Below are 67,386 nucleotides of genomic sequence, written 5' to 3' on the forward strand. Positions count from 1 at the left end.
CTTGAAGTCCAATTTTTATAATTTAGAAAATGAAAAAATAAGGCTCAAGAAATTTAGGAACATTGATAAAAAGTAAGAAATAAAGTATACTTCAATTAGATACATTTGACTATATGCAATGTACATATGAATGTGATTTAATAACATTAATTGTTTGAAATCACTTAGCTAATATATAGAGAATTTGAGTCAAGTATTAGGAAATAAAATATAATATAATTCAGTACGAAATAGTGTTGGATATATACTCAATTTCATTAAAGTGTTTAAATATATTTTACAAATTCAATATTTAGTTAGATTGTATGTATGTAAATTTATAAGAATTAATCTACTCATATAGTAAATAAGTTATATCTAGTTAGTTTTCCTTTTTCTTAACAAACAAAATGTGATTAATGAAATGTATAAATAATTTTGTTTTCTTAAACTTTTTAAATTGAATAAATGAAACATGTGTAAATTTCATCCATTTAGATCATTTGTCTTAAACTCCAATTTATAAAACTTAGAAAATGAAAAAATAACATTCAAGAAATAAGAGCATTGATCTAAAGAGTAAGAAATTAAGTTTACTTGGAATCTACATTTGACTATGCAATGTACAATGAACATGATTTAATAACATTAATAACATGATTTAATAACAATAATTGAAAAAATAATTTAAGATAACATAATTGAAAATAAATGATTGAAGCGCAATTAACGAATAATAAAATAAAGTTTTAAATTTAATCTAAAAAATATTTAATTTCCAAAAAAATATCTAATATTGTAAATTAAGCATGATTGAAAAATAATTTAAAATAACATACTTGGAAAGGGTAGACGCCTTCCGGAAAAAAAAATTAAAATCTTCGCCCCTTTATAATCTTCCTACTCGCTCCAAAATGCCACTTTATTTGAGAAAAAAAAAATGGGAAAAAAAACTTTCTTTTATATGTTGTTCAAGCGACCGGTCCCGTCGGCCGGAACAGCCTATGTGGAATGCCAAGTGGCAGCCACATCAACAAAAATGATGATTTTCTCAAACTTGTCACTTCTGCAACAAAATTCAATAGGTAAATTAAACTTATTAAAAAAATTTAAAATACCCTTTTGTAGAGATCGAAGTCACAATTCTACTCATGTAATTTTTATAATGTTTTGATTACATTTAATATAGGAAAAAAATAAAAATACTACAACTAGGTATTCTTTTGTTCGATAACAGGCTACTTTGAAAAGAAAAAATATATATCGAATCACTTCAAAAAAAATTGAAAAAAATATGGTTCACTAGAAGAGAGAGTCTTCTCCAAAAGGGTATTTTTAGTTTTTTGATTATCATAAATTGAATAGACAGATTGTGGTGGGAGACAAAAACTGTCAAATTCTAGTGTATTCGACTTCCAAATGCTATAACAAAGAAAATATATATCAAAAAAAAAAAATTTAAAATCATGCACTGTATAAATATGTGATCTATAACGGATATCAAAATCGGAAAAAAAAAAAGTTGATTTACATTTTCTTTTGAGGTGGGAACTAAACCCCCTATTTTTCAGCGTTTTTCAGCAATAAAAAAATGCACTTTACAACTTAAAAAAACATATAAATTATTGACAAAAAAAAATCGAAAAATAGTAGACTTAAACTTCAACAAATTTTACACATTTAATCTGTTTACATCATCTTCAAATTCAAAGTGCAAATGAAACTTTTATGGCAACGAAATTGAACAATTATTGTTGTGTTAGCCTTTTTCCTTTGTAAAAGTGTGACACGGGTTTGTACTTTTACCCAGAATACTCTTCTAAGAGTAAAGCTTATAGATGTTTTAAAAAAAGATTATACAAGATTGTTGAAGGCGCTAATGTGAAGGTTCATGATGATGCTAGCATTCATAACAAGATGCAAGATGATGATGGTAGTTGTCAAGTAGATGAAGAAGAACGTATTGTTCAACAAACACCTTCAAATGTACAACATAGGACAGCAAATGTAAATTCTAAAAATACATCTTCAAGTGTTCAACATGGGACAGCAGATGTAACTACAAAAAATACGACGACCAAGGTAAAAACACATTTAGGACCTTTTTGAAGACTTCATCAAAGTTTGTTCAAAGAAATCATCCTATTGATCAAATTTTGTAAGAGGATAGACCAAGAGCCACAATAAGTGTTAACTATTCTAAAAATGAAGATATCTCCTTGTTGTTCGTGATTGAGCCTAAAAGTTTTGAGTAGGTAGCTGAAGACAAACATTGGGTGGCAGCCATGGAAGAAGAGCTTGATCAAATTCAAAAAAGTGAAACTTGGGAACTTGTCCCAAGGCCCAAAGACAAGAACGTGATTGGTAGAAAGTGGGTGTACAGTAATAAGTTAAATGAAGATGGTGAAGTGGTGAGGATCAAGGCAAGACTTGTGTGCAAAGGTTATGCACAAGTTGAAGGTATTGACTTTGAAGAAACTTTTGCTCCTGTTGCACGTTTATAAGCTACTAGAATGTTCTTAATCTTTGCTTCTTTCAAAGGTTTTAAAGTTTTTCAAATGGATGATAAATCTGATTTTCTGAATGGTAATCTGAATGAAAAAGTTTATATAAAGCAGCCAAATGGGTTTATTATATCAAAAAATCAAAACTATGTATGCAAGTTAAAAAAGGCACTCTATGGTCTTAAACAAGCCCCGTGTGCTTGGTATGCTAGACTAGACAGTTATTTGCAGTAACAGGGATTCAGAAGAGGGATAGCAAACAACAATATGTATGGTAAAGAAGAAGGTAACCATATGCTGATTGTTGTAGTTTATGTTGATCTGATTTTTAGTAGTGGTTGTGAAGAGATGTGTCAAGTTTTTGCTACTTATATGAAGGAGTTTGAAATGTCCATGCTGGGTGAGTTGTCATTTTTTATTTTTTTGCAAATTCATCAATCAAATAGAGCCATTTTCATTTCTCAAAGTATATTATAGAGATGTTGAAAAAGTTTAGAATGGATGATTGCAATCATGTGAACACTTAAATGGTGACAGGATGTAAGTTAAGTAAAAATGATGAGTCTCAAGATGCTAATCAAACTTTGTATAGGCCTATGATGTAAATGTATTGTAATTTCCAATTTAATAACAAGTTATATGCAGGGTGATTTAATTTTGATATTATGACTATGATACTAATATGACTATCTTTCTTTTGTTGCAAATAAGGAGGATGAACATGTATCGATTTCAATGTCATCTCCTTTGATTTGCATGGTGTATAAGTAGTAGGAAGGCCACGATCAAGTGGCACCTTGATCGGACATGTCCTTTAGACATGTCCGACCAAGATGTCACTTGGTCGTGACCCTTACTAACATAAACCGATTCATAACCATTTGGTGCTACAAACATACACGCTAGTGAATCGGTATCATTGCTTTGTCATAACCGATAGTTAATCGGTATCATTGCTTATATAACATAACCGATAGTCAATCGGTATAACCGATAGTTAATCGGTATCATTGCTTATCGAACATAACCGATAGTTTAATCAGTATCATTGTTAATTGTTGCAGATATAAATCATGCCCGATAATGAATCGATATCAACGCATATATGTAAAGTAAACAATAACAATAGTAGTTAGCATTATATGCTATCAGGTTAATAGCCCGATAGCATTTAGATTGACGCTTAACATAGTTAAGTAGATCGTCAATCTAATTCATTATTATCCAATATCAATATCATAATTATGATCAATGTTATAATCTGATAAACATAAAGCATGAATGAGTAAACTAATAACAGAGTAAAGGTTTAGGAGAATCGTATCTTGCAGAAGCTACTAATGCATTAACATATGATAGGAATTTATTATAGGTTACAGCTACTAGACCTGACATTATACAAGCAGCTGGTTATGTTGCTACATTTCAGGCTCCTCCCAAGGATACTCATGTTCATGCAGTTTAGAGGATCTTCAAATATCTTAAGGGTACTATGGATTATGGTTTATGATATCCTAAAGGTAATGATTTTATAGTCACAGCTTATATAGATGTAGATCAAGGTGGTTAAGTTGATGATAGAAAGAGCACAAGCGGAGGTGCATTCCTTCTTGGTGATTGTCTTGTATCTTGGTTGAGCAAAAAGCAAGCTTCTACTTGATTGTCTACAGTTGAAGCAGAGTACATTGCAGCAATGTCTTGTTGTACACAAGTTCTATGGATGAAACAAACGCTAAAGAACATTGAGGTAGAGTATGACCATCCTATATCTATCTTTTGTGACAACACGAATGCTATTAATATGTCTAAGAATCCGATAATGCACTCTAGGACTAAACATATTCCTATTAAAATATCATTTTCTGAGAGAACAAGTTAGTAATCAGCAAGTTAAGTTGGAATATGTTTCTACTAAAGAGCAAATTGTAAATTTGTTCACTAAGCCTCTACCAAAGGAAACTTTTGAATTTTTGATGGGAGTGGCTTCACTCCATCCTTGAATTATTGTTTGGACTCCGGGGGGTTTTCATTTTCATATTCTTCCAGCCCCATTTCAGTTATGTAGGTTGGTATCAATCATTGGTGTCAAAGGGGGGAGTATTAAGTGAAGGGGAGCAAAAAATTTCAAAGCATTTCCAATTTCAATTCAGTTGCAAATGGAGTTGCCATCAATAACAAAGGGGGAGTTTGTTGAATATTATGACATTGATGTCAAAGGTTGATAATCAAGGTCGTATAAATCTTGGAGATTACTCGAAGTAATAGGAAACTATAGTACATTGTTTTTCTATGCTTGGCTCTCTAAAACGAGAATTGGAATGAAATACTAGTCAAATTGGTGATTATCCATCAGATTTTCATCAACGGCTTGGTTACTTACTTGAGCTGGTTGCTTACTTGCTTGAACTACTTGATTACCTGGTTGAGCTACTTGGTTGTGTGCTTGAGCTACTTGGTCATTTGCTTGAGCTAGTTGTTTGTCCACTTCACTTGCTTGCCTGTCTACTTTGTGCTAAGTCAGATTACTGGCATGTCATATTTTGAAGGTTTACTCTTCAAAACAAGTAGATGAAAAGAGGCACGTTTACCTTATTTATGGGCTGTGATAGTCTTTGGCAAATAGCAGCTAAATTTAGTATGCCTTCATCCCATATTTCCTCAACACTATCTGGACGGGGTCAGAAATTAATGTTTAATATGCTTGATTGAAACGATTTCATTATTTATTTTATCCTTTTTAAGTGTGATGGCTCCTGTCGTATGAGAGTGGGGTGGCTTTAGGTGCTTGTAACGTCTTTCAGCTTTTATGAACTGATCAGAGTTTTTCGTGCCGAGTTATTTTTTAGAACTGGAGAATACGTTTTTTTTGCGTATGCAAAATTGGGTTCCTGTTGTCGCGGTGATGAGACAAATTCTTTTTTCAACTATAGCATTTTTTGTTATCGTGGATATAATACAATTTATTTTGGACTATCGTGTTTCTTATATATATTGGAGATTATGCTGGGAGAATATGTGTTGACTGGTACATGCGATTATACCATTCTGTGTATGTTGGTCAATATCTAACTGCAATAAAACTGGTCGAGTGTGTGTGGAATATAATGAAGTCTATTTGATAACACTAAGGTTTCATAGGCTACAATCACAATGCATGGTTCTCATGTCACAGTGTGAAGGAATAAGTTTTCAGAGCCTTTAGTTGCTTCACGTTACAGAGTAGTTGTTGTATCTAAAAGTGTTAGTTGCTTCACGTTTCAGAGAAGTTGCTTTTGTATCAGGAGTCTTTTTCAAAAATCTGAACTGATGATATTTCTATAGAATATTGTTATAAAATTGATTCTTTTTCAACGTGCTAGAGATAAGAAGTCAAGAACTATTTCAGGGAGTGTTACGTAATTTCTGTATGATGCTTGAAGTGCTGAGTGGGTTCTGAAAAATGTTTTTAAGTTTTGCATTTGAGTTAGTGCTTCAGCTGAACAGAGTTGGTGCTTCTAAGAGGGTTGATGCTCTCAGTGAGTTCTAGGTTGGTGCCCTTTTCATAATGAAAGCTATTGATCTTTCATGGTTTTTTACCAGAAAGGGTTTTCCACATGAAATTTGGTGTTCTTGTTTGCTCTCTTTATTCCGTTTCTCTTTTCATGTGTTCCATGTGTTTAAAAGTTTAAATACTGCTTCACCGCCCTTCATCTCTCCCCCCCTCTCAATATTTTCTGTGTGCTTTTAAGAAATTAGGTGAAATTCAAGATGTGATTTGGGTCCTCCATGCTTGATATCGACCCCAATATAACAGACTCAAATGTGCTGCATCTTGCATTTAGTAAACTCTTGCCCTGATCATGTATCTTCATCAGATATCTGCTCTGCAAATGCTTGTATCACAAGATTTACTACTTGTTCATTTTTTGCCCACTGGTTTATGTTCACAACCCTTGTCCTCATTGTTAATGAGTTCAGCATTTTTCTTAGTTTCTTTAGTGCTGCCCAGGATATCTATCATTCTAGTAAAAGCATTAATTTCAATGCTTTCAATCATTTGAGTCTAGAATGTTTGACAATCCTACATGTAATTTGTACGATTCTTTGATAGCTTGCTGATTTCTTTTGTTGTTCCCTGTTATAAGATTTTTAAGGCAAAGCTCATTCTACATAAAAGCAGTTCATATGTTTCCAATCTAAGGAAATGGGAAATTTGAGCATGGGCAGAATTTAACTAAATAAACAGACAATGGCCCTTAGAAAACTATAGCTGTCAATTATATTCAATTTTTTATTGACAGTAGTCCCCAAGTCATGTCATATAGATTTTTGTAGTACCTGCCCTAGACAATTCAACGAGGCATCTACGCCATGTAATTGTTTAATCCACTCTCAAATGTTCATACCATCTACAAATTGTAAATAATATATTAATAATTACATACAAACTTAAGACGTAGTTGTCCCCATATTAGGTTGAGTGAATCATCAAAAAATCATTCCAATGATTCTAACATTTTTAAGTCCATGTTTTGGAATCATTGTTGTCACTGAAAAGTGGCTGTGGTCTAACTGAAACCAAACTCTAGCTACACATTACATTCAGTTTTGTACTGGTGTTTTACGAGATTAACTTGTCACCAAGTCATCGTATACTAACTGAAACCAATTTGTAGGGGGTTCTCCTACAAACTGCAAATTTATATCAGTGAAACGAATTTTAACTAAATAATTAGTGTTCTACAAATCTCACCACGTTTAAGGATACAATAAATGTAAGCCCTAGATTAAAACACACTCCTATGCTTGGATGATGCAGGCTTTTGTTTGATTGTTCACCTCTTATAATCTATTGTATCTTTCGTTTAAATGAAGTTATATTTTAAATTTGTAGAATATCAGTGGCATATTCATAAATCTATATTATCAGTGTGTGAGGCATACCTTCCCAAAATTTTATTTGAAAAATACTTTACTCAACCACTTGATTGGTGTGCCTCCCTGCCACCAACATTTTAACTATAGTCTATAATTATGAACGAAACAACCTACAGTGATAACAGATGCAAATTCTCTTCCACTGTATTTGAATGTGAAGTGACAATTTAATTGGTAAGTAATTAAATCTTGAAAAAAATTGTTTTACAAATATTTTTATTTACATTGAATTGCGAACAAAATACAGAATATCAAGATGGGCTTCATATCCCTTTCAAACTAGGAATGAAGACTTATCTAAGCTTCTCAGTAATCGAATAAGCCGCATATCTGTGAGTATGACTCTAAAGAAATATTCTGAACCAGTTCCAGACATTAAGTGCAGATTTTGAAATATAATGCGATCAAATATATCACAATGTTTTACCAAAAGATTTGATCTCAACCAGAATGTAATCTTCAAGCATGCCTCATTTTCATACATCATATAACAAGGAATGCACAATCAATGATTTCTAAAATTATTAATAAATTTCAGAAATTAGCCATGCTCCATACTGATAAAATATTTGTAATGAGAATCTAAGTCATGGAGAAAAAATCTACTTCTGGATGCACTTAGAGAAATTGAAAGATAAATGATCTCTTGGATCTTACAAGAAAAGCGACATGTCGCTTGAAGCAAAGAACATTAGCATGCCTTCCCCAAACAAATCAACAAGAGAGGCTAATAGTTGCCCTGCATCAGCATCTTCTTTCCACGCCTGAGCAAGAACACTCCCAGCCCTTTCACTCTTGTTCAGCAATCCCTTTTCCCTTCTACTGTTACCTGTTACATTTTCATCAGAATTTTGTCCAGTGACCTTAACCAGAGTCGACTCTCCTAGTTTGACAACGGCCTGACCTTCAGATGTTGCTCCAATAGAATCAGGCAAAGATTCAGTTGAAAAGCTAGCAACAGATCCATCAGTAGCTGTTTTCTTTGACGAATGTTGTGAAGAAAAAACTTCACTAGCTTTACGCTTTCTTAATGTGCTTGACAGATTTCCTGGAGAAACAATGCCTTTAGCTGTATCTGGGGGGAATCACAGTCCATTAACAAGAATGAATAAGAGAGATACACAGCATCCAGCAAGAAAATGAGGAATCAAGACCAATCTTATATTTACCAGGATCAAATGTTGTCGCCACTTTTATAGAACTCTCTAGTGTAGAATGGACAGGTAAAGATAGAAGACCTGGAAACAATTTTACCCTCTCAAATATGCATCGACCTGCAGCTTGCTGAAAGAATGCAAGCACATTGTAAAAACATGAAACCTAAAATTAGAAGGGGCATCTAGTTAAAAGATAAAATCTAAAATTAAAAGAGAATAAATTCACCTTCCCATGTACATTACTGATTCATTTCTTAAAATTTAACACTGGGAAAATACACATTGCACACCAACTTAAAACAATGTCAATTCCTTTCCCAAAAAATCAAAATATTTCAAGATCTAGGTCTCTCTTGTTTTTGTCATTTTTTGGTATTGTAATGCAGTAGAAAATATTACCAATAAAGCACCATACACACGCCAAGCTTCGTGACGCTTGATTTCATTTTTCTGACTCTCAAGTACCATCTCTGGTTCTAGTAGTTTTAAGTAAGGTTCCAAATTTGGCAATATCAGTAAGCGCACCTGACATTTTAAAATGGGATTAATACTTCTCAAAAATATGAACAATTATATGCAATATAGATGTTACCGATCAATTGGCATTTCAACTTAAAAAGTTTTGGAGAGACCTATTATCTCAACACAAGAAAAACATATCATTTTAGACCACAAATGTCAAACCGGTGCTTCAACACCTGATACAAATTAAGAAGAAAAGATAAACAAGAAATAGTGCATGACAGGGAAGTGATCAAATACCACGCTAGGTCCCATAGCTGCAAGGCCTTGAATAGCACCATAGTGTTGCGTCAATGCCTTCTTAGGATCAAGGAATGCATGAAGAAGAGTCCTTGTCACCCGTGGTTGAAGATTGTGGTACACATGACCAAATCTGTCACCAAACTCACAAGTTATTGTAGCTTATAGAAAAAGCAACTTAACAAGCTTTGAATGGATTTTGCAATAATATTGCTATTGAAGTGTTTGGTCATTAAATTTCTTACCCAGAACCAACTTTCTTATCAACTATAACATTCCAAGAGTTTCTTGAAATATACCAACAAATTAAGTAATTAATTTTCTTATAAACAGCAAAAGACATAGTGTGGAGGATTACAGCTGTACAAATGCATTAATTTGAATCTAATCTGGCTTATGGACAAAAAAGTAATGCCAAAAACCAAAATTGTGTGTTGTTAGAAAAGATTTATAATGCCAAAAGGATTAGAATTCAAAAATTTGATAAATAAACTGTAGATGAATACCAAACTCTGAAAGTGAACAGATACTATCTTAACCCATAACTGGTAAACTATAAAGACATCCAAAATGACTCTGGAGAGAGGCCAAATCTAGAAGAGAGCATGTTAAATCTCAAACCATTGCAGTTCAACCATGAGACATATGTGTTTAGACAAATTCCTAGCAGTCAGTACCCAGTAAACAGCAGTTGAACTTATTAGATTAGCATACCAGCATAACGATTTAACTTTCAGACAAAATGATATTCCAGGTTCAAAAGATAATTCAGTGGATTGCATGTCCAAATTCTCACAAGACTAGGGACCCACTTAAGCATGGCACACTGGGTACAGAGGCAGGATTGGTGTACAATTATTGTGGTTTGAGGATGAAAGGAGGCATCAATTGCCTCAAATATCACCTCGCATGAATCACTGGCTGAGATGTGCAATAGTATAATTCAGTGGAACCAGAGATTGCACAAGAGATGAAGGCTGTCCTTGCTTTGTACAAGGAGAATAATTAGAAAAGACAAGGGCAGCAGAGACAATTGCAGTCACGATAAATTCTCCTCCTGATGGACTCTTTTCTTAGTCCATGGATACGGGATTCATCCACTGAAGACTATTCTAGTCAGTTGCACACTCACTAGTGTTCTTTGATCCTGGTAATACTCCTGGTGTGCAACCTTCACTTGAAGGTGCTGCCTGGAACCAGGAGAAGCATCATGATGCAAGGAAGGAATGGGCTATTTTTCGGTATCATAAGTCAAATCCTTTGTATAGTGCCCTTTCAAGTCTAAGGAATTTCGGAAAGCATGTGCATGCCAACAAAGAATCAAAGATGTAGTATAACTTTAATTATTTTCCATCGTAACCAAATTTACATTTTACTGTTGTACTTTAACCACTCAGACAGTTGTCTACTTTCTTTCTTTCCTTTGGTACAAACATGTAGATTTTGGAATCTTAGTGTAACTATTTGGGATTGTTGTCTCTAATGGAACAGAATGATGTCCAAAAACACAAATTGAAAAGTTACAAACTGAATTAACTCAAATGCAACAAAGCAAGATGCAACAGAAAACAGAAATGTCAGAATATTTTGCCAAACTTTCCTGACAAGTTATCATAATTAATAAATAAAGATGCACATTTCTTTCAGCAGGTTATATTCCTGTAAGTTAATATATAAACTTTTCAGGTTAAAATAATAAGTTACGTAAATACCGTCTGCATATAAATGCAACCAGATATGCTGTGGAATCTCTAAGCTCCCAATGGTTTTGAGTGAATCGTGTTCCTAATCTTTTGGCAACGAGGCACGTAATGACAGAGGGCATAAGCTGATGCAACTGCATATAAATCCCTCTGTCAGGAATGCCCTTAAAAATAAAGGAAACTTAAAACACTTAGGCAAAATAGTATTAACCTACACAATCCAAATGTGAAAATATATATCCACCTATTTCTAAGGCTTTTCCCTTCATGTAGATTGAAACAACATTGAGACACACATTTCTTAAGAAAATAGAAAACTTAGCTCTCTCATTAGATGTAACCATGTAAAGATACTACAAGAAATAAAATTCAACTGTTCAAGAAACGAGGTTCAGTATGAGACAAGTATGCAATCGGAAAAAGACATGGACTGGGTGAAAGCTGTTGAATTGTTCTGCATATTGTGTTTCTGTTTTGTTTATAAAAGCATGTGAGATCAAAGCTACAAAGGAGCATGCAGAAAGAAAAAATGGGTGCAAAGTGAAGTAAACATTTATTGACTAATGACTTCATTTGTTCTTGTTATATTGTGCCAATATTAAAAATAAAACTGATGAAAAAATGCAGAGTATCATGCATCCACATTTGCCTCATATCAGTCTGGCTATAAAAAGTCCTTGGTGCATTTGTTTTGTACTGCTGCTGACATGGGTAGATCCATAAAACAAAACTTTGCTTAAGAGAATTTTACATGTTAAGAAATAAGAAAGTTAAAAGCTTACATGAGGCTCAATGTGTATGTGTGAATTGTGTAAAAGGCTCCGCACCACACGCATCAATGCAAAAAGAAGAGTACAATCGCCCAAACTCCTGGTTACCTGACATGATACATTAAGTATTGGTGCCATGCCTCATCAATTATGACTGTCTACTAGAAATTTATTACTATAAAGAAAATCACCTCATCTGCAATGAACTGAGTGAAATATGGGACCAATGGATGAAGTCCAGAATCTGTAGACAAACTAACCAATGCTTCCTTGAATAAGGTAGAGCCAGCTTGTGTAACAATGAGTTCGGTAATTTTCTCAAAGTATAGCTGCATCAGGCAATGATTTCCTTTAACACTTTCTTAGTGCATTAAAAGGACTTTTGGATCTATCAACTACTATATAAGCTTCTCATGCTCTCCACTGACTTTAGAAATCATGTTTCAAACTAAATAGCATACAGAGAAAACTTCAACTATACCTGGAGTTCTCTTGATAAGACATGTTTAACAGGAAGTTTCACATCAATAGGAAGGCCATGATCCTTGTCGTGTTCAGTCTTCTTATTTTCTGAAGGAACTACAAGCGCTGAAAAGAGAGACAGAAGTATTAAATTGGGCCAATGCAATTTCAGAAAGCAGCTTAGCAAATATTTTAAAGCTTATGTGAGTGATTGTCAAATATGAAGAACCAAGGGTAAACAGAATGAAGTTTGGTCAGTCTGCACCCAGTCAAAATCTCATTAAGGCTATCTAAAAATCTACAAGGTTCCAAAATCCACCTCAGGAAAACAAGTTTTAACTCGAATAACATATTTGATCCAGAAAGAGATATTAAGAAAGGGATGAACATAGAAACCTCCAGATGTAGGATTTTCAGGAATGGCTGGCTGCACTCCTTCAATGGCCAGCCAGTGGACTACCACTGCAGTTTCCAGTGGTGTTTTTGGTAGAGGTGCTTCAACAACCTGTGAATTCATTTTGATATGTTACCTAGAGCATAGCATTTGACAGGCAATGAGCAATACAGTTGATAAAGATTCCACAGGAAAAGAGAGAAACTTACATCCTTAAATTCCAAGTCTTTATCCTCAATATAAAATAGATCTGCATGCCCAAGTGCCTTTTTAAATTTCAAAGGATCTTCCGAAGCAAAGCCATAAATGGGCTAGACTACAACAAAGAATAATTAGCATGCACAAATAACCATAGAATGTGTAAAATGCTGAAATTCATGCAGACATAAATGAAAGAAAACTGATCTAACCAAGCAGCTATTCATGACATGAGCATAAGTGACACGGGTCTCTTAAATAGATACTAAATAAGTGACCATGGCAATAAGATGTTTCCTGCAACATTGATAATCCAAAGCTTTTCCATTTAAATCTCTATTTCATAAGACAAGGCTATTTTCCAGAATGAAGCAAAGATATGGCAGTGGCTTCAGATTTAAAGTTTCCTCCCGGAAAGATCAATCTTTTGAATGAACAATAACAAGTTAAATGTTGCACAAAGGGCAGAGGGGATGAGGGAAGGCCTTAAGTTAGAGAATTTGTGTGATCTTTGGATAACCTAGAGCAGGCAGAGCCAATATGAGAGCGGAGAGGCATAAATTGATGAGCATATTCATGAGCAACCACGAAATACTCCAGATTAAGGCTGCAAATTCACTACTATGTATTACTTACTTCCACACAACATCACATCATGATTAAAGCCTTAATGATCAGTAAAAGCTGCATTCCTTCATTCACAAATAATTTCTATGAACTACTTCATTCTATGGCATAACAAACTAATTGTCAGCCCGAGTCAATCAAATAAAAATAAAATGAACAAGGGTCATACATAAAATGTATGATAGAGATCAGCTTGTGTCGTTAGAAGTACATCTACAATTAGTTAACATGGCTTATTGGACTCAGGCACCAATACTTGTAAACCAAGCAGACACAGTCACCACTCACTGCCTCTCTTTCTGAGGCATCCATTAACTTTCTACATAGTAAAGCAATTATCACAGGATAATTTCCTTAAAAGGTAAAACAATCAAACAAGATTTATTGGCTAGACAGTTGCTGTAGCCTGTACACTCTCTCCTGCTATCAGGCACTAATTTTTAAGCATCATCATCAAGCAAGGTTATCAAATAATTTCAGGATTGTCATGGCTAATCCTAGAAATAATATCTGTGAATACATATATTGTCATGTCCCCTTTTTTGGGTTAAATAAAATTAATAATATTAAATAATCTTTGATTTTAAGGGCAACTTAATAATATTATTGTAATTAAAATAAAAGGTGCTTTTAAACACTAATATTTAAAATAAAAATATTTTTAAATACTTTAAATAAAATATAAAAATACAATAAGAATTGTAAGTATTTTTAAATACTTGGAGAGAAATTCAAAATTCAAGGGCCCAATTCGAAAAGGTATATCAAGGAGGCAACTATCTACATTTAATAATCATTCAAGTTATCTTTTTCCATCCAATATTCAGATTTGAGCAATTTGTTCAAACTAGGGTATCCAAGAATGAAAACCCTTGGGTTGTTCGGGGTTTGAGAGGATGAAAACCCTTGTTTCTCATTCCAAGCTAAGTCACCAAGTTCAAGTTCGAGTTCAAATTCGCCAACAATAAAATTTGGCTGAAATTCGAAAAAAAATTTGTCATTAAATTCTCTTTATATAAATTTGAGTTTTAAGAAATATAAATAATATATCCAAAAAATATCTGAATACACAATATTAAATTTGTTTAATTTAATTTATATATTTTAATTTTAATTTGTCAAATTTTATATATAAAAAATTAAAAAATTGAATTAAATATTTTAAAATATTTAATTTTTAATATATTAAATGTTAAATCTGAAAACTTTTATAGTTAATGTTAATATATTAACATTATTATTAGTTAACATTTATATCAGATTTCAATATTAGTTAACAACTTAACATTATATCTGGCAACAACTTATATTAGATGTTTAATATTATTAAATGTTTGATAAAGGTTCACATTTATTGGGCAACTTTATGAAGTCTCTTTAATTTTAACATTTAAATCCTGTCTCCCAATGTGGCCATTTGCAAACCCTACTGGCGGCAAGCATAGCGTCAACCCACAGCCCTCGTACCTCCTGATGGCAACAGTGAAAAAATCATCCACCGACAGCAAAAATCTCTGCCTGTTTCCTGTGAATTTTAAATTATTTTTTGCGAATTTCATACATTTTTTAAATGGTCGCCGAATTTCGAACCTGAAGCCGAAAATTCGGCGAACACGGTGACTAAGATTCCAAGTGATTTTATTTAGGAATCATAAATGTGTTAATGCATTGAGGCTTTGAAGCCATTTGTTTTAAGTTTATATGGTTGCTGCTACAATGACGCTACAGTGACTTATTGAAGACTCCAGCATTTTGAAGGTTTCATGTTGCTGCTATAGATTTGTTAGTGTTGCTACAGTACCTATCTTCAAATCAGCTATTTTGAGAGCATCTTTGACCATCTTTTGCCGGCAATCTCAACTGAGGGGCAGATCAGAAAATTTATACAGAGTTTTGGAACAGATTTGTGGCTGTTGCCAGCCTTGCACTAGACATACGGCCCTCCATAGCCCAACTGAACATTCCTTGGTTACTGCTGCACTCCTCCAAGGGCAGTCATACCATTGGAGCATCACACTTGGTGATTTCTATGATGATTTCAGGTCTAATCTGGGCATCATCATTAATGCATCCCTCAATTTTGTCAATTGTTATCAATTTTAGTGATTCCAATTTCCAGTGATTATTCTTCTGGTAGTATCAGTATTAACTATTATAGGACACCATAATTGTTTATGATTTAGATCTCAATAGAATCAACTTCCTAGAGCTTATCTTAATCATGCCAATCAGATCTGTAACTGCCATTATCAGTGATACAATCTTGCTCAAATTTGGTTTATGTTGCATTTTAAAGATATTTAACTGAATCTAGGCATCATCATTAATGCATCCCTGAATTTTGTCAGTTGTTATCAATTTTAGTGATTTTCAGAGATCTTATTAGAATAATATCTTTCTCTGTGTTATTAATGGTCATTTAAGTTGTTTCTAATTTCGCCTCTAGTTAATGATTGTTTCTTTTAGAAACATCATCTTTGTAACTCTATTTAAAGGAGCTTTGTCTCCTTGATTAATTGAACAACATCGATTCTTTGAAATCCATATGCTTTTGCATCTGTATTATAGTATCAGAGCAGAAAGGAAAATTTTGTTTTTTCTACAAATTTTTGAATGAAATTTTTCATCACTGAAAAAACAAATCTAGGGCCTGTGATTTTTTCAGAATTCGAAATTCAAATTTTTTTTTCTGAAGGGTTTTCTTTCAAGCGGTTTTTTCTACTGTTCTTCGTGTTTTCTGTGGCAGATTTCTTTTTAACCAGACCTTCGTCCCGCGACACCATTAATCCTCTGCGCGTGACGCGATTTTTTCCACCTGCAAATTTTTTTTCTGCCATTTTTGGACGGAAATCTGCATTTTCGATTCGGGTTTTTACCCTTCAAATCAAGTCAAAATGTTTTTCTGATTGCAGATTCTTGGTGGGTTTTTCGAGAGCTCAACTGAGGTGTTTTCAGAATTTTGTGGGTGCATCGTTTTTCGTGCCAGCGGATTTCAATTCTGATTTCAAATTCTTTCTGGGTTGTCTTCGGATTTTTTCGGCTCAGCCGTAAAATTTTCTCGAAATCTATGCCAGCCGTACTTCATATGTTTTTCGAAGTCTGTACCTGTATCTGCCTCTATTTTTTGTATTGGAATTTGTGCCTAGACTTGTCTCAGTGCATTGAACCTCGTACCTCAAGTTTTGTGCACTTAGCATCTTCTCAGTACTTCGTTTTCCGTGCCTCGAAAAGCGTGAAGATGGCTTATGGGCATCGATGTTTGTTTCGGTTTTTAATATTTTTTGTACCTGAAAAAAATTATGATGGGTTTTAATATTTTTTTCCCTTGCAAAAGTCTCTGGGTTTTTAAATATTTTGTCGCTGTAAAAAAAAAAATCATGGGAGGGTTTATAATTTTTTCCTCAAAAATTGTACTTTGCTGCAGTCTATTTTTGGTCGCACCTGGAGTTGTTGTGCGAACATCTGCACTAGTCTCTTGTTTGCAATCTATTTTTGGGCATCTTGCTCATCTGCAATAGTTTGGAGGGTTTGCCGATTTTTTCCTCAAAATCGTGACAACTGTTCTTGGTGTGTCTCTAGTTACAGGGAGGAACAGTTCTCCAACATCAGATTGGACGGTTGGTGTTGTTTTGGGTATCTCCAGAAGTTCTGCAGTTTCTGGGAGGGTTGGTGGTAGACTCATCTCAAGTGGCAGAGTTAGTGACAGGCTCTTGTCTTCTGTTGCAGCATGTTCTGGGAAGAAGGGGGCAACCTTCTCTGTTATTTCTCTTAGTAGTTAGAACGCTAACAATTAAGGGAGGGTATTAGAATAATATCTTTCTCTGTGTTATTAATGGTCATTTAAGTTGTTTCTAATTTCGCCTCTAGTTAATGATTGTTTCTTTTAGAAACATCATCTTTGTAACTCTATTTAAAGGAGCTTTGTCTCCTTGATTAATTGAACAACATCGATTCTTTGAAATCCATATGCTTTTGCATATGTATTAATTCTTCTGGTGGGATCAGTATTATAGGACTCTATAATAGTTTATGATTTTGATCTGACTGAAATCAACTTTCTGAGGCTTATCCTAATCATGAAATCAGATCTGTAACTACAATTATCAATGATGCAATCTTGCTCATTTTTGTTTTATGTTGCATTTTAAAGATATTTAACTGAGTTTCATGCAGGTTTACTCCCTTAGCGTTTCATTCTTGAATATTGTTGACATTGAAAATCAATTCATCTATTTTTCAGTGATATCTGCATGTACACTTGAAAATGTGAGTACTAACTACTCAGACCTGAGTATATTTATATGTAAGGGTGAGAAGATGGCTGTCCCTTTCACATTGGACTACAACCAGCACTTTTCATATGGGCTAGAGCCATTCTGGGTGAAGTTGAAGTTGTGTTCAGCAAATCAGGGATTTTGGCAACAAGTTCTAGTGATTAATTTCAATTTTGATTAACTGTTTCAGTTGGTGCTTTACATCAAAAATCAGAAAATTCATAGTTAAAAAAATTAGAATAATTGCATAATCTTAAAAGTGGGACATTACATATATCAAATGGAAAGTATGAAGAAAATAGTGAGATAACCATAATAATATTGATCAAAACATCAGAAAGGACACAAAGACAGACTTGCATGCATGCTACTGTAGTATACCCTGTTGTATGAGTATCTACCAATTAAATCACAGTTTTGAGCCAATATAACACGAACACACAATTTGGGGTTTATTCAACATACATAAAAATAAAAATATAAAGACAGACTTGCATGCTGATCCTTCTACATCTATTCAATACACACCGATGAAGAGTGAAAAGCGGTCAGTTTTAGTGGTTACAGTCACATTCTCCTTAATTTCTCTTTTTGAGTCACATTTTTTACTTTAAGATAGCTTTGAACTTTGCATGCTACTATCAACGAACCCTATCCCTCTCAGTTTCATCATTTTAGGTATCATGATTCTATTTTGTTCTCTCTTTAGCACTAGAGACTCATTGGCCTTGGCTACCCAGAGTGATTCAAGGAAGAGTATCATGTTTCCTCCAAGTATTTGTGTCCTCTTAATCCTGGGCATTCTCCCTACAACATCATCATGATTCATAGCCTACATGCCTCGTGATGATCGACGATGATATTGTTTATTCTAACCCGAGCCTTGATACAGATCCATGCAGAGATAGTACCGAGTCTGGTCTCCAGTATTTTATCTTCGCAGGATCCTTGCTACGTTATAGGGTGCTCCCCTTGCAAGGATTTTAGAGCATGCACTTAGTATTATAAGGTTTGAGGTTTAGCTGTTTGAATTTACCCTCTGAACTTATGCTTTTTGTTTTAGTCTGTAGATTATTTTGAAAAAATAGGATTTGTTTTAACCTACTTAATTTTGTAATGTAACTACATATAATTTTGAATCCCATTGACTAACTTTCTTCAGTTATGGACATTACAACAATCTAATTATTTCCTTCCCTCGCAGGGAAATATTTATGGCCCAAGGACAAGGCATCAATCAAAACCTATGATGCCATGCATTTCTTTTATAGACACTCAACAAACTCATAATTATAGAAAGAAAATCAAACAAAATCATCAACAGATAGACACCTAAATAATCCAACAAGCATAAATAAAATCATCAAATACTGACGATATAAAGTCTTACCTCCACATTTCTGAGGCTGAGTGCACTATCCACATCCTCAGTAGTCAAAATAGTTCGCTTTGAATGCCTCTGACATTTGACAGCTTCCTGCCATGTTAGAGCAGTTAAAATAGCATTAAAAGTAAACTTCAATTCCCTGGAAATACAAAAGAAAGCTTCATTTTTCCCAGCATCCTATTATTAGTGAAATAGATGCATGTAACTCAGTAGTGGATGGTGTAAATCTGAAGGATAACATCGTTGGAATTAAGCAAGACGAAAATACAAGAAACTCTAACTTTGAATTCAAGAAATTTTCTTTAAAAATATCAAATGTAGTGGAAAAGCTATGTACTAGCATCATCAAATGAGATGAACTCAAAGGGTATATCATTGGGGCTTTCATTGTAGAGTTTTGTGTTCAAATTCCCAAGAGACAGGTTACATGTTTAAATGTGCCAAAAGTTGAATGTTGAATTGGATAACATTAAAAATACCACAACCAATTCTCAGTCGGTGTACCCCAACATTTGCAACCAGGTGAAAGTCTTGGGTAAATTCAATACAAGAGATACCTATCTATTATGGTATCAGGAGGAATTTACCAACCCATAAAAAATAGAGAAATTGTTATCCAAATAGTCCTTATGACAAGATGGCTTTCAAAAGGAGGTGACTTACGATCATTTTGAAACAAATCCTCCATACACTGTCTTAATTTATTGGAATTCATTTCCTAAGCTTATATATATAAACACATCATTCCAACAGCACACTGGTTCGTCACTGCCTTAGAAGGAACAAGCACAGATGAAGGATACATATTTCACAAAAGATTTTTTTTGCATATAAAATTCATTATAATATTATCATGTAATATTATGCATTCCCACCAAGTCATGATTGACAAACACATTCTACGATAGTGATAGAAACAAGCTAAAAATCTCAGCAGAGATTAACATGAAGAAATCTTTGGTCAAGGATTTCAACTTCAAGTAGATTATCTGAAATTGATGTGAACTACCAGATAACAGTTTGTTGTAGCAAAGGGGGCAAGAAAACAAACTGTTTTTAAGACGAATTGTTTTATATTATAGTTGTCGCCAGATCACCTGTAATATAAAACAAGTGGAAGTGATAGACTATAACAGATAAAACAAATTAGAAATATTACTGAAAGGATTACAATGCCAAGCTAGTAACTAATTAAAGAAAAAGTTAAAATATCATAATAGCTATTGCAATGATATATGCTGCAAATATGAACAAAAATTAATAGTAAATAAATATAGATTTGCAGGTTGTTTGCTGTTACTGATCCATGCCTTGCCTTGGCATTTTTATCCCAGTCAGTTCATGTCTGATCACCAACCATGCCCGTGCCTGTCACTGGGACCCTGGTTTACCAGGGAAGAAGTGACTTCACATATTGGATTACATTCTGCTTTGAAGGTACTAGCAGGTGCTTTTGTAGTATATCAGCATGTCATTGAAACTTGACTAAAGGCCAAGTTAAAGTTGTCTGTTGCAGAAGAAGCAGCTCAAATTGTCAACTCTTCAGTTGATGAGGTGTGAAAGGCAGCAAGGTCGCAGTGCACAGCTAAGAGTGTGTTTGTAGTCATTAGAGCATGCATGCTGTTGTTAGTAATATTGTGTGATGATGCATTTCTATAGGGCGGATGCATTGGACTGTATCAGGGTAGAGATTTCAAAAGGCAGAAAAAAGAAACCAATTTGGTATTGATATGGCAGATAATGCAGTTGATTAGCAAACAGGCCAGTGACAGTAACTAGCATATGTATCATTAATAAATCTATATAAAGTAGGCCAAGAGATATACTTGTGGAGGCACCTACTACACATATAAAATTATTAAAAATATAAAATTTGTATTATATTATAATATAATTATAATACAATAGTTATATTATGTTATTATATTATATTATATTATATTTTTATATTTAAGAATATTAAATATCAAATAACAATTAGACATTACCCAAATGGTGAAATTACTGAATTTCCATGGCTCCAAGGCTTCAAGAAACTCTGAATCATGCTTCAGATCTCTTTAGGGTTATTGATGGCACAAGCCACGGCCAATCTCTTCCCATTGAAAGCAGCTTCTCACGCTTTCCTATTTGTGGGGCAAACGACCTGATCTCTACATGGTGGGAGTCTGCCAATTTTTTGCCCCTATCTACCTCTGGTGGGATTTAAGCTAAGCATTCAGACGTTTTGGCTTTTGAAGAGCATGTTAAGGACTCTCATAGGCCAACCACGATGGCTAAGGATCTCTCTATTGGGATGGGTATCACCATAGTTGGTGTTTTGTTTTCATATGCTGCCAAATCTAGGGCCCATTCCTATCCTGACAAGGTACTAAATCCAAAGGGCCATCGAGGCAACCATAATGGATGGACAATCCATTGCACAGGTAAACCCATTGAATTAAGTTTTGATGATATTAAAAAAGCGTTGCTCAAAAATAAAGAGTCCTTTGCTGAAAATGGGTTAGTTGGAAGGTTCAATCATTTATGGCAGAGTCTTCCGAATTCACAGAAATGGATATCTAAATCCTAGATGCCTCTAATGGAAGAGAAATTAGAAATTTATCCCGATGCTAGAGGCTTTTTTATCCTGGTTTTTGACAGCAAGAAGGATAGAAACACCATTTTAAGCTATTTATGGATATGGGGGCAAAACATATTAAGCTCGTTCAGCAGACGGACGCGTTCTCTCGTTCAGTTTCCACTCTTTCTTTCTTTTTGTACAAAATCATGGCACCCACAAATTGAGCCTTCTACTGAATCATTTTCTATTAAGCTGGTTTGGATCCGCCTCCTAAGCCTTCCCCTCCACTACTATTTGAATCGTGCTTTGAAGCAATTGGTAATTCTATCAGTAATTTTGTGACTACAAATAAAAACTCAACAGATTTTATTCACACATCGTTTGCTTGAATTTTGGTGGAATTATATACATCAATAAATATTCCGGGCAAAATAATTCTGAATGCAAATGTTCAAGGATGGACACAATCATTGTGCAGTGAAATCCCTCTCTTTAACAAGATTCTTTGATTTATTGTAATGCAACCCCATTTGGTCTACCTCTTTATTTGCCAAGATTTTGCTAATCACCTTGTATTTTGTGGGCTCTAGTATCAGTTATGAGCCTTGACTATCTGAATATGTAACATTCTTTTGGTTAATTTTATGGGAGCAACCCCATGGTTGCAATTTACCAAGCAAAAATAAATAAATAAATATATATATATATGGGCTTCGGCCCATAGCTCAAACGGTTGGTAAGGTTGTGCCAAGGCTTTGGATTCTTCCCATGTAGATCCAAGGTTCAACCCTCACCGGCTGGGTTTACCCAGCGGCTGAGTTGTTTGAGCCCACACAGTCGTCCATTGAGGTATTCTTGCCTCAACTCACCCCCGCCATACCCCAAAACTCGGCAAAAAAAGTAAGACCGAGGGGCAAGGTGTGGTTGGGTCGCTGGGTTGGATCACCGGGTTATCTCATGATATCAATAAAAAAAAATTATATAATAATATGTTTCAATGGCATGCCTATATCACTACAAAAGCACTTGCTAGTCATGCCAAGAGGTCTTCTACAGTTGTATGTGGATGTGAAAAATCTATGTACATAAAAATTATTTCAATTGAATTCTTCATTTTCTATTGTTAATTGTTTTTTAGAGGATAGTAGACCTTTGTGGCTAAAGTTTTTATGCACGTTTCACAATAGGTATAAAACGTCTTAAAGGGTTAAATTGGCATCAATTTAAATCATGTATATAGTTTTTTATGTGCAAGGGTTTTTCACACCCATAAACATTTGTAAAATGCCTCTCAGCATAACAAGCACTAAAAGCAGAGAAATGTCAGACACAGTTAAGGACATGAAGAAATGATAGGTGCAGATCTGGCATGACATGGTCATACTTTTCTTAAGACATGATCGCAGAGCATTAAGAAATTAATAAAAAATGTAATGTCAAACCACCAAAGTACTTTTGACAAGAAGATAAAGAGTGAGATGTTGCAAACTACAGTGCCACTGGGGCAGATCAGACACTTGCAGACTAGGCATTGTTAATACAGTTTGCAAACAGCTTGATAAGGAGAGGAATGGGTTTCAAATAACAAAATTTGATAGTAATTTGTTTGGATCACAGCAGCAAAAATCTTTTGGGGAAAAAATCAGCAAACTAGAAGTGTAAGATTTTTAGAAAAAATTGGGATTCAAACAGGAAAAATCAGATTGGAAACAAAAAAGGTAAAAAATGTAGAAAAAGAGACAACAATTACTTGTTTTAGAAATTTAAAGGCATCTACATAGCAAAGAGATATAGAGAGAAAATAAGATAAAGTTTAGCCCATGAATTGTCCAAATGAAAAGTTTGTCTAAAGTAGCAGAATACAGTGTAGCATATAAGTTTTGCTAGTAAATGATTCTTTGGTAAGTTCCCTATTAAGTTGATAAAGTTATTGCTAATTTAACAATAAAAGATTTCACTGAATGATATGTGAGTAAACCTCTAGTTTTATTGTTTGATGTGAGTGGATGGTAAAATGCTACTAACAACGTTGCATCCCAAATTATTATTAATATCAAAAAAAAGTTTAATTATAAAAATTGCAGTATCATAACAAACTCTGAAACCTTCGAAAACTTAGTAAGACCCCAAAACAACTACAATAAACATGTTTGCATCCCAAAAGGATAAAAGATAAAACATTTTATCACTAAGAAATTTTCAAGTAGGAAACTTAAAAGAATATATTATCCAAATAAAAATCTAATCAAGTGATAAGAAACAAAGCATTTCTCATAATCGGTAGAGTCAAATGGACATGAATTATGCATTTTCAAATATTCAAGATACAAATTCATGTCACATTCAAAAGCTTTTCTATTAAACCAAACCTTCAAATTTGGTCTAAGTATGACTCATTTAAGGTAGAAGTATAAGATAGACACGAAACACATTTTAGAATAGATATGCATAATATCAAAATAAGCATACAAAATCACAATGACCAAGATTTTGATGTCACAAAGACTGAACATCTTGGTGCAACATTGGGTTACATATATGCATCAGGTCGATGTTCTCATACAGCCAAGAGAATTTTTACTATTACTTGAGAGAAGGATAAAATATTATAAAGGCAAAGATGACCTACACATAACATTACCTCTTTACTTCTAGTAATGAGACTAGGTAAAAAAAATGAAACTATAGCATTGTCATGTTCATTAAACAAAGCAATGATATCACAGAGAACCTACATTAGCATTAATTCAAAGCCTTTAGCCAAGAATAGGGATTATTTATTTCCAAAGAACTGATTTACAAAGCTACCACTATAGAAAAAGATAGAGCATTAAATGTTGTTTGGAACAAATAACCAACCAATCTTCACAATAACAATTCAGTTGTGCAAAAATGAAGAATGATGAGGACATTCGATGTAGATAAGTAGACACAATATTAAACCATGTGTGACAGGGTATTGATGCTATTGACAAAAATCATAGCATCTGAATATAGATAAAATTAAACCATGATAAAGTAGACACAAAATATTGAGTATGAACGACAAGCTAAAATATAAAAGTAAAATACCATCTCTTTGGACGGAAGCCCCACCAAATCCTTGTGATGTGCACATCAAACATTTTATTTAATAGATTATTAATCCAGTTGTATGCGTTGTAAATAAAATACTATTTATATGGCATGAAGCTATAGAAAGTATTTGCAGCAGTGTTATAGCAAAAAATCGCCTACCTCTGGCTCAAATGCACTACCCCCTAACTCCCTACAAGTTTGCAATTAGCTGTGCCTTCTATGCATGTACCAGCAAGCTCTTGTTTATAGTCATGCCCTAAAAATGTCGCCTGACTACATTATTCATGAAACATTTCACCATTTTGTGGGTTTCAAGGGTTGGTGGAAGATTGATTAAGGTTTTGTTGTGACCTTTTTCACACATCGCCCCATTGAGAACAGGGACCCTCCTTGTCTTTGCTTTTTAGGGTTTTGTTAGAGCCTCGCAACCCTTCCCGGCACCATTTTGTTAGTTTTGAAAGGTCCGAGTTTTGGAAGTCATAAGTCAGTTTGTGCAAACCATGGTCAGAACAAATTCTAGACACCGTCAATGTGCCTAGAAAGTCCAAAGGATGGAGATTGCAATTAATTTGGGTCAATTTGGGCAACTTTCTATTTTTGGAAAGTTATGCTTTTTTGCTTTTTTTAGGAAGTTTCGTTTTGGCACTTTAAGCGCAATCCCCGAAATGGCTATTTTTAGAAAGTTTTCCTATTTTTTAGGGAACCTTGCTTTTTCTATTTTCAGAAAGGGGATCTAGGGTTTGCATTTGTGACTCCAAGTTATATTGAAAATGATCAAGAATTTCACCCAAAATTCAAATTTTGTCTGAAAAAGCTAAGTTCCTAAATTTGAGGAATTCAAGGGTATAATGATGTATGATTTCAAAATTTCAAGATGATTGGAGTAAAATCGGATGAGATATGAAGGGTTTCAAATCTGGTTATCATGGGGAAGATGTTCTTCCAAGTCCGCGCTCCATGGAGAATGAAGTCAACGAAATCCACCTTGAAGAAGATTGAACATGGTGCATAACTCCCTTCAAGTCCACTTGCCTATGGTGCATAACCTTGAGGAAGTTTGCTTTCCGATGGTGCACAAGTTTCATAAAGTCCGCTTTCCGCTGGTGCACAAGTTCTATGAAGTCCGCCCTCCTACAAGTCAAAGTGCACAAAGCTAAGGAAATCCACCTGGGACTAGTTTGCAAAGTGGAAGACATTTCATAAAGTTCACTTGCCCATGGTGCACAAGTTCTATGAAGTCCGTTGGACATGAGGTGCATAACTTTAATGAAGTCCGCCTAGAAGTGTAAGGTGGAAGACATGCTATGAAGTCCAAACAAGTCAAGTCCGCCTAGAAGTGTAAGGTGGAACACATGCCATGAAGTCCGCCCAAGCTGGAAAAGAACAAGGAAAATCTATGACAAAGTCCCCCCTGAAAGAAAAGTATTCTCTCAACTCCGCTATGCCAAGGAAAGAAACTCATTAATCTCGCCAACATAAGGAAAGGATTCTCATGAAGTCCGCCCTGCCTTGAAAATCTGATCAGCAAGCAAGGAAAATATTTTACCAACTCCACCATGGTGAAGGAAAGAAAGTTTCAAAATTTGAGCTAAGGGAAAGAAGAAAGTTTTAGAAAGTTTCAAAATTTGGAAGAAGAAAGAAAGATGGAGTTCGATTCATGAACTCAAACTGAAAATAGAAACTTTCTCAAGGAACTAAACTCAAACTAGAAACAAAATCAGAACTTTCCCAAGCAACTGAGTTCAACTGAAATCAAAGTAGAAACTTTCTTAAGAGACTAAACTCAACAAAGAAACAAGACATGTCTAGGTTCGATGAATGGAAGAAAAATAGAAACAAATATAGTTCAAATTTGGAAGGACTGACTGGGTTTCTAATGGCAAAATTCGAACTCTTTAAGAATGAATCATTCGTTCATTTCTCTCATTCAAGCAGTTTGAATTTGGAGAGCGAGACACTTGAAGAGAGATTATTTCAGGTTTTCTAAAGCATTTTCAGAGCCTCAAGAACAGTTCAAAAATTTTCTAAGGCATTGAGGAGAAGACAAACAAGGATTTTCATCTATTTCTCAAGGTGACAGGTATTCTAGTTTGTTTCCTTACCTTTTGATGAAGATTCAAGGCATCTTCAGTGATTTTCAAACTACTTTTCAAAGTTTTGGAGGAGATTTTCAGGGACTTAGTCTGATTTTCACATATTTTCCAGAATTCGAATCTGATTTCAACATTTATTTCACAGATTTTGGAACTAAGTTATTCATTTTCAGATTAATCAGAGACAAATTTCACTCCCAAACCTTCAAATCAGATTAAGTTTTCAAAGGTTTCTAAAATTTCTAAGTGTTTGCAGCTTGTTAAAGGCTAAAAGAGTTGAGGAATTGGAGTAAAAGGGACTAAAATTAGAGCACTCTACCATCAAACCTTCAAAATTTACACTCAAAGTTAGAATCTTAACTTAATTTCTTTTTGGTTTTGCAGATCATAGATGACAGTTGAGGCAGGATCATCACAGAAAACACAAATCGAATTTCAAGCCAAATTCAGAATTGAAGACAAGTCCACAAGCAAAGTTCATCCGAGCATAGAGATGGCCAAAATTTGGCCAAGTATGAGAAATACTTCACAGAAAAAAAAAATCCAATTTCCTCCATTGTGGCGAAAGCATAGAGGAATTCTTCTCCAAATTCAAGGCACTTGAAAGAATTTCAAGGCATCAAGAAAGAAAGGTTCTCAAACTTGGTGAAAATATAGAAAAGAATTTTGAACTTCTTGGGGGATTTCATCTACAAAACCAGACCTATGGAAGCAATCAAAACAACTTCTTGAAGGATTTCATCTCTTGAAGAATTAAAGACAAGCTCCCAATCAGAATCAGATGGTGACAAGAAGAATCAAATTTCCATACTTAGACAATTTCTTCACACAAATTGGAGAATTCAAGGAAGACATCCAACACGCTGAGGTGGCGCCTCGTCATCTTCCAACCAATCAGATTGTTCCAAGTCAACATGTCTAGGTTCAATGAAAACCTGACTTATCCACAGAAGCTTCTAGAGGGCACACTTCACAATGCAAAAACCTTCTATTTTTATTGTTGGTTCATATTTAGCAAGAAGGACAAGTGTCCCCAAATGTAATTTTCTCATTGGTCGAGGGGTAGTTAGTTGTAACAAACCCTAATTAGGGTTTTGATCTTTCAATCTGGGCCCTTGATCACTGTTTGATCTTGACCATTCAAAACTTTTGTGTGCCTATATAAGGTTTCCTCCTCTCATTTGGAGAGTGTGAGGTTTTTGAAATATTGTTGCGAAAGGCCATTTTTGGATAATATATTACTTGTGCGCTTCTAGGCTTTGTAATCTCTATTATCTGAATGATTAGCAAGGTTTTCAATTTCCTCAACACAACAGTTTAGATTTTATTTCATGTATGTTAGACGAATGCAAGATCTGATAAGTATTGATTTGTGGTGAATCTCCGCTCATACTTTTGATGAACAAATGATTTTTGTTCATTGTGTAAAGTTAGTCTGAGCTTACTTTTTGGATGCTTAACTTTTGTCTGGATAAATATTGTTCAATTTGAGGGTAGTTATTCATGACGTGAAAATCATAAGCACATCCCTTGAAGATTGCACCCACTTTGTGTAGTTGTCCTAAGCGTGGCGAAGCAGAGTGTGGTTACTGAGTTCACCTAGTCAATAGCGTCTCTTGAATTCCTAGGAATAGATTAGAACTTCTAAACCCTTGTCTCCTTTTCAGTTTTTCCATGATCCAAGCCCCAAATGATAGAGCTCCATTGTCTAAACCTTCATTGTGAATTGAACGAGCCAAGCGTAAGTCCCTTTGTGGATTACCAGTATATCATAACGCCCATTGACCTTATGACCTGACAAAAGAAACCTTGGAATCGCCATATGATCTTCTCGCAATCTTAGCATAAGTGGTGATTTTTCAAGAGAGGATAGAGTGTCTTTGGACATTTTATTTTGTGTTCAGTGAATGATAAAACGCACACCAACAAGTTTCAGACACAATTTAAACGTGATTTTTATGCAATTAAAATGCAAAAAAAACAAAATCATTAAAATCACAATCAAAGTTTCTTTTAAAAGATAAGATTTTTTTCGGGCGGGGCAATCACCTGGGCGTCCGATTTGCAAAAGGTCAGGTATAATTGTAATTTTTTCGATTTTTTTGCTTCTATGCTTTGGATGGATGTTAAACAAAGCACAAATAGAATGACACCATTATTTTAAGACAGTAAAATGTTGTAATTTTCTTCAAGTCTCCATGAACAACCGATACATGATTCCTTAGAGCTTCAAGCGATGCACAATAACCTTGAAAACATTTCTTGGCCTTGAACTGGAATAAATGAGAAATTCCATAATTCATGTGTTGTGTTTTAGTTATTGCTGAAGCAACTATTAGTTACCACTTACCACATTATTTCAAACTTGACCAAAAGAATTCTATAGGTAAAAAACCAAGTAGATGACAAAAGAGCACAAGAAAAATACAGCATTCCACGGAAACGCGTTGCCCCACCTTTCGGGCTGCATTTCGAAGATGGCGACGTTTCCGGGACGGGGAAACGGGGACGTGACGTCTCCCACCGTCCCGCCACCGCCACCGCCACCGGTGCTCCACCGGAGACGGGGAAACGTCTCCCAAGGAGATGTGGAGACATGGACACATCCCCAAGTCTCCTTGGGAGACGTCTCCACACCTCCTTGGGAGATGCCTAGGCATTTCTCGAGGGGCGGGGAGACGTCTAGACATTTCCCATCGCCCCACGTCAAATGCAATATAAAAAATTTAAATTTTAAAAAAAAGTTTGATTTTTGGGGGTTGGGGGTAACCCTAATTTGACGTGGGCCCCACCCCTTCCCCCAAAACAACACAAAACCATCATATTTAATGATTTCACTCACATTTTGAAAGACTGATTTTTTTTTCCCGCAAGCTGAAGAGGAGGAAAAACTTGTAGAAGTCTGATTGAAGGAGTGAAAAAAGTGATTGCAAGTGAGATAGGATTGAGGAGCAAGAAGAAGAGGATTCTGCTGCATTTTGGAGAGATTTTTCAAGCACAAGGTAGGGTTTTTCTTTTTTTTTTTGTTTTATTTTCTGATTTTCATTAACCTGTTTTGTTAACTTCCTCCCTAATGGCATACATGAGACATGGGTGATTGAACACTAAATAAACCTACATATTTGTAACACAAATTTATTTTTGACATGGCATTCATAGAGCATAAATGACTTTGACGACTTTCATATGTCATTCAAAAGACCTTTTAATTATACCAAAACCTTTACAATCACATGATTAAATTAATATTTTCTATGTCAGTCAAGCGTCCTTCTAATGTATGACAAAAAATTCACAATTACATGTGATTGAGTTAATATGCTGTGGGTCATGAATTGCATATGACTTATACAAAGAACCCATATCTAGCTTGAGTAGTACAAAACTATAAAATGGTATAGGACCATGAAATCCTAAAATATTTAGATGAATTTTCCCTGGGCTTGCCACTTTGGGAAAAGTAAAACTGTGAAGTAAAAGTCACCATCTTGAAATTCATCCATGCATCACTAATTTGTTGACGATAAACATCGATGGCTGATGATCTACAAAAAACGCAAATTGTTTGCAAGCAAATAATGCAGGAATTTTTAAACCAAATAGACCATTCCAAAGACCTCCTTTTAAACTCTAGTATATTTGTCCTTGCACTTCAGTGAACAACCTGCTTGCAAAGCAAATTAGGTGATCCATCTTCTAATCTCCTCCTTAGGCCAAAAGAACTTGATGCATCTACATGCACATGGAATTATCAATACATTCTTAGATCAGATAGATTGGTGCGTAAACCACCAAGAATTTCAACTTATCAGAAGCTTATTGTTTAAAATTTATTCAGAACATACCAATCTCTATTTTCAAATATTCTGATCTGGATAGAGTTTCTAAATGTCTTATAATATCTCCAGTGTCCTAAAAAGACTTGTTACTTTTTCCAGTTGTGATGCTTTCATCCAAAAATTCTGATCTTCTCTGGATCTGGTCCAAAAACATTTTTTGCTACCAAATTTCCCAATATTTTTTTATATAAATGAATATCTATAGGATTTAATGATGATTTTACTGAGCAAAATATCTTCATGCATTTTTCTAATAATCTTAAATGGTTATCTAACATGCTACATACAATAATCTAGAACTATTTTCAACTCATCACAAGACATTTCAACACAGTAGCCAGACCATTACATTGTCCAGAGTCCAGACTCCAAATAATAACATGATTATAACCAAAGATGATGTTCTCCAAAACAGAAGTAGTTTTAATCTAAAATTCTTCTGCAATACTGATTCAACTGTACCCTGACAATCCATGCTAACTCGATTATAGAATGAGTACAAATATCATAAAAACTGTAACACAAATTATGGTTATCTTGTGAATCTTGAACAAGAAATAGGGAAGTAAGGATAAACAAACCATGCATGAACATAAGATTTTGGATAATTTTATAGCCTGCAGTTTGAAAAATAAATATCCAGACTAGACAAAAGAACTAACACTGGTATAAGACAAAATTTAGAACCTGCATAATTTCACGCAATCTATATTCAACATCTGGAGCAAGAGCTTGGGCAACATCTGGAGACAAATTGTTTATACCAATGCTTTGAGCTATCACTTCTATTGTATCATTTGGAAGAAAACCCATCCTCCCCTAGGCTGAAGCCTAAAGCCACCAAAAAAAAAAATCAAACATTAATAAAGGGCAAGAATTACTCTTAAGCATTTCACTTATGATCTTTCATAGCATCGTTTACTGTTTCATTTTAGGTGGCCGGTACTTAATTCAAGTTAGTTCTTAATGATCTTCCGAGTACATTCACTAGGGTAAAAAAATAAACTTTTATTCAGAATAACTTCAGTTGGGTAAAGATGTAGACTTTCATCCAAAATAACTGCAGTTGAGTTAGGATATACACTTATATCAAAAATAGTTTCCATTGAGTGAAGAAATACACCTTATAAAATATGTGACAAACATTTCTAAATTCTCATACAGCACTTATCTCTTAATAACATTGTACTCTTCCATAATGAATACCATTCTTGTGTCCATCAATATTTTGAGCAAATATGAATTAGTACAACTTTTTGACTGAATTTCAAAAAATGAATGGGAGTTATTGTAATGATCGTAAGACCAAACAAAGTAGTGCAAGTCAACTATCAAATCAATGCAGTGAATCTTAAGAAAAGAAACCAGATGATTAAATAATAGCATTTATCATGTTGTCAGATTCCTGTGGTTTCCATTTTATTTGGTAATAAACTAAAAGTTTGAGCCTACAACAATGCTGAGAATTATTTTCATATCACCCAGTTATTCTATTTCTAGCTGTGAAACGCAGCATGAAACAAAAGCATACATAAGTGATTTATATCCAGGACAATTAGGGTGAGTATTATTTTGTAGTCAATCTAATCAGTCCTTATGAGTTTACTAGGGAAACTTAAGCTTTGTATTTTGCCCCCCATAAATAAGTTGTGCAATTTTGATGAGAGAACTCATAGGCAGAATATCTTGTAAATATCTTTACAAACAAAGCTAAAGTATGTTTCACAACCTTTGGCAGAATATCTTGTGAATATCTTTACAAACAAAGCTAAAGTATGTTTCACAACCTTCTAACTGCGTATTAGACTTGCCTTATATCTCACCAAGCCAACCTTTAGATTTGGAAAAAATTCACATTCTACTTTTCTAGTTTTTTTAAGTGACATCACACCGATATTGATTTTTGTGTTTCATGCTACATTGATAATTGTATTGCATGTCATACTGATGCTAATCAAGAGAATACATCATGCACCTCATGTGTTGCGTACATTCATTTCAGTTATCTCATGCTTATGTGTTCAAGAAATAGTTCGTAGACTCAGACTCAGAGAGTACTCGGCAAGCCCAAAATTTTTGACTTGTCAAAAACTCAGCAAAACCTCGGCAACTTAGAAAAGTACTAAAAATTAAAATTTCTTAAAGATATATTTGTTTTGCAAAATTCAATTACAAAATGTATTAAACTAAAAAATGATATCTTGAAAGAGAAAATGCATGGTTTTATGGCAAAACAATGTGTGAAAAACACATTTTAACTAGCGTTTTACATGCGTCGGCATTTTTACCTGTGTTTTTCCTATGTCTATAAAAACACGAGTTAAACTTGTAAAAACTCGCCTAGCAGTAAAAATAGAGAGTACTCGCAGAGTTTGCAAACTATGGTTCAAGATGCTCTAATATGTTAAGCATGTTTCAAATTCTACACATGAGCTCGCCCCTACTTGTACTTTCTTTGTTCAATTGTCATATATGACAATCGTACAAAGTGTCTGTGTTGCCTCTAAAGCTCTTTATAGCAGAGATATTTAATTGACATTAAAAAAAAAAGTATTTTTGTGGACATACAAAAAACTTGAAGTGATCACCTTATGAATTATAAGTCCACAAGTTAGATCCAACAGCTAGGGTAGTACCAGTTGAAAGGCCTTTTAAAATGAATACTAGAAATGTTGCTTGTGTCTATGATGAAATACAAAAACTGCTAATTATACTCAGTGTCGAGCAGTGGTTAGATACAACCTGTAATTATCATACCAATGAACTACACCAAGCAACTAAGGGTTGGTTATGATTGCTATGGTAATGGATCCTTTTATAGTCCACAATACTGGGCAGTCTGTTTATGGGTCTAGAGATGGATTATAGTAATATGGGACTATCTCGTACTCCTTGTGAGAGGTACCTAATTGTGCCACAAACGAGGCGTACATACCTTACCCCCTGCAGGATTTGAACTTGTGACCTCTTTTTCAAGAAGTTCTCCACCAATCTCAAAGTTGATACAAGGAACCTTTCCAAACTCATTCATGAAAAAAAAAGAAAGAAGTTTCAAACAATGAACTGTATCCATTTCTAGCTAGCTTTTGGGAATATGAATATCTATGTAGTTGAAGCTTAAGACATCTATGTTGGAATTCAAAAACATTGCTTATGCTTGAATGTCATCCAGACTTTATAATGTTCCCCCAAAATTTTGGAGATAATCCTATTTATAGTTCCATAAATGCCTACATTCAATTTAAAATAAAAAATCGATGCATTAATGAATTGAGAAATAGTTCCTCCTATGTTACTGAGTACTGCTGGTAAAGCCTGGGCCCTAGTACGGGTATGTTGTGGGTACAGGTATGGCCCTGGGTACAACTTGGGTACTTCTTGGGTGCCTCAGTTTGTTGTGGGTCCTTCACACAGCGAACCTGGGCACCCAAGAAGTAACAAGGGCTGTACCCAAGCGTAGTTTCATACATTAAAACCTCAGTTTCACTCTTCATCATTTTGGGTATGCCATTTCCTTTATCCATCCAGTCCCAGCTGTAGCATAAGTTATAACCTTGTGACAGCATTTTGTACCAGCAAGTAAGCAATTAAATATCATTTCAGTTGCATTTGTGAGTTGTATTTGTGAACGCAGGGTTAGTAAACTTTATATAAGCATTAATGCGATTGATTTCAGTTGATTTACATTATGCATATGTAGCAGTTGTTTGTTTATGTTTTGTGCAATCACTTTCCTTGTATTGTTAACGATTTGGCATTTTGTCAAACATTTGAAAAATGAAATTGAACCTTTCACACAGCTAGTGGGAGTGGTAATCCAATTGATTGTGGTTCAAATGAAATTGAATCAAATGTTGATGTTGACCTTAATGCTCCTGATGAAGAAGAATATGAATATTAAATATCAAATTGTAATTTGAACTTTCATTGTGTAATGACATTTTGAGACTTGATTATTTTCATTTTTGCAAATTATGAATATGAGGTATTTAAATATTCTATTTTTTGGCAATTATGGGTATCACTGTTCTTATAATTTATATTTTTTAACCTAATATATATATTCCCGGACCCATACCCAAGCAAAAACAATTTGCCATTAAGCTGTACCACATTCTGGTTCCCAAACCCAAATCGGCAACTTAGACTTCCTCTTAAGAAAATTGTCTTGATGTATATGGCTCTTGCCTTATGGAAAATCACTGATGCATGTAACACACAAACCAGACATGAAAACAAATCTTGACAAGATCAACCTAATAAGCAATTTAGAAACATCAAAGTTCATAGCTCAAGTTCTTGTGCATGCTGTGTATCACAGTTAGTTTATAAAGACATCTTAGTTTATAAAGACATCTCACAGGAGTATCTCGCCCCTTGGACTGTACATTAGGAAAGGCACACCATTTCAATGGTGAGTTGAAAGCGGGAGGCAATTAAAAAATGTATACATGGAAGCAGGATATAGGAATTGAGAAATAAATTTCAATTCACTTCGAATTTTGCTACTGGTTGACTGCTCTAAATTAAAATGTCTCAAACCTGTCATATTCCCATGTAGACAGCAAGCAATGATTAGAAACATTAAACAATACATGTACATAAATATATATATATATATTCAATACATAAATTATTTTTACCACTTAAAATACATTTTAACTAGTAATGAAAGGATGCGTCCATTCCCAAGCCACCTCCGGAATAGACACCACGTTTCAAAGGGAATCGCGTGGTTTCAAAGAGGTATAAAACCGCACCCCAAGGAAACACAAGAGAGGGAGTGACAAGGAGAGAAGGACAAGGAGAAGCATCCAACAGGTAACTTCGTTACTCAGTAATAATATTTATTTTAGTTTTCATAATTTATGATGCCTAGACAACCATGAGGATTGCCCGGGGAATGCATCAGTCAGCAGACGATGTAAAAGGGCTAGTCACTGGTTCTTCCCAGCGATGAAGAACTAGCACCTAGTAAGCATTCCTTCCCAACACCAGTAGGCTGGTACGTCCCCAGGCCAATCCACTTAAATGTCGAAATGTTGAAGTATGTTTTGTGCCAGTTGTATTAAAACTGTTTTCATTCCTCATATAACAGTAATTAATATAATTTAACTAGTGACCCAGATTAATTGCTAAATCAGTTCCATGCCTAAAAATGTCTTACCAAATGAACTAAGCACATCTATAATGTACAAAAGGGTAAAATGAACTTAATCTTCACACTAGATAGGTAACCTGCAATATCAGGTTTAGAATGCTGCATTAAAATACACTTTAGTGATAGACAAAAGAATAAAAATAATTCATTCATTCTCAGACACAACTAATATGTAGAGAAAAGGAATACTAATTAATGATAGTCATGTTTTTGCAACTAGGCACAAATATAATGAATTAGTCCCTACAAATTTATATATAATGGATAAATGTTAACCAAGTAGTATAGTCATGAATCTATGTTTTATGTATGCATTTGTTATCTTCCTGATATTCTCTGTTTGTTAGTACATTCAAGATAATGAGTGCAAGCCAGGGGTATGCTGGGCCCATCCTCAGGTGGCCCTATTAGCCCTAAGAGACAGGATGGGTTTGGATGGGTAGCCCAGCCAACCTAGAAAATCCTCAAAATCTAGAATGGGTCGTGTATGTATTTTGTGCTGCAATAATTATGCCACCGATCTAATATTACTGCTGACATAAAATAAAATATCTAAATGTTGCAGGAAACCATAATTTCCTTTTGTGGCCCTAAATCCAACCTTCGGTGGATAGATCAGGCCCTAATTATCAGAAAGGCAAGGCAGGTACAGCAAAGGTACATTACACTCTTTCACTGTATGATTGGTAAAATGTCTTTGGACAAATTAGTCAATTTGACTGTTCTAGCTCCTTTCAAAGAATTGCACTAAATCTGCAAACATATGGAGATTCCCTGGCTCTCTTGTCACAAGCAGTCTCCTGTAATCCGTATTGCAGGAGGCTGTATGTTAATAGCATGGTACTGTTCCATCATGCATTTGCCCAAGCATCATCATGCATGCAATGGTATTTGATTGACAAGCAAGATAAACATTTTTTTTTGCCTTTTGCTTCGATAAATTCAGGTTTTGAAGCTTTACTGTTGTTTGTTCCTATTACTCATGTATGATAATTATTTGCTTTTGACATTGATGATAAGAATTGTGAATTCAACGACAAGTTTTTTTCTATTCAAACCAAAACTTCATTATGTAAATTGTTTGTTGTATGCCAGACATTTCTTCAATAAATAATAAATCTATCAAAAATTGGTACAAAGGGTAATTAGAGCACAGACCCCATAGCAGCAAAAAATAATTTGAGGAAAAATCAGGAAACTGTAATGTCCCCACTTTGAAATAGAATTTAATAATAAATAATAATAATAAATTTAAATATTAAAAATTAAATTAAAATATAAAAAATATAATTAAATATAATTAATTAAAATTTAATTAAGTTAATGAATGGACAAAAGACATGGAAGGAAAAGTTGTGACTCCCTCAACAATAAGATATAAAAGGGAGAAGAGAACCTTATTTGAGAGGGGGATAATTTGGAAATGAGAAGTGAAAATCTGATTTAAATAAGAAGTGCAGACCTGATTATGAAAGGTTATGTCCCTTTCAAAGGGTAGAAATAATGAAGAGTTGCACTCTTTCAAAAGATGCTAATGGTGAAAGGGTGTGTCTCTTGCCAAAGGGCATGCACGATGAAGAGGTGTGACCTCTCCCTCACATTGAGAGATACAAAGGAAAGGAATCAAAGCATCCAACAACATCACCATGGATTGGATCAGATCAGAACTGTTATTAAGTTACAGGCAGTAGCATTTTTCTTCTTGGTGGTATGCATGGGGATGTGCTGAATATGTATGCTTAATATATGAAGCCTGATAATGTTGTTATGCGGAATTTAGTAGTAATATTAATATACTGCAATATGTATGACAGTCATACTTAATTTCATATATAAAAGATAGAGGAAGACCATTCAGACTGCCAGCAAGATAGGAAGGAAAAAGTAAGTAGCAGTGACAGGTACATTTTCTGGGTTAATATTAAATATAACAGTCAGCATTTTATATATATATATTAAAATTCAATATGTACATTAATGAATCTAAATCATTGTAGATAATCTTAATCAAATTGATGACCATTAATATGATAAAAAATTGAAAGGCAAATAATATATAATTATTCAAACAGCATTGAAATAACTACACACAACATCACTGTTAGACATGATGCATGTACATATATCTGTTAATAAATCCAGAAGGAATAAGGCAAGTCAAATTCAGTTTGTATAAACTATAATTCTATAAATTTGTACATTGCTAATATGGTAAGAAGTAGCCATGACAGATAATGAATAATTCTGATACAAAGTAGTACTGACAGAAAGCATGAGACACTAATGTAACATAAAGTAATAGAATTGTAATAACTATGTCAAGTATAATTAATTATCATAATGGGTTGAATCAAATAATAAATATAACTTCATTAGAATATCACAAATGTTTCATTGTATATGAGGGGCTCTCTCTTAAGTACGCCACTCCAGAGTGGATGCCTAACACCTGCCACATGGAGGCAAGAGGGGTGTAGAATCTGCTATTGGGATTAAGAGGGAAGGTGGTTGCGATGAGGGGGAACGGTGATAGGACACCTCACTAGGTACGCCACTCCATGATGGATGCTTAACACCTGCCACATGGAGCCAAGAGGGATGTAGCATCTACTCTTGGGCCTAGGGTGGAGGGTCTATTGGACACCCTATCCAACCAGCCTACCCTAGTGCACTAAGAAATTGGATATAAAAGAATAGCAACTAGCCTACAATCTGATTTTATCTAACAAATATAATGCTAATGGTAATCAATACATTAAAAATTTGTATCATTCAATCTAATTCATTAGCATAAGTTTCAATTTATAGTTATTACTTCATATATGTTCTCTAATTTTGTGTTGCAAGAAAACAGTATACAAAGGTACTCCCTTAATTACCTATTTCAGATTTGGGAAAATTTAAGATAATTTAGAATATAACTAATTAGGGGACATTACAGAAACCAAAAGTATAAGATCTTTTGATTTTAAAAAACGATAAAAAAATATAGAAAAAGGAACAAAACCTTTTTTTTCTTAAATTCAAAGGCATTTCAATTGTATAAAACAAATAAAATTGAGAGTTTAGCCCATCAATTGGATAATATTGATTTTTGTCATTTATGTTCATATTACATAACTAATAACTAGATGCCAATAGATCTCAAAATTTCAAATTATCTTGTCCATCTATATCTGTGGTTTGTCCAGTGTCCAGAAATAAGATGGAGATGACTTTGCAGCTAACATTATTATCAAAGTAATTCGACAAGAGTAACCAAGTTTGGGTGGTACAGAGTACTTATTTAGTTGCAAGTATGTTCAAATGTTCCAAAACATTTTCAATGTCCTTAAAATCGATACCCTTAAATCATTTAGACACAAAGAGTAAATACACGCCAGCATAAGAGATGGCTCTTAAGCATTGTAGCAAATACCAGAACAATGTTGGGCATACAAACCTAAATGCTAGGATGTTGGTTACAAGTAAGCGCTGCAACATCAATGCATCTCTTCAAAATTCAAATTCCAGGGCGATAGAACTACATTCTTGGAGTTAATGGAATAGCTGCTGCTTATGATATAAGGTTTTATTAGAGAAAAAAATTATCCCATGTGGAGGAGAAAGGAAGCTAGTGACAAAAGAAACCAGTATTGAGATTGCTCTATTTTAGATGGAGAAGTTGCTGCAGTGCACAAGGGGCACTAAAACAAATCAGGGCACGGAGCAGAAAAAAGGCTCTTATATCAGCCAATATTAACACAAATGGAGCAAAATGGTGAAACGCAACAAAAATTTACAAAGTGAAATTGAGAAATGAGAGCATTTTCAATGTTCAATACAATTGATGATTTCAGACACAAGAAGAGACGAACCTTTCATAGACCTTTGCTCTCTCCTATATGACTGCCACCTTTTGTAACCCAAGGAAATCTAATAAAGTAGTTTCAAAACTTCAAGTGTGACCCATTTGTCACGATAACAATTTTACCAGCCATCACATGTTATATTATATATAAAATAAAGCTTCCTAACATAAAGTATGACATCATAATATATACAGGGAAAATTTACAACACCAAATTGAAGTATTCATCACATACTAAAGTTGTTGACCTTCCAGAAGATAATCTCAAACCTCGAATTTAAATCTCTTTCTAAAAATTAATCCCTATCTGTACTGATCTAATTATATGCAGTCACCATTTCATTTGTAAATCAGGTTCTTCTGGTTATTTGTTTCAATATCAAACTGCAAATATATATAAGAACCATTTTTTTCATTTATCAGCCAGAGTCATAGTTTGTCATTAATTATATTAAATAAAAAAGGAAACAAAAGGAAATCATTATCCACAATAAATGAGCACAATCACTCGTAAAAAAAATTCTCTCCTGTCCTATCTCGCAAAGTCATCACCAGAAAATATGCCAGTTTGTGTGAATTTTTTGCATGTAAATCCTACCACGTGTCTAAAATATACCACAAGCAATAAAAAAAATCATTTAAAACAGTTTTAAGACGGTCAACAATTTTTTGGAAAAACAAGATTTAACAGGTAAAAAATTGGGATCCCTGCCAATCCCCGATTTTTTCAATTTTTTTGCTTTTGTGAGAGCACCTATATCAAAGAACACCACTACAAACTGTCGGTACAATGCACTGCACAAAGGAATGCAACCTGCTAATCCATAAAAGTTTATACTTGAAGGTACATTTTTTTCTCTTCGTCTGGATTTTTAATTTCCTGAACTACATGGCACTACGATTAGCACAAATCTTTTTTTTTTTTTCAAGGTAAATTTGAAAACCTTTAGAAAAAATTATTCATCCTTATGACATGTAAGACGATGTTGTGCTGACTGACTGAACGTTATACAATTGCTCCTCTATATTTGGCAATTATCACAGTAGCATTCCATTCAACACTACATCAGCACAACACGGAAAAAGTGTGAGCGTTTTTTTCAATCACAGAGGTATTAAATTTTAAAAAAAAGCAAAGAAGAAAGATGTTATAAAAATAATACAAAGTCAATTTTGTAATTCATGACAAGTATAGAAAATAGAGTATCAAATAAAACATATAGCATTCAATAAAAAACATATGAAAATCATAACAACTATCACCTACGACAGAAAATTTCATCAAGCCCATCAAAGACTCATAGCATTTCACTATTCAACACCACCAAAGTTTCAAATGCCAGTCCTAAACTGTTTTGGCAGCCTTTGATAGATGAACAAACAAGAGCTTTTTTTTGGTAAGTTGCAATTTTTTGCTTGCACACGCAACAAAAATGATCTTTGAATTATATGGCAATTTTTTTATACCACAGGTTCGACTGGGTAAATCCCAGGTTTGAGCATTGAATTTTACAGCATGGAAAATTTGAGGGTTCATTAATAATAAAAATTAATCAGATTCTTTCGAAAAATAATGCTACTATGGCAATCATTCTTTACCAAGCCTGACAGATTTGCTATAGTCCATTCTCAAATTGCAGTGGCCATAACAAATTCTATCACATTTTTCTCCTAAAATTTGCCAAACCCTAAGTAAAAGCAAGCCAGACGATCAACTAAAAAATAAAATAGAATGCCTGTGGTATCTGTGGCTTCCCTGCATTTGTCTTTAATGCAAACAATTCAAAACTTTTGAAGTGGAAAATGGTAATATGTTTCCTTCAACTCTGAAAGCATTAATGTGTGACTACAACTATCTACTGTATGAAATATTCTCTAATTTCATCCTTAAAAACAAATTAAAACATCAAAAAAAGATTGCAGACAAAATAAAGTGTAAAATTTAGGGTTTATCATTATTACCTGATGGCTTGTATTTAGCAGGTCCCCGGCCTGTCTTTTAATTGTGCAGTGGACTACATAAATATATGGCAATAAGAATCCAAAAATCAGCTGTGACTTTGAAGAACGAAAACACTTTTTTTTTTCTTTTTTTTTAGCTGTGTTGGATTTCTGTACCAGCACAAATTCAAGGGAAGGGAAATTCTGTCACCAGCATCTAGATTAATTACATCCTATCCCTTTGAGTGAGAAATTCTTCTCTGATATGTTTTTTAAATTGAGAAAACCAACAGGAGCGTTTTGAATGTTGGAATATACATATGTGCATATATTTTATAGTTATGCAAGATTGAAAGGATATCAGCCGTCAAATTTTGGGCTGCTTTATTTTTCAGTTCACCCTTAGCCTAACAGTTTTTCCACACTCAACGGAAAATATCATTATATTGGTCCGGTGGTAGATCTTTGTATCGTGTGATGTAATTTTGTAATTATGAAATGAGAGTTTAGCCGACTTTGTTGTCAAGGTTGGTGAGTTATATATATAAGTGATATTATCATGTAATTTAGATATACAGGTGGTGTCTACATTATTAGAGAGTATTTTAACTATGCATCAAAAACATTATATATGAAGTGAAATAAAATGGAAAGTAAAAATGTCAATAGTTCAGCTAAGAACTAGTTCACACTAATTAAGGTGGTAATACTTAAATAAGAGTGTGCAAATAGGAGATGTTATTGTATTTTGAAATGGTGAAAATGAAATGGTATCGTGTCATGGAATGTCCATTTTACAAAGACACGTTAATTAGTTATATCGAAATTCTAAATGTGGACAACGTGTTTTAAGAAGAAAGGATAACAAAAGTTGTAGATTTTGATTAAGATTCGTAGAAAAGATCCAAGATGCAAAAGGAAAGAGGTGTAAATGTTATTGCAATTTCCAATTTAAAGAACAAGTTATATGCGGGATGGTGTATTTAATTTTGATATCATAACTATGTCAATAATATTGTTATCTTTCTTTTGTTGCAGGTAAGGAGGATGAACATGTATCGATTTCAATGTCATCTCCTTTCTTTTGAATGATGTATATATAGTAAGGTTGCCACGATCAAGTGGCACCTTGATCAGACATGTCCAACCAAGATGTCACTTGGTCGTGACTCTTACCAATAGCAACCGATCCACTCGGTGATAACTAATCGGTGCTAGTGTAAATGATAACAAGTCTGTAAACATACCCGATAATGAATCGGTATCATTGCAAATGATAATAGATCGATAATCACACCCGATAGTGAATCAGTGTCATTGTAAATGATAATAGATTGTTAAACACACCTGATAGTAAATCGGTGTCAAAGTAAATAAGTATGATAACTTAATTGCATTAGATCAACGCTTAACTTTGTTAAGCAAGTCGTCGATCTAATTCATATTTATCAATGTCAATATTATAATCATGATCAATGCTATAATCTAATAAACATATTCAGTTCAAAAAGTATAAATCAAATAATCTAATAGCATAGATGAGTAAACCAAAATAGAATAGAGGAGATTAACGGGTAAGGAAAGTCTTATCTTGCAGAAGCTACTAATGCATTAACAAGAGGGATAAACTAGGTGTGGTGTTGATCATATGTTTGTTTTGGGCCTTCGTGCTTATCCATGTTGTTGTCTAATTTGTAAGTCCCATAAACTATTAGGCCTTGTGGACGTTATTAAAGACATTCATAGAGTTGTATATACATTAGATGTAGATGTAGATGTCGATGTCGATGTCGATGTTGATGTATATGTATATGTGTATATATGTGTATATGTATATATGTGATGCAGGAGCATCCCCGGTTCATAGCAATCTTGCATCAACCAAAAACATTTTCCTTTTTGTTTTGCTTTCTATTTGCAGTTTCAGTTTTCCTTTCTGTGTGTCCCAATTTTGGCTCACCAGATCCTGAGGAGTTGGATTCTACTTGAAGACTTGATCATCTTTTTTGCTTCCAGACCGCATCGCATTTGGATCATTTTTCCAGTAAGATATCGCTATTGATTTCTTTGACAGTTTCTTGTTATCGGTTGGCAGTTCTTGTTACCAGTTGCCTGAACCTATTTTAGTGATCTACCAAAACCCCTTCCGAAGCTTGCGGAGCCTTGAGCGTTGATTCCAATGTTCCTTGGCGTGTGGCCGACCTTTTCCCGCACTCTTCATTTCGTCTTTTGGATTTTCTGAAGGAATCTCTTGGCGGAGGTCGACCTTGTTATTTTATACATTAGGTCTTGTTCTTCGGGTTTTGATCCCTTTTGGGCTGACTGGATCCTTTGGATCGATATATATAATTGTAATTGTGCATTAGAATGCAATCAGTCAGAGAATCAAGTAGCTAGATTGTGCATAAAAGATAGATCTCGAGATTCAAGGTCCCGGTTGTGACCTATTTTGTATGTTCTTCCAGGCCTGTAAGCCAGCATGTTGTAACCCGGCTATTACCGATTGGTTGTAATCAATTTTCATGCAATAAAACAATATGTTTTGCATTGCCTCCATCATATATTTGTGTTTCCATTGTGTTTACTCTTGTTGACCGGTCTGGATTGATCTCTTTGAGGTCCCTCCTCACCGGTGACTGTTTTAAGTGGTATTAGAGCAAAGTTTCATTCTGGAGGTTGCGTGTCCTAAAATTCTGTTGTAGGGTGGCAGATTGCAGATCCAACCTACAGCTGCAGAGGACAAGCGTGAACGATGGCGCGAAGAGGAGCTAGGAATGGTGGAGCACGTGGGAATCCAGACCCTGTTGTGATGGAGATGTTGTGAGGTATAGCAGCCCGGTTGGAAGCCATGGAGACAACCTAGAGAAGAAGTCGACATATGAAGATGTAAGTGAAGATGAAGGAGAAGAAGCCCCAACTGAACAAGCAAACCTATCGGCGGTTGATCCGGATGAGGAAAGGTTTTTGAGGGTTTTGAGTAGGGCGAATACTAAACCTCATTTTACCCCACCGGAATATGATGGGAAGTTAGATTCGGATGAATTGATGGATTGGATATCAGAGATGGAGAAGTATTTTGATTTCAAAAACACTATAGAAGAGAGGAAAGTGAAATATGTTTGTACTCGATTGAAAGGTCATGCATCTCTTTGGTGGAAGCATTTGCAAATTGATAGACAAAGAAGAGGTAAAGAGAAGATTAAGACATGGGATCGGATGATTGCTAAATTGAAATCGAAGTTTATGCCAGCTAATTATCAAGTGAATCTATTATGGAAGTTGCAAAAATTTGAGACTAAAGGAATCTAGTGTGAAGGAGTACATCGAAGCATTTTACAAGTTGAATATCAGATCCGTACATGTTGATGATGAAGTTGAACAAGTTGCGATATATTTGAATAGATTGTAGATGTCTATACAAGATGAACTCAGTTTGATCAAATTAGAGAGTGTTGAAGAGGCTTACCAGTATGCCCTAAAGGCATAAGAGAAGTTAAACAAAAGACATGAGCAGAGGCAGAGAGGCAGAGGTGGAAGGTTTACTGGAGGAAGATTTCAAGGAGGAAGATGATATACCGAAGGAAGAGGAACCAGTATAGATCAGAGCAAAGACAAGGAAGTGAACAAAGAAGGTAATTCATACCGAAAGGATGATAGAAATTTCTACCGGAGGAGAGAACCGGATGGTTACCGAAACGAGAATGTTGGAAGACAAGACAAGAGGACATTTAGAGGAACCTGTTTTAAGTGTGGAGGAGAAGGACATCGTGCATTCGAGTGTAAGAAGATAGAAACTACCAGAAGAGCAGCAGTGGTGGAAGAAAACCCCACCGGATTAGACAATAAACCAGAAGATGGAGAACTATTGGTGATGAGGAGAGCTTTGTGTCATACCAAAGGAGATGAAGAGCCCTTGTAGAGGAAGAATCTGTTCAAGACCGGATGTAAGGTATCTAGTAAGTGTTGTAAAGTTGTTATTGATAATGGTAGTTCAGATAATCTTGTTTCAGAAGAAATGGTGAATAAGTTGAAATTGGAGATATTGAAACACCTTATCAGATAGCATGGATTCAGGATGAACATAAGTTGTTAGTAAGTGAACAATGTTCAATGAAATTGAAAATTGGGAATTATCACGATGAAGTCTTGTGTGATATTATGCCTATGGATATTTGTCACCTTTTGTTGGGTAGACCTTGGCAGTTTGATAGAGAGACAGTACATGATGGGAGGAAGAATACATACACTATTGTGGCCAATGGGATGAAGCAAACCTTGTTACCCTTGGAGGAACCTTTGAAGAATGAAGTCTGTACAAATGCTAGAATTTGTTTGGTAGACAGAAGGAAATTTATGGATGGATTGAGACATGAGAATGTGTGTTTTGCCTTAATTCCTAAGAAGACTGAGAAACCGGAACCAGAAGGAGAACACCCGGAAGAGATAAAAGATTTGCTGACAGAATACGAGGACATCATTTCAGATAATGTACCTAATGGATTGCCACCCGTGAGAAGTATTAGTCATTGCATGGACTTGGTTCCCAGAGCTAGTTTGCCTAACAAAGTTGCACATTGGTTGACACCAACAGAGAATGAAGAACTGAATAGACAAGTGTAGGAGTTGCTGAAAAAGATTTGATAAGGGAGAGTCTAAGTCCTTGTGCAGTACCGACAGTATTATTACCTAAGAAGAATGGAGAGTGGAGAATGTGTACTGATTCCAGAGCAATAAGCAAGATCACAGTGAAATATCGGTTTCTTTTGCCTAGAATGGATGACATAATGGACTGTTTGAGTGGAGCAAAATAATTTACAAAGATAGATTTGAAGAGTGGAAATCATCAGATCAGGATCAGAGAAGGTGATGAGTGGAAGACAACATTCAAGACAAATGAAGGACTGTATGAATGGTTGGTAATGCCTTTTGGATTGACTAATGCACCGAGTACTTTCATGAGGTTGATGAATGAGGTATTGAAGAAATTATTGGGTAAGTTTGTTATTGTGTATTTGGATGACATTCTAATTTTCAGTAGGATAAAAGAGGAGCATTTGTTGCAGTCAAGACAAATTTTGCAGAGGTTGAGAGAAGAGAAGTTGTTGATCAATATCAAGAAGTCTACTTTCATGAAGGATGAGTTAGTCTATTTGGGATTTGTGATATCTGAGGGTGGTTTGAAGATGGACCTTGAGAAAGTGAAAGCAATTGTTGAATGGCCTACACCAGAAAGAATTGGAGAGGTAAGATCATTTCATGAATTGGCTAGTTTTTACAAGAAGTTTATCAAAAAAATTAGTTCAGTTTGTAACCCTATGACTGAGACCATGAGAGGAGATCAAAAGGAATTCAAGTGGACCACCGGAGCAAACAAAAGTTTTGAACTATTGAAGCAGAAAGTGACTGAGCAGCCAGTGTTAGCTTTACCGGATTTCAATAAAGTATTTCAAGTGGATTGTGATGCAAATGGAACAACAATAGGAGCAGTCTTGAGTCAAGAAGGGAGAGTAGTAGCCTATTTCAGTGAGAGATTGAATGATTCCCAGAGGAGATATTCAGTGTATGATCAAGAGTTTTATGTCATAGTTCAAGCCTTGAAGAAGTCGAGACAGTACTTGTTGCTTAAGGAGTTTGTGTTGTATACAAATCATCAAGCTTTGCAGTATTTGAATAGTCAGAGTAAGTTGAATCAGAGACATATTAGATGGGTAGAATTCTTGCACAGTTAAACCTTTGTGTTGAAGCATAGAAGTGGGAAATCTAACAAAGTTGTTGATGCATTGAGTCAGAGAAGGAATTTGCTGACAAAGATGAGAGTGACAGTATTAGGAATTGAAGATTTGAAGACCTTGTATGATGATGACCCGAATTTTGCAGAACCTTGGAAAGCATGCAGAGAACCAGTTATGGTAGATAGAAGCAAGTGGTTGGATTACTTCATTCAGGATGGGATGTTATTCAGAGGAGTTCAGTTGTGCATATCTAAGAGTTCTATGAGGGAGAATTTGATAAAGGAGAAACACAGTGGAGGACTAGCTGGACATTTTGGCATTGACAAAACAATAGCATTGATGAATGAGCAGTACTTTTGGCCCCAGATTCATAAGGATGTTAAGAGATATGTGCAGAGTTGTAGAGTTTGTCAAGTTGCAAAGGGTGGTAGTCAGAATGTGGGATTGTATAAACCTTTGACAGTACTGGTAAGACCTTGGGATGATATAAGCATGGATTTTGTACTTGGATTGCCTAAGACGCCGAGAGGGGATGATTCTGTATTTGTGGTAGTAGATGGATTCTTGAAGATGGCTCATTTTATACCTTGTAAGAAGACATCAAATGCATTGCATGTAGCAGACCTATTTTTCAAGGAAGTGGTAAGGTTCCATGGATTACCTAAGAGCATAGTTTCAGACAGAGACACTAAGTTTGTTGTCTATTTTTCTAGAACACTTTGGAAGAAGATGAAGACAGATTTGAAGTTCAGTTCTACTTTTCATCCACATACTGATGGACAGACAAAAGTTGTTAATTGGAGTTTGGGAAACTTGTTGAGATGTTTAGTAGGAGATAAAACTGGAAGTTGGGATTTGATCCTTACACAAGAAGAGTTTGCCTACAACAATTCAGTGAATAGAAGTACCAGAAGAACGCCTTTTGAGATTGTTACCGGAGTGCATCCTAGAGGTATATCAGAATTGAGAGACATTAGCAGTGAAGACTGGAGAAGTTCAGAAGCAGAAGACTTTGCAGATCACATGGCAGTATTGCATATTTAGGTTAAGCAACATTTGGAAGACATGAACAACAAATATAAGGAGAAGGCAGATGAGAAGAGGAGACATAAGGAATTTGAAGTTGGCGATGAAGTGATGGTATATTTGAGAAAAGAGAGATTCCCAGTTGGAACTTATAACAAGTTATAGATGAAGAAGTTTGGACCTTGCAGAATTTTGAGGAAGTTCAGTTCTGGAAATGCATATGAAGTAGAGTTATCAGATAGTCTAAGTATTTCACCTGTGTTTAACATTGCAGATCTTCATGAGTATCATGAACCAAAATTCAGTGAGGATAGTGTTGCAGACTTGGAGAAACGGTTTCCCCAAAAGGAACCAAATCAGATTGAAGAGATTTTGGATAGTAGGATTGGGCGTAGTACCCGGAGTAGTCAATATAAAAAATATCTTTTGAAGTGGAAGGACAGACCAGTTGAAGATTCATCTTAGATTTCTTAGGCAGAGGTAGACCGCCTTGGTTTCCCTCTAACCCTAGCAAAGTGAGAGGCTCACTTTTTCAATAACCTAGGATGTCTGATGCAGGAGCATCCCCGGTTCATAGCAATCTTGCATCAATCAAATACATTTTCCTTTATGTTTTGCTTTATGTTTGCAATTTCAGTTTTCCTTTCTGTGTGTCCCAGTTTTGGCTCACCGGATCCTGAGGAGTTGGATTCTACTTGAAGACTTGATCATCTTTCTTGCTTCCAGACCCCATCGCATTTGGATCGTTTTCTAGTAAAATATTGCTATCAGTTTCCTTGACAATTTCCTATTACCGGTTGGCAGTTCTTGTTACCGATTGCCTGGACCTATTTTGGTGATCTACCGAAACCCCTTCCAAATCTTGAGGAGCCTTGGGCGTTGATTGCGATATTCCTTGGTGTATGGTCGACCTTTTCCCGCACTCTTCGTTTCGTCCTTTGGATTTTTTGAAGGAATCTCTTGGCAGAGGCCGACCTTGTTATTTTACACGTTAGGTCTTGTAATTGCACATTATAATGCAATCAGTCAGAGAATCAAGTAGCTAGACTATGCGTAGAAGATAGATCTCGAGATTCAAGGTCCTGGTTGTGACCTATTATGTATATTCTACCAGTCTTGTGAGCCACAATGTTGTAACCCGGTTGTTACCGGTTGGTTGTAATTAATTTTCATGCAATAAAACAATTTGTTCTACATTGCTTCCATCATATCTTTGTGTTTCTGTTGTGTTTACTCTTGTTGATTGGTCTGGATTGATCTCTTTGAGGTCTCTCCTCACCGGTGACTACTGCAATATGTATATAGACACACACACACGCACACACACACACACACACAGGATTCAACTTAACTATGTGATTGGCCTAAAATAACCAAATAATTTTAATATTAGTTCTAATTTCCTGATTTTTCAATGCCATGCATGGGATTGGTTAAGATTATTTTGCTGGTTGAGCTACATATAGTTACCATATTGGGCTTTACTTAATGTTCTACCAACAATAAAAAATTAGTATGGTTGTGTGTTCATATTGGTATAATTGAAACATGTTGAATCTTTCTATGGTACAAGCATAGGCTCCAAGTCATGGAGAGAGACTACTATTTCATAGAAATATGCATTACTTCATAGGAGGAAGACCAAAAAATGGTTAAAAATAGTGTTTGTATTGACAAAATCATGAGAACATATTATAAACAATTCATGCTCAGTATTTGTCAAACTTTTACTAACTTCTCGTAAAAAATACTTGGTTAAGCAAGAAAGAAAGACCTTAGTTGGAAAATAGTGAATTCTCGACAGACTTTGTGAATTTATTTAACTTGTCAAGGACTTGTTGGTCAAGTCCTCCCTGACAACTTGTAAGGTCTTGGAAAAATTTAGCGAGCTTCGGAGTCATACTGAACTTGTAAAGAAATTTAGGAGTAATTGTTCTATAATCTCGTCTTTGAGGAAGTATCTATCTCACAGAGGCCTAAGTAGAGTAAAAAATGTACAGAGGTATTATGATGGATAAGGATAGGAGGATCTTATCCAAGAGTCACTCATGTTCCACATCGACCCATTGACACACACCTATGGGACCACCATGTCATAGACCAAAGGGCTCAGGTAGCCACCATCCTATATATATATATATATATATATATATATATATATATATATATATAATTGATGTATATAATATTTGGTATCATGCTATATGATGACAAGTTAGATAAATACGTTAATGGAATTATATGTGTTCCATTAGTTTAGTATTTTAATTTTTTTTCTCTATATGCATGTTAGATGGCTATATTTCTCTAGGGTATATACATATATAATTCCATTAACTTATTTATCTAACTTATCATCATATAGCATGATTATACATCAACTAATTATGCACATAATTGAATTCAACATAGACATAAGTATGCAAGTGAAAATAAATACAACTCATCAATTAACATTCCCTCGTGTATCTCAATGACATTACTTTTTCTATCATTTAACACATAACAACATCATGCCAACCACCTCAAGCTATAACGTACTAACATTTACTCTCAACATTTATTATTTACATCAACATAAGAGAACATCCATTTAACTAACTACCATGAACACACTTTAATATATTTCAATTGCCAGTAGTCCTCTTAGATTCATTTTAAGAGCACCAAACCAAATGTTCTTGATTCCCAATTCTCATATTTACTAACAACATCTATTACAACATATCTAATCCATTTTCTTTAATGTCGATAATTCTATACATCAATATAATACCAAATGCATAACTACAACCAAATACAAGAACAATAAAGAATTAACTTTCTCTTCCAACTAAGAACATATACTCCAAATCTAGTTAAGACTATCCAATGGTAACTTATTCAACCATGAATCTAAATCCTTATTACCATAAATGATCAATATTCAAGGTACAATCATAGATTCAGCAAGAATTACAACAACATGTCCTATTACAAATACCATGAACTCAATCTTCTACATTATTTTCCATTACATATGAATACAAGGTTCCTTAACATTGAGATTCATAGTTCTCAATATACAAATTCAACTATCTCATGAATCTTACATAAATGTCATATGAATCATATTACATCAATCCACTCTAAGAATCCAACCATGAGCTAAAGAGATAAGAGTCAATATCCTCGCAACCAACATCCAGTGAAGAGAAAGACATCCCAATGGAAGAAGGCATCATACCACCCGACCACGTGGAACCATAAGGAACCACCCCCAATGCTATGGAGAATGACACAAGATCCCACACACACTTTAGATCTAGTCTGACACCTAACAACCAAACCTCCTCAAATGAAAACCACAAAAATAATACTCCAACACACCACATGGCTCAATCTAAAGCATAAGACAAAAGCATCCAGAGGCAACTCAACAACAAGGCATAAGGAGCTAGGATCTATACGTAGGGAAGAGTATCATCACATACTATCACCAAAATAATAAAGGATATCCTAGATAAAGGGAGTTGAAGCTACCTGCTCCCGACATCCGTGATACTCGTGTGGAACCGTGTCAACCTTCGAGAAAAACAAGGGAGTTTGGTTTATCCGGTTACTAGATCTTCCCAAACCTCATTCTAAGTATAAACAAGTACTCCAGACCATGAGATGGGGTACCACCAATACATTTCTTATCTAATTAAGATAAACTACTACTACCCAACCCACCTAAGATTAATTCATTATATTATCACTTGATTAATACAATAAACTCCCAATGAGCTATCCCAATGGTCTAGACCCCAGCTCCTTAACACAAGGAATCCTAGCGGTCCATTCCTCATGACCTCAACAAACTCATGGAATCCCACTCTCCCTAATCATGCACCTAGACCTTAGGGTAACAACATGCTCAAATACAAGAACAAGGACTCTCAATTGCAACACGACCCAGATAACCAAGATCTTCAACCATAAATGATAATCATTAAATAAATGCATAACAATGCCAATATCACAGCCTCATAGGCCACATAAAGTCACTAGCATCCAATAACCACAATATCAATATATATGCAAGAGTCCAAATACAACAACAAGGTATTACTAATCTTGCTTATCATATAATAATGCAAATAATCAATCATAATCAATAATACGGTCCCAAATCACCTCAGGACACTTAGGAACACAGACACAACCTCTAGACTGTCAAAATACCAAATTAGAAAGCTCAAAGCTGACTCAAGGAGCCAAGAACTAACATAGAAGATCAAGACAACAGTCTGGCGCATTCACAGGCTGAAACAACACTTTCACAAATAAGAACAATGCATCCAAACATCAGTATAACGCCTTTGTTAAACAATTTAGTGCATAAGACTAATAGTATAGCGCATATATGAAATTCTACAACACTTTCACCCTTAAGAGAAGCGCATGAACCCTGAGTATAGTGCATCTGCCCAATGATAAAACACATGATACGTATAAGGTTACAAGGCATCCATTGTTTAGAATAACGCAATTGAGAAACAGTGCAATGCATTTGAGCAAAACAATAACACTTACAAGTTTTAGCATATTTGACATGGGGTATAACGCATATATGAAAGGTAACTCGGAATTACATAATCAAAAATTATGACATTGCACAAGAAGATAAAATAAGCATCAAATTGACGTCGGAACCAATCACAAGGAATCACAGTGCTAAGTATTAACCAAAGGCCTGACGAAATATCAAATGGTAAATCAGTAAAGGTGAAAACTCCTCATCACGACACAAGTGAAACCCCAACCATATACAATGAAAATCAAACACAGAGAATAACAATGCAACTTCTCCAGTTCTAAACATCAAAGTGATGCATCAGAAGCATCTACAGATCAAATAGCAATACTCCCAAAACTGTACAACCAAGAGGATCAAGACATTTTCGCCAAACACAAAGAACAGTGTCAAAGCCATTCATGATAAAACACCCACAAATTAAATCCATAGAATACAATAAATTTCTCCAACACTACATTGATAGTAAAACTATGTGAATAATTAACAGTATTATCAATCTGCCCATTCCTATAAGCAATATTTCACAGACACAACTCCAAAATAAAATTGCAACAAGGATAAGATACCCAACCTAGAAAAATTGAAATTATGGCAAGGACAACCTAGAAAAATTGAAATTATGGCCCATTCCTATAAATTCAAACATGTTATTGGTAAAAAAAAAAAATTGATCTTTTTGGTGTTTGGATTCACGTCGGGTTCACCAAATGATGCTCTGCAAAAAGGATTAGAAAATCTGTTTGATGGCAACACACACAAGAGCACAAGAAACAAACATTAGTGTTAGCAACAAAAGATTATCCTAAACAGGCATATCAAGAGAGATATTAAGCATGAAATAGAAAGCATATAAACATAAAATGAAATAGCTAATCAAGATGCTCATAGTTGCTCCTCCCTTGTTCCTCTCCTCTCCAAGTCCCAAACGAGTGTAGCTCTCAGCTTTTAGCACTAGCCATGGATGCCATATGGAGATTCAAGATGGTTGAATATGATAAGCAAATACTATGCAAGAGTAGATAGTGATGCTATGAAAAAGCTCTATGCTAATGCCAGTATAACAACAATACTCTAAATGCTTCTCTCTTTGCTTGAGGAGAAGGGTTCTATTTATAGAAGAAATGGGGAAATGAAGGGTTAAGATTGAATGGTTTAATCAAGGGCCAAGTTTGAAAGTTGGGGATCCATGTGCACAATTGGCACCAATAAAATGGTGACAAGTGTCAACATAGGATTGGGTTGAGAGAAGAGGTTGGAGGCATTAAAGGCCTGAGAAGACCTCATGGTTATCTAGAAGGTAAGGGTCAAGTCTAAATTAAGATTACCCATTGGATTAAGAGTTAATCCAAGGATAAACCTTTGTGCAAATGTTTAAGAGATAATCATGGTCAAAGCATTAATGGCCTGATGAGACCTTTGGGTTGGGTAGAGGTTGAGTCAAAACAAATGTTTTAACCATGTGGGAGGGTTGAATTAACCATTAATGGTTATTGGAGACTTTGGGGATTAAGTGGTTGAAGGTTGAAAGCTTTCAAAGGTTATCCAAGACTTTGAGCCATTTAGTGGTTGAAGGTTGGAAGCTTTCAAAGGTTATCCAAGACTTTGAGGGTTAATTTGTTGAACACACAAAGCATTAATTGCTTTTCAAAGACTTTGGAGTCTTTGAGAAGTGACTCCAATTTGCTTAGGAATGTGACAATATTTAGGGGATGGATTAGGTTAATTAGGAAGGGTTTAGAAGAATCTAGAAGGGGTTTAGGCATACAAGTGGATTTTGTAGGAAAATGCAAGTGGGAGAAATTTTGGTATTTTCAATTAAAATAAAATCATTTATTTCAATTAAATGGTGTAAGTTGAATTTGGATAAATATTCAAATAAATATTAATTTATTTAAATGAGAAAAATGAAGATAAAGCATTTAAAATGCTTGAAGACTTTGAGGGAAACCATTAAAGGCTTGAAGACTTTAAGGAAAACCATTAAAGTCTTTAAGAAGACTATAGAAGGAAGCCATCAAGTTTGAAGACTTTAAAGCCATCAAGTTTGAATACTTTAAGGGAAACCATTAAAGGTTTCAAGTGGGTGAGGATAAATAGGATTTTAAATAAATAATTTATTTAAAATAGTTGTGCAACTTGCTTTTGTAGGAAAATACAAGTGGGTGGAGGATAAAGGTGATTTAAATAAATTATTTATTTAAAATAATTGTGCAACTTGCTTTTGTAGGAAAATACAAGTGGGTGGAGGATAAAGGTGATTTAAATAAATGATTTATTTAAATGTGAGAGGTGGGATTTTGGGGGATTTAAATAAATGTTAATTTATTTAAATGTGAGAGAAGATTTAATTAAATAAATATGATTTATTTATTTAATTAATGGTCTGAATTTGGTTAAGTGAATTAAATCAAATAAATTGAATAATTTATTTAATTAATAGGAGAATAGGGTTAAGATGAATTAATTAAATATTAATTTAATTAATTATTAATTGATGGTTAAATAATCAAATAAATACTAAGTATTCATTTAATTAAGTGGACAGATTTGTGTGACTACATTTGCCCCTCTTTGAGACGGTGCGGTTTATCGCGTCGTTTCAAAGAAAGAAAAATAGGTGTGAAGAAATACCCCATAAAATGTAAATTTAATGGGTGGTATGCCCCCTCGAGGGATGGGCCAAATTTTTTTTGAAAAATCGGGCGATCTCTCGAAAAAGAATGAAAAGCGGAGGGGAGGTAGAATAGAAGAAATTAGAACTAATGATGAAAGAATGGGAGAAAATGGAGTGAATATGAAGAAACAACAAGCCAGCGAGTACCCTGAGGTCATGCAAGAGATACATAGCAGATGTAGTGTGGGGTTTTGATTGATGCTATACAATTGATCAAAATTGGTTGGACAATCTGGTGCAATCGGTTGAATTGCCCCGGTCAAGTCAAAGCGTGACAGTTGATGTCAGTTGGTCACTTGGACATGATAAAGTCTGAGTAAGTGAATCAAAGTGACCTGATGGTGACTTAGACAATTGATGTAATTGCCCGATGAAGTCAAGGTATATGAAGCAAAATACTCGTTGAGACGTAGACAATTGATGTAATTGTCTGTTAGATTGTGTTTGATTGGTTGATCAATTGATAGTGTGTGCGTGGGATGGATGATTGTGGTGAATCATAGCAGCCCCGTTGAGACTAGGTCATTATGATAAATGCCTGATGTAGTCTAGGATTACCATGATCGATTACCTGTTGAGACCCGAAGATACTTGATCAGAGTATCTGTTGATAGTCTAGGTGTGTGGGAGTCGATGTACCTGTGCAGAGAGAGTAACTTGTTTGGCTTATTGGATGACTTAGCATAGGAAACACAATCCCTCCTATTTAGAGATGGATGGTGATGAACATGGCTTGATTAAGTTGATTGGGACACGATGTAGGGTATGTGATGGTGATGATCAAGATAAGGAGGGTGAGGGGGGATTTGATGTTAGATAGAAGAAATGGAGGACTAGGACCGAGTCCTATGGAAGAAGATGAGTAAAATAGAGTATGCATTATTATGACTATGTATGCATGATATGCAGCTATTATGAATGTATGGATGGGTGGAATGCAACGAAATGCAATATATACAAATGAGATGGAATGACGATCCATGGTGCTTTATTTTTCATCATTGAGCTTTAAAATGTTGTAAGAAAATACAAGCAACTCGACATAAAGATTCAAGATGACCAGAGTATTTCTTACATGGATTTTGATATAGCAAGTTAATACAAGCAACTTGATATAATGGATCAAGTTGACCTGAGTATTGCTTGCGGAATAGACAAGGATTATCTCCGTTCATGCATGACTTGGATCGTCCTCCTTGATCTTAGGCTGATCATATCCTGAGACAAGTGCATACCGTACTAAGAAATAAAAACCTTTATCCAAATTGGATGAGGAGGAACCAAAGAATGAGCAGTGTACCTGTAAACAAACAATATATACATAAAGAATAAAGAATATGGATCCTTGGTAATGGTTCATGCTCATATGGTCAAGGTATACGCTGTAGTCAGCAAGCCGTAATGATCTATGACTGCATTTGGCATAAGATCACGTAGCTTAGTGAACTTCCCACGTAGACACCATTAGTACATGCCCCAGAACTTCATCGGAAATAATGCGCAAACGATACAAAACAATGCTGAAAGATCCCGATACAGATAAACAAATGAATTACTCACGAATCAACCAAGCATTTGATAGCTTAACATAATTTTCTTGTCAAAGAAAACGTCATCTTGTCTTTGTTTTGATAAGGAAGGATGCATCCTTGTTTAAGACAGTTTGGATTGTTGATGTTGATTGTGTTGGTCGAGTGATAAGTGGTCATTTGTGTGAGTATTTTGTATCTGATCGGATGAATATGTACAAGGTGTTGTCATGTTTTTTTGTGTGATTTTCGATGGGTTTTTCGATGTTTTTGGATTTTGTGTAATAGTTTTTGAATGTTTTTGGATTTTGTGAGTCATTGTTGAATGTTCTTGGATTTTGCGAGACATTTTTGAATGTTTTTGTATTTTGCGAGACATTTTTGAATGTTTTTGTATTTTGCGAGACATTTTTGAATGTTTTTGCCAATGAATCACCAGTAATGTAGAATCCACTTCCATCATCTAGATTGTAAGGGCATTGCCCCCAAGTTGGACATGATTTATGAAAAAGCGGGATGCTAGACGCATGAAGTACTTTCTTGGATGACAGATCAAATAACAAGCCATGGTTAGATGGATGGATGTGTGTATGTATGAATGTGATCGCAACGAGCGTGAAAGATACTGGAGCCATTGCCTTTACGAGTGGCGCCTGTTTGCCAGGTTTTCACCATCGCACTTTCCCAAGGTGCCACCGGAGTGGTTGTTCACCGTTTGGATGCATGATTTTTCTTTACTTTTTTTTTGTTTTGAATGGTTTTGTATTTTCTTTAGGACATTTTCTGAATGTTTTTGATATTTTCTGATATGTATACCTTAGGTATAAAACCGTTTGAGGTGCATGCTATTGATTGGATCTGCGAGCGGTTCTCCGTCTGATGTAGCCAACTGATATGCCCCAGACCCGAATACAGCAGTGACAACATATGGGCCCAACCAGTTTGATTCAAACTTGCCTTGATGTTCTCTATTTGGTTGGTTGCGAGGATTTTCTCGAAGAACAAGATCACCTACCTCAAATGTACGAGATCTAACTCGGTGATTGTAGCTTCTACTCATGCGCTGCTAATAGGCTTTGAGGTGATTGTATGCAGCTTGTCGCTTCTCATCAAGTAGCTCCAAGTCCTGAAGGCGTGAGACTCTGTATGCGTCATCATCAATGAGATTGTGCAAGGAAACCCTTAATGATGGTATCTCGACCTCAATAGGCAAGATAGCTTCTGCACCATAGACCAATGAATAAGGAGTTGCACCTGTAGGGGTTCGAATGCTAGTTCGATATGCCCATAGCGCTGGATTCAATTGAACATGCCAATCACGACCGGCATCATTGACTGTCTTCTTTAGGATCCTCAATATGTTTTTATTGGATGCTTCGGCCTGACCATTGCCTTGTGGGTAATAGGGAGTGGAAAAGCGGTGTTGGATATGAAATTTCTCACAAAGCTCACGAACATCCTGATTTTTGAAAGGAAGACCGTTATCTGTGACAATGGACATGGGCACACCATACCGGCAGATGATGTAATTGAGGATGAATGAGGCGATCTGCTTGCCGGTGACTTGGGTAAGTGGAACAGCTTCGATCCACTTGGTGAAATATTCGGTGGCGGTAATAATGAATTTATGGCCATTGGATGAAGATGGATGGATTTTACCCACAAGATCAAGACCCCATTGACAAAAAGGCCACGGTGTTGTGATTGGTTGTAGTTCTTGAGCTGGTGCATGTATTAGGTCGCCATGAACTTGACATTTTTTGCACTTCCTGACAAAGTAGTAGGAATCCTTTTCCATAGATGGCCAATAGTATCCAGCTCGCATGATCTTCTTGGCTAGTGATGGACCACTTGAGTGAGTCCCGCAAATTCCTTCATGTACCTCTTCCAAAGCCTTTGTTATCTCACCTTGTTCTAGACATCGAAGGAGAGTACCATCAAGACTGCGTCGGTATAGGGTTTCGGCAATAATGGTATATCGAGCAGTTTGGCGAATGAAGGTTTTACGTTGGTTATTTGATTGGTTGGGAGGAAGGGTGTGATCACGGAGATAGGTGTGGAACTCACCATACCATGGGGATTCTGAACCGACAAGGCGACATATCATCTCAGATTCAGGGATATCATAAGCGGGGATCCAAAGCTGTTCTACCAAGAACTCGTAGCGTGTTGAATTCTGTGGAAGATCTAGTAGAGATGCGATGGTAGCCATGGCATCAGCAGCTCGATTCTGATCTCTTGGTATCTGCTCAAAAGTGATAGTAGTAAATGATTTTTTTAGATTGTCCACCATTTGCTTGTATGGCATGAGTTTATCATCTTTGGTCTGATATTCATCTGTTGCTTGTCGAATGACTAGTTGGGAATCGCCATATACTTGTAGTTCTTGTAATTTCCATTGTATGGCTAATCTGAGTCCTGTGATCAAAGCCTCATACTCTGCTATGTTGTTTGTGCATGGAAATGTGAGCCTGTAAGACTTCGGGATGCTATCACCTTGAGGTGTGATAAACAGAATGCCTGCCCCCGAGCCATGCCTAGTGTATGAACCATCAAAATATAGTTTCCATGGCCGTGCTTCTGTGATCATGAATATCTCTTCATCTGGAAAATTGGAAATGAGAGGATGATCGCCTATGAGAGGTGCATCGGCCAACTGATCTGCAATGACCTGCCCTTTGATAGCTTTACGGTCCACGTACTCAATATCAAATTCACTTAGAATCATCACCCATTTGGCTAAGCGACCTGTCAATGCTGCTTTGCTGAGTAAATACTTGAGTGGATCAATCTTTGCAATGAGTTGTACCTTGTGTGTTAACAGATAGTGCCTTAGTTTGGTGGCTGCCAAGATTACTGCTAGGCAAGCTCGCTCAATAGGTGTGTAATTGAGTTCATAGCCCACAAGTGTGCGAGAGATGTAGTAAATAGCACACTCTTTTCCTTCTGCATTATGTTGTGCCAGTAGTACACCCAATGTTGTACTTGTTGCTGAGATATAAAGTAACAACGGTCTACTTGGATCTGGTGGCATCAGCAATGGTGGATTCATGAGATAGTCTTTAAGTGCCTGAAATGCTTGCTGGCATCTGTCATCCCACTGAAAGCGGATGTTCTTGTGTAGCAGGTGTGTGAATGGGTGACACTTATCAGCCAATTGTGCAATGAATCTGCGGATAGATTGAAGCCGTCCTTGTAGTGTCCTTAGCTGACTGATATTCTTTGGAGGTGGCATGTCCATGATTGCTTTAACCTTTGCTGGATCGACCTCAATACCTTTGCTTGAGACAATGTATCCTAGAAGCTTCCCGGAGGTCACTCCGAAGACACATTTCTTTGGGTTGAGTCGAACATGATATTGTTCCAGTCTATCAAAGATTTTATCTAAGATGTGGAGATGTCCATCTCTAGTAAGTGATTTTGCTAGTAAGTCATCCACATAATCTTCCATCATGGTATGCATCATGTCATGGAAGATGGTGGTCATTGCTCTTTGATAGGTTGCTCCTGCATTCTTTAGACCAAAAGGCATTACATTCCAGCAGTATGTGCCCCATGGACATGTGAAGGCTGTCTTATGTTGGTCCTCTGGTGCGATCTTTATTTGATTGTATCCTGAAAAGCCATCCATGAGTGAAAGCATGGCATGTCCTGCTGTCAAATCTACTATGATGTCGATATTTGGTAGGGGGAAGTCATCTTTAGGACATGCCTTATTCAGATCTCTGAAGTCTGTACAAATGCGGATGCCCCCTTTTGGTTTGCCGACTGGCACAATGTTGGAGATCCATTCTGCATAATCAATTGGTCTAATGAAACCAACATCTAGGAGTTTCTTGAGTTCTATTTTGACTAGCACGGCAATCTGAGGATGCATCTTACGAAGCTTCTGCTTGACAGGTTTGGCTCCTTTTGCTACTGTGAGATGATGCATGACTAAATCAGGATCAAGCCCAAGCATGTCTGCATATGACCATGCAAAGTTGATCTGACGCTGTTGGAAGAACTCTATAAATTGAGGCTGTTCCTCTGGAGTGAGAAGAGATGCCAGATGTATGATATGAGGATTTTCAGGAGTCCCCACATTGTATTCTTTGGTTTCCTCGATAAGAATCGTTGATCGTTCCTGTTGTGTACTAGCAGGGAGGATGTCAAACCCTTCATCCTCAGGCGCCTCAGAGAGGTTTTCACCATTGGATACGCTCTTTCTTTTTACTTTTGTCGGATCAAATAGTGCCACAGTGTGCTTTTCACTGGAATCTATCCATGTTTTATTGTTATATTTTTGCAGCTGAAGGATTTGGCATCCGCCCCGAAGTATGCTGCGCTATTAAGTTCAATGGCGAATCCAGCTTTGTGATCCCCGCTTGGTAGATTATCCCTTAATTCCAAAAAGTCAATGATAGCCTCATCGTTCTGGAAGAGGTCAAGACATGGGGGATTTGGTTGGTTCCATTCAATGAGTTCAGGGTGGATAATGGGCATTACTTCATCGATTAAGTTAAGTGCGGGAGATGTATCAGTGAGGGTTAAGACGGTGTGGTGAAGGTCGTTGATGGTACTCTCCCTGTCAGAATCAGGCGTAGGATGAGACGTAGGGTCTGTGGAAGATGTTTCCAGCTCAGGTACCCAAGTGGTCTTTATCTGTGCTTCTCCGTAAACAGGGATGTCTTTGCGGGGTGGAGGTGGTGATGTGTCTTCCTCATCTGAAGTGTTAAGTTGCACTGAATCGAATTCCCACTCATGTGAGTCGGTCTCTGAATCACTCTCCAGCATCCGATTGCTATACCATACTGGGATGTCTTTGGAGTTAAACACGGCAGGTGTGATTGGTTTATGTATCCTTGTAGTGATCGGTGCTGCAGGAATTGTGATGGGGTTTAATGGATTTGTCACTGGAAGTATCGGTAATGGTGACTCAGTGGCTTCTGCTGGAACTACTGGTGCCATAGATGCTGCTGCGGGTTCCAATATAGTTGCTGCTACAAATGGTGTTGCTGATAGGATTACTGGTTCGTTTGATGGGATGAGTGACATTGGTGATGGTGGAGTTGTGAGCCTTGAGGGGGCAGTGGGGATAGTGCTTGATGGTGCTTTGATTATGAAAGGTATCCTCTTTGCAGTAGGTGGGCAAAATGGTTTGCTGGGTTTTCCTTTGAATCTGAGTTTAGGAAGGATCTCTTTTTCAAAGCCAAGGCCTGTATTACCTTTGGGCTTGAATTCTGGTAGTAGAGGTTCGTGTCATCCTTGTTTGTAGTATCCCAAAGCACTCTGACCATCATATCCCATTCTTTGCATAAGGAGGAGGCCTTTGCCATATTGTTCCGTAGGAAGTGTAACTTGCGGTTTGTCAGTGGTGATGGGATCTTTATAGATCCAGTCCGCTAGGTCCTCATCTTGTGTTTCTTCCTCTTGACTCTTTCCAAGGATGAAAGGCGTTAAGGCACATGCTGGCGTGATTAGTCGTTGCTGGAGTAACTGCTGTGGTTTACCATGTGTTCTAGGAGAAGTGGGCATTTGTCCCACACAAAAGAGTTGACTTAAGTTATATTCCCCGGGACCTTCCTCTGCGACTTTCATCTTAAGCTTTTCTTGCTTGGGTATAGGGGTGTTCGAACTGGCAAGAGAGGTGGGATTTACATATGATGTGGAGGAAATGGCTTCCCTATTATTAGGAACAGTAATCTCTGGTTGATGGCTGATATTATGGCAAAATGCAAAGGGATTTGCATCACCCAGGATTGTGATCTCTGCACCATTATGTGGGAACTTGATACATTGATGGTAGGTAGATGGAACGGCTTGCATGGCATGTATCCAAGGTCTTCCTAATAATAGATTATATGGCAGAGGAAGGTCCAGAACCTGACAAATTATGTGTTTTACCACAGGGCCCACTCGGATTGGTAGCACCACCGCTCCTTTGGATGAACGCTCTGCATCATCATAGGCCTTGATGGTGATCTTCTTGCGAGGATCCACTGATTCTATTGCATATCCCAATGATGTGACCAACTGTAGTGTACAAATGTTTAGGCCTGCTCCATTATCTATCAAGACTCGCTTGATCCTGTGTTGGTTGACAAAGCCTTCAATGTGGAGTGAGGCGTTATGAGGTTGTTGGAAGGAAGAGTTGTCACTTTCGGAAAAAGTGAGACAAGGTGATGACTTTAGAGTTCCAACCATGGCTTGAAATTGGTCTGTGTTCAGGTTTGCAGGGACTGACGCCTCTTGGAGTGCTTGATCCAAGATTGTTTTATGAGAGGGTGACAGACGCAAAAGCTCCAAAATGGATATAAGTGCAGGGGTTTTGTCTAATTGTTCCACAAGATTGTATTGCTTCGGGACAGAGGTGGTGCCCTGTGGAGCTGCCTTTATGGTAACTTTGCCGCGACGTGTAACAACATTGCAATTTGAGGTGGGATTTTTGAAGGTTATAGTTGCAATTTGTTCATTGGCATCATATAGGTGATTTACAGTGTAGTTATACGCAGCCTGCGTATAGTCAGTGGTATCGGTGCCTCGCCTGGAAGTGGAAGGACCCCTTTGATCTTGTGATGGAAGTGGATTCTTAAACATTAAATGATCATTATTTGTCATTTTTGGATCATGTCCTTCAATCTCAATTTCTCCTCGATCAATAAGATCTTGAATGAGATCTTTCAATCGATGACAATTACTTGTCTTGTGTCCTCGTCCTTGATGGAACTCACAATGTTCAGTATCTCTCCACCATGCTGGTTTGACCTGAGGCTCATAGTTGGATAGCTTAGGTAGAGTGATCAAATTCTGAGAAAGGAGTTGTCGCAACACTGTTTCAATGGGTTCCCCTAAGGGAGTGTATGTACGTTTTTGTTTTTGTGGATGAGGTCTTGGTTCATCTTGAGATGTGATGCGACCTTGATTAGGAGGACCATGTGTATTATTTTGAGGTGGAGGATTTTGTCCTGCAAACCGAACCATAGGTTGTGCATTTTGGACAGTCTTGGCATCCACAACTCCATCATTGACGATATTCTTATTCTTGTTCCAGAAGTTCGGTTTATCGCTATTGAAGCGCGGGCGAGGAGCATCTTTTGGTTCATTAAAGATTTTGATGAGTCCTTTTTTGATGAGTGCCCTTTCACATTTTATACCCTTGGTGATCATATCGTTAAAAGAGTCTGTGTCTTTGACATCCAGGTGAAATTCCATTTCTTCGTTTAAGTTGGAAATGAAAATTTCCACTAGTTCTTGTTCAGGTAACTGAAGAGAACGTCTGCTAGACATTTGGCGCCATCGTTGCAGGAATACTGAGAATAATTCACCTGGTTTTTGTTTGGTGTTGCATAGATCAGCCATGGTGATGTCGCGTTCAATATTATAAGAGTAATGAGATAGGAACTTCTGGATGAGTTCCTCAAATGTTCTAATGCCACCTGGAAGTCGGGAAAACCATGATGTGGTTGTTCCTCCCAAGCTTTGGGGAAAAAGGCGCATTAGGTATGTGTCCTCATAAGCTACTTCAAGACAAGCAGAATGAAATTCTCGGACATGATCACGGGGATCCCCCTTTCCTCTATATTTTTCAAATTTGGGTGTTTCAAACCCGCGTGGAAAGGGTGGCATATAAAGATTCCTATCAAACGGATAGGGACAGATGTCGTTAAGTGAAAATTGATTGGTCTTAACACCACTATGAAGTTGTTGGGCGAGATTCGCGACTTGTTGCCGCAACATCTCCATTTCATTTGGAGGAGGAGGTGGTGGGTTACCTCGAGGGATGTTATATCTGATGGGATCTCTACGCCTTTCCTCCTCATGGTGACTTTGTCTTTCTGATGCTTGTCTTAATTGGGCAAGATCAAAGTCTGAGGGGAGTTTGGCTCCTTCTTGAGCAAGTCTTAAGAAGTGAGCATCCGCATTGCTCCTGAGAATTTCATCAAATAATCTATTAAAGTGAGGGTTATGCTGAACCCTTTCGATTGTTGAAGGAGTGGGACTACTTGGGTTTTCATCATTTACATTTCCTCCAAGTGCTTCTTGAAATTCATTGAGGTTGTCCTCTTCTTCCTCAATTTCTATTTCTCGTTGCCTTGATCGCGATCGGGTTTGAGCCATTTTGTTTGCAAGTTTGTGTTGAAGTTGATTGAAGATGATGATGAGTTGTTCAATGAAAGATGGATGATTAGTGGATTGTAGATCTCTAGCACTCTAAAGGTAAATGTAACCAGAATTCTTTCTTTGAATTGCTTGTTTGTTTTGATGAGTTTGGATGTGATAAGGTGTAGAGAAATCTGAGATGTGTTACAGATTTTGACTACCTAGCAATGAGAGGATTCACTCATGAACTAGTTTTAACCTGCGTAGATGTGTCTCTTAGGATGAGCTTATCCTAGATGTAGAAACAATCTAAAAGTGATGTGATGTGTTTGATTTCAAGCAATATCTAAAAAAGGAATCTTGGGACAAGAACCTCTTAATGTTTTGAGAGTTTTGGGATGAATTGATGATGGAAAAATGATGTATGAATGAGATGATGGATGTTTTGTTTTCAACTTTAATAAAAACTTTGTGTTACAAATGGAACAAACTCTACTTCTTCCCTTTCAGGCGTTGGTGGCATTTCTCGAGCTGTGTTGTAGGTGATACAGATGTTTGGGAAGAAATTGGGATTAATCTTTCCTCCTTGATTTTTGTGATAACTCAGAGCTCTATATTGCATAAAAGCTCTGCAGTTCAATGATTCTGAATCAAACTCGTTTGTTTTACCTTGAAGGTATAGACGCATGCGATGTAGAAAGACTCTATGGGAGACAAAGATTTGTCGATTGATATAGAAGAATTTCCTCCTTTTGATTAAAGCCTTTGAGCTTAGTGGTCTCCTTTTCAAGGTGATACTCTGATGACACTTCTTCTTTCGCAAGATGTGAAGAATGGTCATAAATTTTTGACTCTTTGTTTGTTTGCACTTTGTTTTTGGTATTTTTGGTTGTGTTGACAGATGTTGAATGAATACTTTGTTTTTGGGATTGATTTTCTGATTTTTCTTTGACAAGAAAACAAAGCAAGCACACAAACACAAGATTGTAGCCTCAAAGGCACAAATGAGTATGGGTCTAGATCAACCCAATTCTTGGACTTGTTTTTGACCCTTCCTTTAGATGTATTTTAAGGTGTATTTCCAAAGCCTGAAGTCGGCTCAATTCGCACTAGGTCTGTAAAACGAACACACTTCAAACACTTTTTATCCCTAAGGTCAAATGGCCAGTTGTGATAAATTTAGCCCACATCTTGATATTTCTTCGACTTTGGTACTACATACCTTATCAATCCCGCCGTGGCAGGTAAGGATGTGATATACTAAGTCTTGCACGAGCATAACAAATAGATGATCCCTATGATGGGGGAGTCACCACTTTTATCAAGCCACAAGTGACTTTTCAAAAAGCTATGTTTCTACTCAAGGAAATATGTATGGTGAGTATCTTGGGAGCAAAACCATCTATGCTCTTGCACTAAATTATACCTCAAATATCCTCAATCAATAGAACAAGTGGGCTACTACTTAAAGGTGTTTAGTCATGTTCGATGGCTTTGGACATAAGTTCATTCTGCAGTGACTCACTTAAGAGCCTTGTAACTGGTGGTGGGGCCCATTTGTCCTTTCGGCCAGTTACACTGTAGGAACAGCTATACCCAAGGCTACAGCTTTCGCTCTCACCTGATTTCTATAGCGGCTCGAAGGATTTACCGCTCGAGGTCGTTCCCAAGAGTATCGATCCCTTGGCAGGCCTCTCTTAAAAAGATAAAATGTGAGTGTTACTAACACTTTTCTCTTGCACCTAGGACCACGAAAGCCAAGGGAGAGGATAGTGTGTGTTAGAAGTGGGACCACTCGACCAACTCTTTGCACAAGTGTGTCAAGCACGAAAAACACTTGTTCTTTTTAATCTGTCATTGCAATGTGATCTAACTATTTGGAGATGTTGCTCCAACAATCATGGTGTTCTTTTTAATTTTCAAAGGCAATTGTTTGAGTAAACTAGAATTTGAAATCCTGGTCAACTTAATGAAAAACACGTTTGCATGAAGTAAAATTGCTTTGAAAATGAGACAAGTTGATTGTGAATTTTATTTGCACCAAAAATGGAAGTGTGGATTGTGAGTTTTATCTTGATGCAAGAAATAAAATTTGCCTTGTTGATTTTAAGCACCAAAACGAA

The 67,386-nt window shown here is 35.9% G+C and overlaps 1 protein-coding gene across 2 annotated transcripts; it reads right to left on the reverse strand.

Annotated features, from left to right (window-relative positions):
• Positions 1–7,599: 7,599 nt before the first annotated feature.
• On the reverse strand, positions 7,600–41,970 carry LOC131078859 (transcription initiation factor TFIID subunit 6). 2 transcript variants are annotated; one of them, XM_058016675.2, is made up of 13 exons: positions 41,681–41,970; positions 31,395–31,538; positions 19,138–19,224; positions 12,858–12,959; positions 12,651–12,759; positions 12,274–12,380; positions 11,984–12,121; positions 11,805–11,900; positions 11,032–11,156; positions 9,320–9,452; positions 8,957–9,082; positions 8,570–8,684; positions 7,600–8,448 (listed from the first exon to the last, which is right to left on the reverse strand). In XM_058016675.2, exons 2-13 carry the CDS (start codon positions 31,518–31,520, stop codon positions 8,054–8,056), a joined length of 1,659 nt encoding a protein of 552 aa, XP_057872658.1. In that variant the 5' UTR covers positions 31,521–31,538; positions 41,681–41,970; the 3' UTR covers positions 7,600–8,053. The 2 variants fall into 2 exon arrangements, with proteins under 2 accessions (XP_057872658.1, XP_057872656.1); XM_058016673.2 differs by having other exon boundaries at positions 7,600–8,475; positions 41,681–41,969.
• Between the last annotated feature and the right edge of the window lie 25,416 nt (positions 41,971–67,386).

Source organism: Cryptomeria japonica, chromosome 2 (genome assembly GCF_030272615.1).
Source record: "Cryptomeria japonica chromosome 2, Sugi_1.0, whole genome shotgun sequence".
NCBI lineage: Eukaryota > Viridiplantae > Streptophyta > Pinopsida > Cupressales > Cupressaceae > Cryptomeria > Cryptomeria japonica.

Excerpts from the sequence above, each read along its gene's own strand:
- LOC131078859 (XM_058016673.2), bottom strand. The coding sequence starts at position 31,520 with ATGGGTTTTCTTCCAAATGATACAATAGAAGTGATAGCTCAAAGCATT. Across the intron at positions 12,760-12,857 it reads AAGACTTGGAATTTAAGGAT|GTTGTTGAAGCACCTCTACC; the intron begins GTAAGTTTCTCT and ends ATGAATTCACAG. Across the intron at positions 9,083-9,319 it reads CAGCTATGGGACCTAGCGTG|GTGCGCTTACTGATATTGCC; the intron begins GTATTTGATCAC and ends TTAAAATGTCAG.